We start from the raw sequence: 72,089 nt of genomic DNA on the forward strand, positions 1-72,089 counted from the left end.
CCTACCCTCACCACCTGGGGGCGGCCCGTCAGGAAGTCCAGTACCCAGTTGCATTTCGAGCTTGATGACGAGTTTGGAGAGTACTATGGTGTTAAATGCTGAGCTGTAGTCGAAGAACAGCATTCTCACATAGGTATTCCTCTTTTCCAGATGGGTTAGGGCAGTGTGCAGTGTGGTTGCGATTGCGTCGTCTGTGGACCTATTTGGGCGATAAGCAAATTGGAGTGGGTCTAGGGTGTCAGGTGGGGTGGAGGTGATATGGTCCTTGACTAGTCTCTCAAAGCACGTCATGATGACGGAAGTGAATGCTACGGGGCGGTAGTCGTTTAGCTCAGTTACCTTAGCTTTCTTGGGAACAGGGACAATGGTGGCCCTCTTGAAGCATGTGGGAACAGCAGACTGGGATAAGGATTGATTGAATGTGTCTGTAAACACACCAGCCAGCTGGTCTGCGCATGCTCTGAGGATGCGGCTGGAAATGCCATCTGGGCCTGCAGCCTTGCGAGGGTTAACACGTTTAAATGTTTTATTCATGTCGGCTGCAGTGAAGGAGAATCCACAGGTTTTTGTTGCGGGCCGTGTCAGTGGCACTGTATTGTCCTCAAAGCGGGCAAAAAAGTTATTTAGTCTGTCTGGGAGCAGGACATCCTGGTCCGTGACGGGGCTGGTTTTCTTTTTGAAATCCATGATTGACTGTAGACCCTGCCACATACCTCTTGTGTCTGAGCTGTTGAATTGCGACTCTACTTTGTCTCTATACTGATGCTTAGCTTGTTTGATTGCCTTGTGGAGGGAATAGCTACACTGTTTGTATTCGGTCATGTTTCCGGTCACCTTGCCCTGGTTAAAAGCAGTGGTTTGTGCTTTCAGTTTCACGCGAATGCTGCCATCAATCCACGGTTTCTGGTTTGGGAATGTTTTAATCGTTGCTATGGGTACGACATCGTCAACGCACTTTCTAATGAACTCGCTCACCGAATCAGCGTATTCATCAATGTTGTTGTTTGACACAATGCGGAACATATCCCAATCCACGTGATCAAAGCAGTCTTGAAGCGTGGAATCAGATTGGTCGGACCAGCGTTGAACAGACCTGAGCTTGGTAGCTTTTAGTTTCTCTCTGTAGGCTGGGAGCAACAAAATGGAGTCATGTTCAGCTTTTCCAAAAGGAGGGCGGGGGAGGGCCTTATATGCGTTGCGGAAGTTAGAATAGCAATGATCCAGGATTTTACCAGCCCTGGTTGCGCAATCGATATGCTGATACAGTTTAGGGAGTCTTGTTTTCAGATTAGCCTTGTTAAAATCCCCAGCTACAATGAATGTAGCCTCAGGATATGTGGTTTCCAACAGTAACGCCTGCTCCGCTCCTCCTTCTCCCAACAGTAGGGTCTGCCCCGCTCCTTCTTCTCCCCACAATAGGGCCTAATCCACTCCTTCCTCTCCCCACAATAGGGCCTAATCCGCTCCTTCTTCTCCCCTCAATAGGGCCTAATCCACTCCTTCTTCTCCTCACAATAGGGCCTGCTCCGCTCCTTCTTCTCCCCACAATAGGGCCTAATCCACTTCTTCTTCTCCTCACAATAGGGCCTGCTCCGCTCCTTCTTCTCCCCACAATAGGGCCTGCTCCGCTCCTTCTTCTCCCCACAATAGGGCCAGCTCCGCTCCTTCTTCTCCCCACAATAGGGCCTGCTCCACTCCTTCTTCTCCCTACAGTAGGGCCTGCTCCGCTCCTTCTTCTCCCCACAATAGGGCCTGCTCCACTCCTTCTCCCTTAAGTAGGGCCTGCTCCGCTCCTTCCCCCAAAAGTAGGGCCTGTTACGTTCCTTTTCACAGTATCGTGGCCTGCTGCGCTCCACTTCTCCGCTCCGCTTCTTCTCCCAACAGTAGGGCCTGCTCCGCTCCTTCTTCTCCCAACAGTAGGGCCTGCTCCGCTCCTTCTCCCAACAGTAGGGCCTGCTCCGCACCTTCTTCTCCCAACAGTAGGGCCTGCTCCGCTCCTTCTTCTCCCAACAGTAGGGCCTGCTCCGCACCTTCTCCCAACAGTAGGGCCTGCTCCGCACCTACTTCTCCCAACAGTAGGGCCTGCTCCGCTCCTTCTCCCAACAGTAGGGCCTGCTCCACTCCTTCTTCTCCCAGCAGTAGGGCCTGCTCCACTCCTTCTTCTCCCAACAATAGGGCCTGCTCCGCTCCTTCTTCTCCCAACAGTAGGGCCAGCTCCGCTCCTTCTTCTCCCAACAGTAGGGCCTGCTCCGCACCTTCTTCTCCCAACAGTAGGGCCTGCTCCGCTCCTTCTTCTCCCAACAGTAGGGCCTGTTTCGCTCCCTCTTCTCCCAACAGTAGGGCCTGCTCCGCTCCTTCTTCTCCCAACAGTAGGGCCTGCTCCGCTCCTTCTTCTCCCAACAGTAGGGCCTGTTTTGCTCCCTCTTCTCCCAACAGTAGGGCCTGCTCCGCTCCTTCTTCTCCCAACAGTAGGGCCGGTTTCGCTCCCTCTTCTCCCAACAGTAGGGCCTGCTCCGCTCCTTCTTCTCCCAACAGTAGGGCCAGCTCCGCTCCTTCTTCTCCCAACAGTAGGGCCTGTTTCGCTCCCTCTTCTCCCAACAGTAGGGCCTGCTCCGCTCCTCCTTCTCCCAACAGTAGGGCCTGCTCCGCTCCTTCTTCTCCCAACAGTAGGGCCTGCTCCACTCCTTCTTCTCCCAACAGTAGGGCCTGCTCCGCTCCCTCTTCTCCCAACAGTAGGGCCTGCTCCACTCCTTCTTCTCCCAACAGTAGGGCATGCTCCACTCCTTCTTCTCCCAACAATAGGGCCTGCTCCGCTCCTTCTTCTCCCAACAGTAGGGCCAGCTCCGCTCCTTCTTCTCCCAACAGTAGGGCCTGCTCCGCACCTTCTTCTCCCAACAGTAGGGCCTGCTCCGCTCCTTCTTCTCCCAACAGTAGGGCCGGTTTCGCTCCCTCTTCTCCCAACAGTAGGGCCTGCTCCGCTCCTTCTTCTCCCAACAGTAGGGCCTGCTCCGCTCCTTCTTCTCCCAACAGTAGGGCCAGCTCCGCTCCTTCTTCTCCCAACAGTAGGGCCTGCTCTGCTCCTTCTTCCAACAGTTGAAAGTGCAGTGCCTAGCTGATAATCACCCCGATAATGAAACTTAATCTAAACTAATTTCACAAATATAACAACAGATTAAATAAATTAAGTAAAGTATGTTGGGGAGAAAGGGGGAGAATGGGTGAGTTGATGAGCGGTTGATGAGCGGTCTTATCAGTCTACTCTGGCCTACAGGGAATAGGCTAGACAGCGAGAGCGTGCACAAATGTACTTGTTGAACTGCTTTCAATATCTGGAAAGATATCCACATGAGGCAGCAGGTGAGAGAGTGTGGGAGAATGTGGTGATGAGGCTTATGGAACCTTATGCTGGCAAGGGGACGAATGTCACAATGGACAATTTCTTCACTTCACTGCCATTGGCAAATAAATTGGCTTGTAAAGAAACAATTCTGGTCGCACCGTGAACAAAGTGAAACAGGAGCTCTCTCCCTCTGCGCAAAATTCAGCGCCTACACAGCCATGGTGGAGTACAACAGTGCTGAAGAAGGTCAAGAAGATGGGAACATAAAGATAACTGTAGACTGTTACGCACTACAACCAAACAAAGGTATGACAAAGTGTCAAGCAAGTGAAAGTTACCAAATATGTATCAACTGTTTGGACAAGGAATAACAGCTGCTAAAACTCTCAACCATTGTTATTCTACCTTCCGGAATGCATATAATGCCCTCCCCCGCCCTCCATTCAGCAAATCTCACCACGATTCCATCTTGCTCCTCCCCTCATATTGGCAGAAACTCAAACAGGAAGCACCTGGGGTGAGGACTATTCAACGCTTGTCTGACCAATCGGAAATCACGCTTTAAGATTGTTTTGATCACTGGGATATGTTCAGTGTAGCTTTAGAATATGATAGACACATACGGTGAATTAATTTTTCAGGGTTGTACCCACAGTGACTATTAAAACCTACCCAAACCAAAAACTGTGGATAGATTGGAGAATTCGCACAAAACTGAAAGCGTGAACCACCACATTTAACCAGGGCAAGAAGACTGGGAATATGGAAGAATACAAACAGTGTAGTTCTTCACTCCGCAAAGAAATCATGTAGGCTAAACGTTGGTATAGGGACAAAGTTGAGTCCCAGTTCAACAGCTCAGACATGAGACGTATGTGGCAGGGTCTACAGACAATCACGGATTCTAAAAAGAAAACCAGCCACGTCGCGGACACCAACGTCTGGCTTCCTGACAGGCTGAACACCTTCTTCGCTCGGTTATTCGTTAGCTCAAATATTTTGGTGGATTGTACACAATTGTTACATACAGTGCCTTGCGAAAGTATTCGGCCCCCTTGAACTTTGCGACCTTTTGCCACATTTCAGGCTTCAAACATAAAGATATAAAACTGTATTTTTTTGTGAATAATCAACAACAAGTGGGACACAATCATGAAGTGGAACGACATTTATTGGATATTTCAAACTTTTTTAACAAATCAAAAACTGAAAAATTGGGCGTGCAAAATTATTCAGCCCCCTTAAGTTAATACTTTGTAGCGCCACCTTTTGCTGCGATTACAGCTGTAAGTCGCTTGGGGTATGTCTCTATCAGTTTTGCACATCGAGAGACTGACATTTTTTCCCATTGTCCTTGCGGACAACAGGCCCTCCGATTTGACATACTGAACTCTATCAGAGAAGTAGTTAGTGAACCATGCGAGGCAGTCATTAGAGAAACCAAGGCTGTTGAGTCTGCCGATAAGAATACGGTGATTGACAGAGTCGAAAGCCTTGGCCAGGTCAATGAAGACGGCTGCACAGTACTGTCTTTTATCGATGGCGGTTATGATATCATTAAGGACCTTGAGCATGGCTGAGGTTCACCCGTGACCAGCTCGGAAACCAGATTGCATAGAGGAGAAGGTACGGTGGGATTCAAAATGGTCGGTGATCTGTTTGTTCACTTGGCTTTGGAAGACTTTAGAAAGGCAGGGCAGGATGGATATAGGTCTGTAACAATTTGGGTCAGAGTGTCTCCCCCTTTGAAGAGGGGGAGAACCGCGGCCGCTTTCCAATCTTTAGGAATCTCAGACGACATACAGCCAGATGCTTTGTATTTTAGTGGGACATACAGCCAGATGCTTTGTATTTTAGTGGGACATACAGCCAGATGCTTTGTATTTTAGTGGGACATACAGCCAGATGCTTTGTATTTTAGTGGGACATACAGCCAGATGCTTTGTATTTTAGTGGGACATACAGCCAGATGCTTTGGATTTTAGTGGGACATAATACAGCCAGATGTTTTGTATTTTAGTGGGACATACAGCCAGATGCTTTGGATTTTAGTGGGAAATACAGCCAGATGCTTTGTATTTTAGTGGGACATAATACAGCCAGATGTTTTGTATTTTAGTGGGACATAAGCCAGATGCTAACAGTGGCAGAAGCCTGTTTGGAAATCTTTCTTTCAGTGACAGACTTGAATTCTGAAAGAACAATAAGTTAATCAGGATATTTATGCAAGTTATGCATTTGATTTGATTTAACAATTTAAAATGCATTAAGAAGCCACACCAGTCAACAATAGACGTACCACAATTACATAGACTGTTAGATTTGTTTTCAACAATAATTTATACAGTAAGATGTACAGTAGGCCTGAAAATATTTCATCTTCATGTGTGACCAACCGGCTCGGTCCAATGTTGCAAAATTTGAAATGGTGTTTTTACATTGGATAAAAGTAGAGACTCAGAACTAGAAAGTGGTATATAATACACTACAATTGAGGAACAACGGGAAAGTAATTCTGCTTTAAAAGTTGATCAACTTGTAATCTCACTTTTGAGAAAATGGCCCTTGAATGTTTTGGTAAACCTACTAGGAGAGCTCTTCTTTGTCTGCACCCATTCAGCATCGTTCACACCCTCTTAAGCCTTAGTCCCGCCTATCTCTTTAAGGATTCACATGCGAGGCCATGTACTAAACAATAAGAACAATAAGTTAATCAGGATATTTATGCAAGTTATGCATTTTATTTTATTTGACCATTTAAAATGCATTAAGAAGCCACACCAGTCAACAATACATGCACCACAATTACAGAGGATTACATAGACAAAGTCAAGACTTGTTAGACTTGTTTTCAACAATAATTTATACAGTAAGTTGTACAGTAGGTCTGAACATGTTTCATCTTCATGTGTGACCAACCAGCTTGATTCAGTCTTTTGAAAAAAAATGTTTTGGGACATAGATAAAACTAGAGACTCATAATTAGAAAATGGTATATCATACACTACAGTTGAAGAACAATGGGAAAGGAATTCTGCTTTGAAAGTTGATAAACTTGTAATCTCACTTTTGAGAAAATGAGCCTCCTCAGTACTACTATTGAGGAGCTCTTCTTTGTCTGCACCCATTCAGTATCGTTCACACCCTCTCAAGCCTTTGTCCCACCTATCTCTTTAAGGATTCACATGTGAGGCCATGTACTAAACAACCAAAGATTTCAAGACTAAAGGCTGGTTTATACTACGTGTATCGACAGTTGTTGCGGTGAAATCATGAACATTCAATTGTCGTCCGATATCAAATTTGTTATTGGCTTTATGAAAATCTATAAACACAAAAACTACAGGCTGCATGACGTCAACAGTCTCGGGGTAAAAAATAGCAGAACTAGAAAATAGCTAATGGTTGAGTGTGACAAAATAGAAGCAGGACATTCTACCAGAGAATTATAGAACTCCGACACTGTCTCGTTACCCTAACGTTATATCCTAATTTGAAAATAAGGTATAAATTGGAAAAACTATTTGAGTTAGATTTATTCTCACAAGGGCTTTACTAACAACGGCAGTGGGGGGACAACACCGGTGAAGGGTTTGATGTACACATTGCAGCTTGCCTTAATGTCCCTGAATTGATCACAGTTGAAGCCGGCCACTAGCTTCTTAGGACCGGGTCTGTATGGGGTGAAGGGCATCTTCACACGTAGTCGTTGCCCTTGTTTTAGGAAAGGCATTCTGAGGAGACACGTGAAACAAATTATACCTCAAGGAAGCTTTAGATCTCTAAACTTCAACACACAAGGTAGTATAAAATATTTCAGATGGAAAAACCCTAAGCTTTAACCACATGAACAGCCCATGAATGCATGTACTTTCTAGTTCAGCCAAGAGCTAAATCATTTATTTTGGACAGACTACGTAACATAAATTGTATTGAATCATCTGTCAAAAGACTGTGATGCCATAACTAACAAGGAACTGTAGTTCCGGTGCTTTGGTGTCCTCACTAGATATCTGGACATATCGGGATTGGGTGGAGGTGGTGCTGAAAGTGTGGGCGTGGATTTCAAGCAATTATTTCAAGCTGAAATGTTTCAGAAGGGGGGATTGGCTGAGAGTTTCTGTTTAGGGGGCTGGTGACTTCACTAGTCTCATTAGTATCTTTTGTCAAAAATTTTCCTCCAGAACCTAATCAAGCATTCTACACAATTACCTGAGATGTTAGGTCTGGGTTTCCGAGATTAAGAGCTAAATTGTCAAATTGACGAACAAAGTTCTGGTTTGTAATAAAAACCTGAATCCATCCCACTTGGCAAAAACTGGGTCCACATCCAGGATTCAAATCTGGACACATTTCACAGGGCACAGACGTCAGTTCAACGTCTAGTTCAGATTTACATTTGGTTGAGTTATCAACTAATGTGAATTAAAAACCAACAAAAAAAGGTTAAAAGTTGACTTTTTGTAAATCCAATCAGTTTTCCATGATGATTCAACATCATCACACTGATTTTCTGGGTTGGAATTACATGGTAATAATGTTGATTCAACCAGTTTTTTCACAGTGGGATAGTTTCAGGTTTTATGACAAACTGAAACCTTGCTAGTAAGGACATCAGAGAAATGTCAGGGCCTACCTGGCTTCCATTGTTTCAGTCAGCAAGCCACTGCCGGTCACTGTTATGAAGCAGTCTCTTAGACCTTCGGATAGAGGGTTCTCAAACACAACCTCTGCCATCATGTCACTATACTGCAATTCAGATCCAATGGCCTAAAAGAGAACACACATTCGAATAAAAGCATTTGCTAAATAGTATATTATATCGGAACTATCACACTGAATAAACCCCATCTCCAGTTTAATGGCTGTTACTGATATTGCCGTTGTATTTAATAGATCAACTGTTCAGATGACAATTTAACACTTTAGATTTTCATCTTCACAACACGTTTATTCACAGGTCAACCGTTAATATCCTTGCAAATTGTTATTCTCGCTGCTAGTGTGTTTTCCACCTATAAATTAAAATGGTAACCCAAGAGTATGTAAAGACCCTTGGGGCTTGTTCACTAATGGCCCCAATGAATGTCACTCAGAGAAAGTTGAGCTGTTCTAAGTTGGTTATTGGAGTGGCTTAAGGATCTGACAGACTGCGAAATGACAATGTTGGGAATATGCTGTACTCACTTTGATGGTGAGCAAAGGGCTCTCTGGCACAAGGTCTTTCTCTGTGATGTACACTGCCTCACTCTTGTCCTTGTCTGTGACCACAGCCGAAACCTTGATGCTGTTGCTCTCCCGCATTTTCTCACCATACACAGAGAAGGGGATGTGGATGGGTATAGTTAGATCTGCCAACAGAGACAATGCATTTGATTGTCAAGGTATCACAAATGCTAACAGTCTGTGGTGTCCTCAGTACAACAGTAGCAACCCTAACATTCTGTGTCATCCTCAGTACAACGTTAGCAACCCTAACATTCTGTATCATCCTCAGTACAACATTAGCAACCCTAACATTCTGTATCATCCTCAGTACAACGTTAGCAACCCTAACATTCTGTATCATCCTCCGTACAACGTTAGCAACCCTAACATTCTGTATCATCCTCAGTACCACGTTAGCAACCCTAACATTCTGTATCATCCTCAGTACCACGTTAGCTACCCTTACATTCTGTAGCGTCCTCAGTTCAACATTAGCAACCTGACAGCCATAAGAGTAATTGTCAGTCGATTTGCTACAACGCTACGGCAGCTATACATGAGACTTTACAGCTTTGTTAAATTGACCAGTTAAACTCTAACTATATGCACTCCTGAAACACAACACCATCATTGAGATTGATATATGCGTCATACCAAGGATGTTGACAAAGAATCATGAAGGTGAAGAGCTGCAATGTGATCTTGGTTTTGTTAAGTGTTTCAGTTCTCTTTGTTCTGTGATGTAAATCCCTCCTTGTGTGCACTACTGTGTTACTTAAACATTGTAGGCCTACTCATGGAAAGACTTTGAAACATTTTCACTCTACCTTGGTTGGGAAGGAGCTTCTGTTCTTTCAATTCGGTCTGTATCTGGGAGGATGGGATCCCGTTGTATCTCATGGCCTGAACGTTGACATTGATCACTAGTGTCCGAGTTTCATTGTCGTTGCTGTTCAGTACAAGCTTGAGGTCGATGTCTTTGCCGCTGACCGGCTTGGTCAGCTCCACGATCTTCATGGAAACGCCAGGTTTGCCGTCATGGATCCCGTTTGAAATCTCTTTGGGTATGTTGACTTTTTTCACAGCTTGATTGTACACATTCCTCTCCTTTTCCGTGCCTGTTTGAAATGTGACATTTTGGATGAGTACCTGGTGACTCAAGCAGTTGCTCTCACTCACCTGGGAGAATTATCGTGACAGGTGGACACAGCACCTTTCTGACTCATCTCTTTAAAAAGTACAGAACTTTTTCCCAGACCAACCGTAGTTCTCAAATATATAAAATACACTTATACCGTTATGATAGGCATAACCCTTGTAACGCTGCATTATTTCCGTAATCAACTGATAACAGTTCAATCTTGATATAGTCAGACTCTCGGTTCATTCAATACCAACCCTCTGCATGTTTATAGTTGGCCGTGATGTCCACTCTCTTGTCGCTGCCCACTGCCTTGGTGCTGATGTTCTGGCCTACGGACACAGTGTCCGTGGAGATCTTTTTCTTGGAGCCGTCAGCGAACACCATCCAGGTTACACGGTCGGCGTTGACTTCGGCGAAGACAAAGGGCACATCGTATTTGAGGTCAACGTGACCCTGCAGTATGGCCTTGACTGGAGCAGGGCCGCAGCAGTAAACACCTGGCGGAGGGGAAGAGAAAACAACATGAGCGTATAACAGGGAGTTCCCTTCATGTCTCCCAGACCCAGGACACGAACTCAGAACCATCTGCACAATAACACAACATACAGTACATACAACCTCCAGAAGTGTGTTATGTAAGATGGTGTGAGATGAGATGGAAGTTGGACCGTACCAGTGCTTTTCTCCTGGGGGGTGGGGTCCACAGCCTGCCAGCCATCGTATAAGGAGCCTGCTGAGAGATCGGGCCGTCTCATCCAGGCCTCCACCCACACATGGTAGTTCCTGAGCAGAAACACCAGTCTTCAAAACTTCATGCTATTGGCATCACTCTTCATACTGTAGCCACAATGACCTCATGTTACACTTACCATACACTGTCGGGGCTCTGTTTGGGTCTGACTCCATAGTCGGAGAAGAAGTCGTCAATTGTCAGGTTTTTGTCGGTGTCGTGGGCTGACTGGAAGTTGGTAACCACTCGACATGGGATTCCCAAACACCTCAGTACTGACATGGAAATACATTTCAGGAATACTGGTTGACTAAAACAGCATGTTCAAAACATATTTGTTAACTAAAATAAACACATCAAAGGCATTGACACCAGCCTCTCTCCTCTGGTCAGAGGTGAATCGGACACAAATTGTGGGTAATCTTGCCATCCCTCTCAAAAACCAATCACAGCCCTGGGTCTGAGTGCATGCAATAGTCAGTGCTATTTAAATAACATGGTATTGATTGATTGACTAAAATAATAATTGAAGGGAGATTGGACAGTGATAGCCTACCTGTGCACATTACAGCGGCGAACACCCAACACTGGCCATACTTGACTGGATTACCACCATATTTGAGCCACCTCCTTAGTACCACCACACTGCCGTTCCAGTGAGTGGGGGACATGCCACCATCGTATTGACCATCCCACCGCCCCATCAGGACACCTCCGTCATCGTTAGCGTTGATCTGGGCAAGGAAAATAATGTTACAATTAGATTCCAGAACTCTCATTTGGCTGAGTGAATGTGTTTTTGTACAATCTAAAATGTAGTTGCTTTCCTGGATCTAGATTGAGCATAGCCTTGGACTAAAAAGCATGTTCAGTGTGGAAAGTTATTTTTAGTCTAGGACTAGATTTAATCTGGGTCTGGGAAACCAGTCCTATATGTGTAACAACACCTTAATTAGTGGCATTGGACCCATTTATAGAATGCCACTGTTACTAGTGGGGTTCAATAATGTTGTCTCTGTTACTAGTGGGGTTCAATAATGTTGTCACTGTTACTAGTGGAGTTCAATAATGTTGTCACGGTTACTAGTGGGGTTCAATAATGTTGTCACGGTTACTAGTGGGGTTCAAAAATGTTGTCTCTGTTACTAGTGGGGTTCAATAATGTTGTCACTGTTACTAGTGGGGTTCAATAATGTTGTCACGGTTACTAGTGGGGTTCAATAATGTTGTCACGGTTACTAGTGGGGTTCAATAATGTTGTCACGGCTACTAGTGGGGTTCAATAATGTTGTCACGGTTACCAGTGGGGTTCAATAATGTTTTCACTGTTACTAGTGGGGTTCAATAATGTTGTCACTGTTACTACTGGGGTTCAATAATGTTGTCACGGTTACTAGTGGGGTTCAATAATGTTGTCACTGTTGCTAGTGGGGTTCAATAATGTTGTCACGGTTACTAGTGGGGTTCAATAATGTTGTCACTGTTACTAGTGGGGTTCAATAATGTTGCCACGGCTACTAGTGGGGTTCAATAATGTTGTCACGGTTACCAGTGGGGTTCAATAATGTTGTCACGGTTACTAGTGGGGTTCATTAATGTTGTCACTGTTACTAGTGGTGTCCAGTAATGTTTTCACGGTTACTAGTGGGGTTCAATAATGTTGTCACTGTTACTAGTGGGGTTCAATGTTGTCACGGCTACTAGTGGGGTTCAATAATGTTGTCGCGGTTACTAGTGGTGTTCAATAATGTTGTCACGGTTACTAATGGGGTTCATTAATGTTGTCACTGACTACTTTGGTTCAATAATGTTGTCACTGTTACTAGTGGGGTTCATTAATGTCACTGTTACTAGTGCTGTTCAATAATGTTGTCATTTTTACTAGTGGGGGTCAATAATGTTGTCACTGTTACTAGTGGGGGTCAATAATATTGTCACTGTTACTAGTGGGGGTCAATAATATTGTCAATGTTAATAAAACAATAATGTTGTCATTAGCTAGGCTTTCCATCCAAGTGGCGACAGATATTAATGCAAATTTTTTTAAAGCATAAAAACAATAAGCGCGCATTTTCCCACCAGTGATGATGTTTCCATTAAATGTACTTTTCTTTCAGATAAGAGGTTGTGTGATGAGATAAAAAAACAAAAACATTTGCTGTTAAATTCATTGTGACTCGTTTCAAGAAACTTGGTGCATGTCGCACGTCACTACTTCACAGGAGCAGCATTTCAACATAAACATAATTTGTTTTTGGGCAGAAATTACTTCTAGAACATGTGAACTTTCATGTGCCTTAATTAGAAACTTGTATTCCATCCATAAATATGAATAAAATTGTTAATTTATGAGCCCAGTTGGTTTAGCCATGGAAAAAGTCAGGAACCTTCACGCTAGCCATGATTGGCTGAGATAATATATGGGCTGGACCTGAGTTTAGATTGATCTGCCATGTAGCATGCTTCTGTCTATGACATGAGCTGTTCAGAATGTGTTGACAGTCATTTCTACTGCGCCGTTTTTGATAGATATAATGTTAGCCTTTGAGAACTACAAAGGTTTTGCTACTAATCTCAACAACATTGATGTCCTGAATTTATCAGGCGCTATCGTCAGTAGGAAAAGTGATGGGCTACTTACTGCATACGTCACAGTCAGTGTGAACTGGAGTGACTTGACACAAATCTGGCCAAACAAGATGTAGCTAAAAACATAACCGAGTTAAATGTCTCCAGTCTGCCGTGAAGCATTTATCCATATATACGGGTAAGAGTCTAGCTACATTTCCCAGAAAAAGTTTTCTAATTTTGTAATAAAGTTGTTTTTGTTGCAAGTTAAAGCATACTGTTAGTTAGCTACTAAACGTTAGCTTGCTGGCTCGCTAGCAACGCTATGTATATGATCTGCATAGTAAATTTATTTGAATCAGAAAGCCATTTGCATTGCTAGTTGTACTCTATTTTTAGCTAGCTAACATTGAACCTAGTTTGTTAGCTTTAGCTACCAGCAGATTCATTCTACAGCTATGACAATGTTTGTATTGGTAGTAGTTTGAGTTGGGGTTATACTAGTTCATTGTTTAGCTAGCTACCTAGCTAGCTACATGTCTAAACAAAAGTCTCCACTTCGGCCATATCATTACATGACCCATCCATTTAGCAAGTGTGTCTGGGGGTGATTATGGCCATTAACTGTATTGACAATAGTGACCCATCCACTTAGCTAGATGTGGGTGAGGGGTGGTTATAGCATTTCTTTCACATGATCCATCAATTTAGACAAGTGTGTCTGGTAAGCGTCATCTAATAACAATTAAATATTTATAAAATATTTTTATCTGGACACTTTCTGTTTTTGATATTGCTACTATGCAAGTACACAAGTACTATAACTATACTGTTTACACCTTCTGTATCCTGTGCATGTGACAAATAAACAGATTTGATTTGATATAGCGTGTGTTTACCACATGGCCTCACATATGATCCATAAAGAGTTGTATGAGGCTAAGGCTTATGAGGGTGTGATATGAATCCATAAAGAGATGAATGAGGCTAAGGCTTATGAGGGTGTGAACGATGCTGAATGGATGGAGACAAAGAAGAGCTCTCCAATAGGTGTACCAAAATATTCAAAAGGCTATTTTCTCAAAAGTGGGGTTTCAAAGCAGATTATTTCCCCATTGTTCCTCAACTGCAGTGTATGTTAATATACCATTTTCTATCTCTGAGTCTCTACTTTTATCCAGTGTTTTTAAAAAATTATCTAATTTTGCTACATAAGATCGAGGCGGTCGTTACATTTTAGAATAAAGTTGCAATGTAACAAAATGTAGAAAGTGTCAAGGAGTCTGAATACTTTCCTTGCACATTCACCACCCTGTGAACTTCATCATTTATCTGTAGCCTAATAAACGGCATGCTTTCCCAATGAGTCGTAGTGGGACGACCACACAAGATGTCATTGCGTGATTCCAAGTTGATTCCAAGTTGATTCCAAGTTGATTCCAAGTTTACTTCAATATGATGGTTATTAAATCGATATTTGCGCATAAAAGCATTTCCACCAACATTTCTCTCATAGCTAATTTCTTTTAATTTTTAAATGTTACCCCTTTTTCTCCCCAATTTCATGGTATCCAATTGTTGTAGTAGCTACTATCTTGTCTCATCGCTACAACTCCCGTACGGGCTCGGGAGAGACGAAGGTTGAAAGTCATGCGTCCTTCATCCCACCTTGTCTAGCGCATTTTGTTTTGTCAACCTTCGTAAAGTTGACTGCCACATTTTCCATCAGCACTTTCATTAAATGTTTTATCTGACATGTACTTTACTCGCATAAAAAGGTTGGATGGAAACCTGTTTACTGTTACTAGTGGGGTTCAATAATGTTGTCACTGTTACTAGTGTGGGTCAGATCTCCAATCTTACCATGGCACTGACCACCCTACTGACATAGATGGGGTTGCAACGAGCAGAGAAGTCCTTGGCGGGGTCACTCAGACACTTGGGATTCACGTCAAGCAGCTTCAGGCAAATGTCCACTATATCGTCTTCAAACTGGAGAAACAATACATTAGGGCAGGTTACCTAGCAACCTACAACAATTTCTAAAATGTCTTGTCTATACTAACTTACAATTTAGTCACTTAACAGACGCTCTTATCCAGAGTGACTTACAGTATTGAGTGGATAAATGTTCGCATTGGTCTCCTGCGGTAATCGAAACCCACAACCCTTGAGTTGCAAGAGCCATGCTTTACCAATGGAGCCACACAGGACTCTAGCCAATCATGTAGACTAAGATAACGTGTGACACTTGGTCGGTTTCCTGGACAACAGATTAGTCCTGGACTTCTCCAGAGTAAAAATACTTTTGGATGGAGATTCTCCCATTGAGTTTGCTTTTTAGTTGAGGAATATATTTAATCTGTATCCAGGAAACAAACCCTATATGTTATGAGCAGCTAGCTAGTACTTTTCAACGGTACAATACTGTTTTGTTTGTTCTGTGTACCTGTCCGAAGTTCCACGCCATAGAGCTGATGTATTTGTCAGAACCTTTGTACACCAGGCCTTGTTCTCTCATCACATACTCCTGCCTCTCCTCCTCCTCAGGTAGATGCACCCAGTCCTCTACAGTCCGCAACAAAATACAGACGTTTTGAAACATCAATTATAAGAATTTGTTCCACTGACTTGAATGGTTAAATAAAGGATAAATAAAAAATACCCTTTCATTTAATAATAACAAATAACAATGTATCTGGACAATATTTTAATTGCGAGTAACTTTAACATGTTATCATGCTGTTACTGTGTTATGACCACTGTCTCCCATGCTAGAATGTAGTGTTACCAAGCTGTGTTACCAGGATATTACCAGGATGTTACCAGGATGTTACCAGACTGTGTTATCAGGCTGTGTTACCAAGCTGTGTTACCAGTATGTTACTAGGATGTTAGCAGGCTGTTACCAGGATGTTACCAGGATGTTACCAGGATGTTACCAGGATGTTACCAGACTGTGTTACCAGAATGTTACCAAGCCGTGTTACCAGGATGTTAGCAGGCTGTTTCCAGGATGTGTTACCACGCTGTGCTACCAAGCTGTACTACCAAGCTGTGCTGCCAAGCCTTTCTAATAGGATGTGCTACCAAGCCGTGCTAATAGGCTGTGCTACCAAGCTGTTACCAGGATGTGTTACCAAGTTGTGCTACCAAGCCGTGCTAATAGGCTGTGCTACCAAGCTGTGCTACCAGGCTGTGATACCAAGCTGTGCTGCTAGGCTGTGCTACCAAGCTGTTCTACCTGCGTGTGCTACCAGGCAGTGCTACCAAGCTGAGCTGCCAGGGTGTGCTGCAAGGCAGTGCTACCGAGCTGTGCTACCAGGCTGTGCTACCAAGCTGTGCTAATAGGCTGTGCTACCAATGAACTCATCACATGGTTTCAACAGCAATGCAACCATTTTGATATTAGAGAACAGCATTCATAACCACAGACTGTCATTCATATAATGTGGCTCTGGATGTTGTGGCCCATTGTTTGTATCTGTGTGTCTATTATGTCCCAAAACAGTTATGAGGCATCTTTCCAACCCATACAGAGACATGGGTTACAACAATCTCTGTAAAGTTAGCCATTTCCAGCTTTTAAACTGATAAGAACATTCAGGGATGCAGCATTTGACATCCCCTGGATACTGTATCAAATAATGACTGTGTGTTACCATGGCTGTATTGAATCATTCACCACATTTGTTGTCCTTTATGTGATTAAAAATATTAATTTATCACAGTTCTAGTTAAAATTTGTTGGAATGCTTTATACTTCATTATTTGTCCCAGAATGCCCCATGTGGGATAATTAAGTTGTTTTGAATTGAATTGTCTTTACCTTGGCACCAGGGATTAAACAGCAGAAGGAGCTTGCCCAGGCTGCTGCCCACTGAGGCGGTGGCGCTGGTCTTTACAGACAGGTTGTACTCTCCCACTGGGGCGTCTGCTGGGCTGGTGATGTCCAGGGTGATTGAACCCGCCGGGAGCACTGAGCCCTGGTGAACCTTGACCTTCCAGGAGGAACCCTTCCCACAGCCCTCAGGTACCCCAAACACTGACCTGGTCCCCAATGCCTCTGAAGGCTGGGGCCCTGGATGGAGAAGGGAGAATGTTGTGGGTTATGTTCAGTAGGAATGAAGTTGATGAAAACTTTCAGAAACAGTGATGGGAGTACAAAAAATGAGGAACACCTTCCTAATATTGAGTTGTCCCCATTTTCCCTCAGAACAGCCTCAATTCGTCGGGGCATGAACACTACATGGTGACAAAAGCGTTCCTCAGGGATTCTGGTCCATGTTAACGCCAATGCTTCTCACTGTTGTGTCAAGTTAGCTGGATGTCCTTTGGGTGGAGAATCATTCTTGATACACATGGAAAACTGTTTAGTGTGAAAAACCCAGCAGCATTGCAGTTCTTGACGCACTCAAACCGGTGCGCTTGGCACCTACTACCATACCATGTTCAAAGGCACATAAATCTATTGTTTTGCCCATTCCCTCTGAATGGCACACATACACAATCCATGTCTCAGTTGTCTCACGGCTTAAAAATCCTTGTTTAACCTGTCTCCTCCCTTTCATCTACACAGATTGAAGTGGATTAAATTAGGGATCATAGCTTTCACCTGGATTCACCTGGTCAGTCTATGTCATGGAACGAGCAGGTGTTCCTAATGTTTTATACACTGTGTATTTGTCCAATAAGATTCAATATTTTCTGTCAGCGTACCTTTGATGTCAGGAGCACATATACAGTACAAGTGGAGGTATCTCTAATCCTGTCAGTGGTGCAATTCAGTCTTTAGATTAGATTGAATTGACCCCAACTCAGGTATGTACAACATATACAAGGATTTGTTCTAATGTCATTATTACTGCATGTGTCTGTCTTGTCAAAGCCTAGATTCATCCTAGTGTGTTTTAGTCCAGGACTAACATAATCTGAGTCTGGGAAACAAATACAAACAGCACTAATAAATAGCAGCGATAAATAAAATGTTATATTCTAGATAGCTCACCTGTCTCCACCGTCAGCTCTAGTAAGTCTGTTGTGGGCCTGGAGGGGTCATGGAGTTCAAAGGTGACCAGGAAGGACTGGCCTCTCCTGACTATCAGTCTGTTCACTGAGATGTCATTGGTTTTGTGGGCTGTGTTGTTCTTCTCACAGTGGAGATCTATTTTACCAACGTCTGCAAGAAAGAAAGAAATTAATAAATATATAGATTTGAAACTGAATTATCCCTTAGTCAAAATCCTGATTTTAAATTTTTCCTGATTAATATAACTTTTTTTTTGTTGTTCTAGTGTGGGTGTCTGTTTCTGCATTTGTTGCTGTTGTCTTGCCCAATGTTTGTCACATTTTTGCCTGACAGCAACATAGCAGAAACAGACTGTCAGTTGAGCTAGTTTAAACCACTGAATAGTAAAAACACTTGTAGCCTATCACCATACAGAATGCATAATAAATATGCAGAAAGAAATAGGTGAAAGACCATAGACTTAGGAATTAGAATGTAATATGTTCTCTATGTAAAAGACAGCCTTGGGCCAGTATGAAATGGTATGAGGAACCTATGACAATAATTCAAGTGAAACATCTATTTTTCTAGTTTGCTTATGTGTTATCTTTGCCAGTGGTTCCCAAACTTTTTATATTCCCGTATCCTTTCAAACATTCAACCTCCATCTGTTACCCCCTCTAGCACCAAGGGCAGCGCACTCTCAAATGTTGTTTTTTGCCATCATTGTAAGCCTGCCACATACACACTATATGATACATTTATTAAACATAAGAATGAGTGTGAGTTTTTGTCACAAACCGGCTCGTGGGAAGTAACAAAGAGCTCTTATAGGACCAGGGCACAAATAATAATATAATAATTATCAATAATTCTGCTCTTTATTTAGCCATCTTACATATAAAACCTTATTTGTTCTTCAAAATTTGTGAATAACTCACCACGGGTTAATGAGAAGGGTGTGCTTGAAAGGCTGCACATAACTCTGCAATGTTGGGTTGTATTGGAGAGAGTCTCAGTCTTAAATCATTTTCCACACACGGTCTGTGCCTGTATTTAGTTTTCATGCTAGTGAGGGCTCACATAGGTACGTGGTTGCAAAGGGCATCAGTGTCTTAACAGCACGATTTGCCAAGGCAAGAAACTCTGAGCTCAGCCCTATCCAGAAATCTTGCAGTGCTCGTCTCTCAATTTTAAAAAAACATGTCAATACTTTGCCCCTTGATAACCAGCGCACTTCTGTATGTTGTAAAAGCGTTACATGGTCGCTGCCCATATCATTGCATAATGCAAAAAATACACAAGAGTTCAGGGGCCTTGCTTTAACACAGTTAACCATTTCCTCTCATGTTGTCCTGGTTTCCAGTGGTTTGCAGAAGAGGATGTCTTCCTTAATTGACCCTCCATAAACGTAACGAACATATACCAGGAGCTGTGTGAGTCTGTTGACTCATCCAGCTGTAACGCATAGAATTCACTGGCTTGTATGTGAAACAGTAAATGTTTCAAAACATCTCCAGCCATGTCACTGATGCGTTGTGAAACAGTATTGTTTGATAAAGTGATTGTCTGTATGGTTTTTGGGCTTTTCCCCCAGCATTGTCCCAGCCATATCCGCGGCAGCAGGAAGAATTAAGTCCTACACAATAGTATGGGGCTTGCCTGTCCTAGCCACTCGGTAGCTCACCATATAAGACGCTTCTAGCCTCTTCTTATTAATCGTATCTGTTGCGTTTATACATGTCTAACTACTCAAAAAAACTCCTGTGGCTTATTTTTCAAATTGTCATGTTTCGTTTCTAAATGTCTGCACAAGAGTGAAGGTTTCCCGCGAGAGAGAAACAGTTAATATAATTGGATGTTAATTATTTGACTAGGCTACCTGTATTTGACATTGTGTTGTTATTTCGCTGAACACTAGATGGTTGAATTTTATTTTTGGCAGTTAAACGAGGCTACTCAGGCAAGAAAAAAACCTCACCCAAATGAATAGCACCTTTGGAAAACATAAATGTACTGTTTGAAAATGTTATTTTTTAGTATTTTTTTTCTTTTTTTATGTGAATCACATTTCTTTTTTTGGCGTACCCCAATTTGGGAATACCTGATCTATGCATTACATTACAGGCCAACTTTGCATATTTTCTATAATGACTCATAAATAATAAAAGCTGTCAGAAATCATATTAATTTAACAGAAGAACAAACAACAACAAGGATGATCTTCCTTTGTAAGAAAATGTTCCATTCTACAAGTCAAGTCACCCAATTACCCATTCACTCTACTAAATTACCCTCTGTCACTAAACATGACATAGGCTACCTTGACAATGCAATATCCACATTTTTCAGCATCTGAAAAATCTTGCAACGAGCAGTGTTAATTGACTTACCAAAATCCATTGAAGCTGTCTCTCACGTGGTTGTGTTGTTAAGTGGATTCAGTTGCTTGTTGTAGTACTGCAGTAGTGTTAGTAATGAAAGGATGCCAGGGCTTTTAAAGGGAGCCCTACCCGTGTCATAAGAATGTCTCAAATTTCACACAGTTACAAATGTACACACCTTTTCTTACTTTCAGGAAAATGTGTCATTAGATAGTCATCATCACCACATCAGCGTCTACATGAAACCAGAAATGTGAGTTTATGTGCTGCGTTGAGATTGAACTGCCGTAGTTAGCACCCTCTTGACTGTTTGAGTTGTATTACATTGTTCAGTGTGTTTTTCTATCATATGGTGACTTTAACCACACACAATCAGCATGGCAGTGAACCAGCACCAGTGACTACTACTATCATGAGTGTCATCTTGAGGTTCAAAGGTGGTTATCCCACAGTACACTGATAGAAGACAGGAGACAGTCATCGTACATTTGGGATTGATATTATCACACAATTATCACACAATTTGAGCCTGCTCTGAGGTCGCCCCATTGGGGAGGGGATTTGTATTTACTGATAACCGAAACACAAATAATTGCAGTAGTCTGGTCTTTCTGGTTCCTCCCCTGTGTATAGGTGAAAATAGCTATTTAAAATTTTTGAGCAAGTGATCATAATCTTCATGCCTTTCAGACCTTAATGTCATTCCCCTTCAATGATTCTGGTTCAAATGGACATTTAGACCTCCTATTTGCCAAATTGGCATCTATTTCAGATCCAATCAGTGTATCTGTCAGTTGCCCAGAATACAACAGGTGTAAACAGTACAGTGAAATGCTTGCTTGGATTCTCTTCCTCAATGTTGCAGTGCTACTATGTCATATAAAATAAAAACACACAAAACATTTTTTAAAGTACAATGTATTGACATGCAGAATATATTAACATGTATGCAAGAGTATTGTGACTATCAGAAATGGACACTATTGAAACCTATATACATCTTGATTTCTACACAGGGCAAATGACACATCAAAGATGAATACTAGTCTCAGTCCCCTGTATACAGTGCATTCGGAAAGCATTTAGACCCCTTGACTTTTTCCACATTTTGTTACGTTACAGCCTTATTCTAAAACGGATTAAATTGTTTTCCCCTCATCAATCTACAAGCAATGCCACATAGTGACAAAGCAAAAACAGTTTAAACATTTTTGTGGGGGCAAATGTATAAATAAATAAAAACTAAAATATCACATTTACATAAGTATTTAGCAATTTACTCAGTACTTTGTTGAAGCACCTTTCACAGTGATTACAGCCTTGAGTCTTCTTGGGTATGACGCAACAAGCTTGGCACACCTGTATTTGGGGAGTTTCTCCCATTCTTCTCTGCAGATCCTCTCAAGCTCTGTCACGTTGGATGGGGAGCGTCGCTGCACAGCTATTTTCAGGTCTCTCCAGAGATGTTTGATCAGGTTCAAGTCTGGGCTGTGGCTGGGCCACTCAAGGACATTGATACTTGTCTTGAAGCCACTCCTGCGTTGTCTTGGCTGTGTGCTTAGGGTTGTTGTCCTGTTGGAATTTGAACATTCGCCCCCAGTCTGAGGTCCTGAGCGCTCTGGAGCAGGTTTTCATCAAGGATCTCTCTGTTCTTTAATCCGTTCATCTTTGCCTCGATCTTGACTAGTCTCCCAGTCCCTACCGCTGAAAAACATCCCCACAGCATGATGCTGCCACCACCATGCTTCACCGTAGGGATGGTGCCAGGTTTCTTCCAGATGTGATGCTTGGCATTCAGGCCAAAGAGTTCAATCTTGGTTTCATTAGACCAGAGAATCTTGTTTGTCATGGTCAGAGTCCTTTCGGTGCCTTTTGGAAAACTCCAAGCGGGCTGTCATGTGCCTTTTACTGAGGAGTGGCTTTTGTCTGGCCACTCTAACATAAAGGCCTGATTGGTGGAATGCTGCAGAGATGGTTGTCCTTCTGGAAGGTTCACCCATTTCCACAGAGGAACTCTGGAGCTGTGTCAGAGTGACCATCGGCTTCTTGGTCACCTGCCTGACCAAGGCCCTTCTCCCCCGATTGCACAATTTGGCCAGGTGGCCAGCTCTAGGAAGAGTCTTGGTGGTTCCAAACTTCTTCCATTTAAGAATAATGCAGGCCACTGTGTTCTTGGGGACATTCTATGCTGCAGAAATGTTTTGGTAGCCTTTCCCAGATCTGTGCCTCGACACAATCCTGTCTCAGAGTTCTACGGACAATTAATTTTACCTCATAGCTTGGTTTTTGCTCTGACATGCACTGTCAACTGTGGGACTTTATAGAAACAGGTGTCTGCCTTTCCAAATCATGTCCAATTGAATTTACCACAAGGGGACTCCAATCAAGTTGTAAAAACATCTGAAGGATGATCAATTTAAACAGGATGCACCTGAGCTCAATTTTGAGTCTCATAGCAAAGAGTCTGAATAACTATGTACTGTAGATAAGGAATCTGTTTTTTTTAATACATTTGCAAAAACTTGCTTTGTCATTATTAAGTATTGTGTGTAGATTGATGAGGAAAAAAATAATTGTATACATTTTAGAAAAAGGCTGTGAAAAAAAGTAAAGGGGTCTGAATACTTTCTGAAGGCACTGAATGCTGCCATGGTGCAACGGCAATGCATTTGTTTGATAGAACAGTTCACGACTACAATCATTTAAACGTTAAAGGTACTTTAAACGTGAAACTTTTTTACAACTTTTTTTAAAGGTACTTTAAACATTAAAGGTACTTTGTTCTCATCTCTCTGGTTTCTACTGTTATTCACCAATAAGCAGTGTCACATTCTGTCGTCCAGGTTGCTCAAGACATCTTATTTCCCCATCTCTGACTAATGTGATTACACCTTTTAGCTGCACCTTTTTTTCACTGGTTTATCTTGATTATAAATGTCAGTTCATCTACTTTTCTGCTTCTTGAGAATTTCATGAAGGAAGTCTTGCTCCTCGGAACCATTGCGATGTAGGAGAGGTCCGATGTAGGAGAGGTAGGCAAACGTCTGACTAAATGAACAAGGGGGAAACATTGTCTGTTATCAGGTTTTTGTTCCAACCCAACACTAACACATCTGATTCAAATGATCCGACTGCTCATGCGATTCAATCCAGAGTAGTTAGGAACTGGTGTGTTAGTGCTGGGCTGGAATAAAATGCTGTGTACACGGCTCTCCAGGACCAGGCTCTTGGCCATCTGCCCTGTTCTTGACATGCAGCTCTGGTCACGCATCCCCCATCCACGCCCTCCTTGCCTGGGCCCTCATGGCCGTGTTCTGCCTCACTTCCACCCTGCCCTCCACCCCACGGCTACAGCGACCCAGGTGGGCCATGTATCTCTGAGCGTGGGCACCGCAGTGCCAGGTGCGTAGCTGGGAGTCATGTTTCTGGTGGGCGAACAGCTCTGTCTCATCCAGGTGAGGCTTGAGGCGCACGCCTTGCGCACGCTCCTGCCAGTGGAAAAGGAAGAGCTGCCGGGTGCTCTTCCTCTGGCCCCAGCGCATGGCGGTTCTCAGAGCTGTCATGCCCTCAGCATCCTCCAGTTGGTGTGGGGCACCGCGCACCAGTAGCTCCTGGATGGACTGCAACTGCCCCTCGGTGGCGTGGAGGGCCCCACGCCCCGGGGGAGTCTGGCCCTTAACATGGGTCCCAACAGAGATGACAGGGTCACATTTGTTAGGCAGGAAGAAAGAAACCAGTCTGAAACAAGGAGGGACTGGCTTGACTTTTGCGAAACGTTTTCCGTTCATTTTCCGCCTAATTAACATGACCCAGGTGTTGTTAGCGTACCGGGAAAACCCTGTATCTCCAAAAAGTTAAATTGCCAGGAATTAAAAATAATAACAGATCTATTGCTATACATTAATTGAAGTTCACTAGGCAATTTAGAATTATTGATATTAATCCTAGAGAAATAGATTTTTTTATTACTGCTTGCTTTTCTGAAGTCTACCAACCTTGCCAGCAGGCATGCCAGCTAAGATAGTTACACAAGCTAGCTACTCTTACTTGGTTGATAGGCTGAATTGGCTTCTTGGAAGCTGGGAGATCGGGAACCAATCTGTGCTAGTTAAAGCCAACTTCATAAAATTGCTAAGTGGCTAGTAGTATAACAGTGAGTATTACATGTTTTTTTGTTAAATATCTGAGAGGGCACCTGCCCCTGGATGTCTACATTCAATTTATGTCAAAATAATATTCATCAAAATCACCCCAAGTGAGATACAAGGTTTTTCCAGTGTGCTGGTGATATCCAGATGTTTTGCCTCTGCGGTGGTGGGTACCTTGTTGGAGCAGGAAGCGGACAGCGGGCATGTGTCCACGGTGGGCACTGATGAACAGAGCAGAGAAGAGACGGTGAGAGAGCCAGGAGGGAGCTCCACTCATAGAACTCATAGCACTGAGATGGGAGGAACGTGGTGGTGCTGGTTTGGACATAACACTCTTGAGCTACATGAAATAAAGATAATTTATATTGGTGAAAAGTCTATAGAAATGTTCATCCTAAAAAAAGGGAAGAGTGAAGTAAATAAGGTCTACAGTTTGTAATAACAGCTGTGAGATGCTGTTTAGATGTGCAGTAATTACAGGCTAGCCACATTAGATCAAATAAGGAGGTGGATCTTTCAGCAAGTCTGGTAAAGAAATGAGGTATTGCTATTAGGTGATGATGGTTATTTTTTTTACTATGATCAATAATGACCTGAAACATAGAGAGTATCTGTGTAGGACTGCTGTAGACTATTCTAGGTTCTTCTTTCATGCCACATCACTTTGAATACATCCCCAGTAGCTGCAGCTATCACAAGCTCAGCCCATCCATCATAATGCCAGATCATCAGGGTAGCAGTAGTTCCAGGGATGATGTCATTACAGTGAATAGTGGTGTCGTCACATAGGTCACCTGTTGGGTGGAGAGAGTATACATTAGGTCTGGTCAGAGAAGCACATCATTAGATAATTAGTCTAACAGGAAAACCCTCAATAAAATGTTCACCATGACGGGCCTGTCACTGCTAGCCTACGTTTGAGATTTATAAGGTCCGTGATTCTAACTTTATTAAACCCAATAAAAATCAATTAATACATATCTAATCAATTAACCAACAACCAGCAAATGACATCAAAGGTATTTATTTTACCATTATCCAGGTAGCATACTCTCTGGAAGTCTGTGGGAACCACAACCACAAATTCCATGGCTTTTTTTAGCTCTCTGACTCTCATATTGAGGTGACAGTCGGGCACAACGAGCATCTCTCCCATTTTACACAGCCTGGCACCAAGACTGAACTTGACTTTGTTCAATGGGTCACGGTAAATTGCACTTTTGAGTCTCGGTACACTCTTTGAGTCGCTGTTGCAGTAAATCATCGCACGTTTGGGTCTCGGTACGTGAAGTGAAAACCTCTTCTTTGAGGTGTTAAAATGACACTTGCATTCATTATAATGATGTTTTCGGAGTGGACTTCTAGTGAACATTAGCGAGTAATATACTCGGAAGCGGTGGAGGGTGTCTCCACTGCTTCCGAGTATATTACTCGCTAATGTTCAGTCTCTGGATAATAATGTAGACGAGCTCAGGGCGAGAATCTCCATCCAGAGAGACATCAGCGATTGTAACATACTCTGTTTCACGGAAATATGGCTCTCTCGGGATATACTGTTTTTGTCCATAAAGCCAACTGGGTACTCAGTATCTGGTGCGGACAGGAAAAAAGCAGTCTCCGGGAAGAAGAAATGCGTGGTGTATGTTTCATGATTAACCACTCATGGTGTGATTGTGATAACGTACAGAAACTCAAGTCCCTTTGTTCACTCAACCTAGAATACCTTACAATCAAATGCCAACCATATTACCTCTCAGGAGGTATTCTCTTCGGTTATAGTCACAGTTGTGTATATTTCCCCTCAAGCCGATACCACGACAGCCCTCAAAGAACTTCACTAGACTTTATGCAAACCACATATCCTGAGGCCACATTTATTATAGCTGGGGATTTTATCAAAGCAAATTTGAGGAAAACGCTACCAAAATTCCACCAACACATTGACTGTAGCACTCACTCTGAGAAAACATTAGACCACTGCTACTCAGCTTTTCGAAATGCCTACAAGGCCCTCTCCCGCACTCCCTTCGGCAAATCTAATCACGACTCGATTTTGTTCCTCCCAGGAAGTACCCGAGCTAAAACAGGAAGTACCTGTGCTACGGACTATTCAACGCTGGTCTGACAAATTGGAATCCACGCTTCAAGATTGTTTTGATTACGCGGACTGGGATATGTTCCGGGTAGCCTCTAAGAATAACATTGAAGAATACACGGACACAGTGACTGATTTTATCAGGAAGTGTATAGGAGATGTTGTACCAACTGGGACTATTAAAAACTACCTTAATCAGAAACCGTGGGTAGATGGCAGCATTATCGCAAAACTGAAAGTGCAAACCACAGCATTTAATCATAGCAAGGTGTCTGGGAACATGGCCGAATACAAACAGTGTAGTTATTCCCTCCGCAAGGCAATCAAACAGGCAAAACGTCAGTTTAGAGAAAAAGTGTCACAATTCAACAGCTCAGACACGAGACGTATGTGGCAGGGTCTACAGACAATCACGGACTACAAAGGGAAAACCAGCCATGTCGTGGACACCGACGTCTTGCTTCCGGATAAGCTAAACACCTTTTTCGCCCCCTTTGAGGATAACACAGTGCCACAGCGCAACCAAGGCCTGTGGGTTTTTCATTGACTATAGCTCAGCATTCAACACTATAGTACCCTCCAAGCTCATCATTAAGCTCGGGGCCCTGGGTCTGAACCCCGCCCTCTGCAATTGGGTCCTGGACTTTCTGACGGGCCACCCACAGGTGGTGAAGGTGGGAAACAACACCTCCACTTCGCTGATCTTCAACACAGGGGCCCCACAAGGGTGCGTGCTCAACCCCCTCCTGTACTCCCTGTTCACCCAAGACTGCGTGGCCACGCACTCCTGCAACTCAATCATCAAGTTTGCTGACAACACAACAGTAGTAGGCCTGATTACCAACAATGACAAGACATTCTACAAGGAGGTGGTGAGGGCCCTGGCGGAGTGGTGCCAGGAAAATAACCTCTCACTCAATATCAACAAAACAAAGAAGCTGATCGTTGACATCAGAAAACAGCATAGGGAGCATGCCCCTATCCACATAGATGGGACCGCAGTGAAGCAGGTGGAAAGCTTCAAGTTCCTCAGCGTGCACATCACTGACGATCTGAAATGGTCCACCCACACAGACAGTGTGGTGAAGAACCTCAGGCTGAAGAAATTTGGCCTGGTACCTAAAACCCTCACAAAATTTTACAGATGCACAATTCAGAGCTTAATGTCTAGCTGTATCACCGCCTGGTATGGCAACTGCACCGTTCGCAACCGCAGGGTTCACAAGAGGGTGGTGCGGTCTGCCCAACGCATCATCGGGGGAATACTACCTGCCATCCAGGACACCTACAGCATCCGATGTCATAGGAAGGCCAGAAAGATCATCAAGGACAACAACCACCCAAGCCCACTGCCTCTTCACCCTGCTATCAACCAGAGTCAAGGTCAGTACAGGTACACCAAAGCTGGGGCCGAGACTGAAAAACAGCTTCTATCTCAAGGCCATCAGACTGTTACATAGCCATCACTTGGCAGCTTCCACTCGGTTACGTAACCCTGCACCTTAGAGGCTGCTGCCCCATATACATAGACTTGAAATCCCTGGCCATTTTAATAATGGAACACTAGTCACTTTAATAATGTTTACACATTTTTGCTTTAGTCATCTTATATGTATAGACCAGTGGTTCTTAACCTGGGTTCGATCGAACCCCAGGGGTTCGGTGAGTCAGTCTCAGGGGTTCGGCGGAGGTCAAGACACACATTCGATTAATATGATTCGTGATGACACGCTCCGCTTGGCCATCATTGGCTGCAGGTGATCATGCTACATCGCTTGGCCTATCTGTGCTGCAGGGAATTTGGTGCGCTCAGTAGTCGACTTGTGATTTCTTTCTTAATATTTTAATCCCTTCATACTTACTATGTCGAGCAAAAAAGTGAAAGTGGTCGGACGAATATGTACAATATGGATTTACATGTATAACCGAACGTGATGGGAGTCAGTGTCCTATCTGCATGATTTGCAATGCCAAGTTGAGCAATTCTAGTCTAGCAACGGCAAAACTAAGAGAACACTTCCTTAAGCTGCATGGAGATGGAAAATACAAGAACACAACGCTCGCTGAATTCAAGGTGAAGAGAGCCAGATTCGATGAAAAGGCTACTCTGCCTGTTCTCGGCTTTGTACCCATCAACAAACCGATCCTCACAGCATCGTACGAAGTTCCTTACCTGATCGCAAAGCAGGGCAAACCACACACCATTGGTGAAACACTCATAAAACCAGCTGCGTTGAAGATGGCGAATATCATGCTGGGAAAAGAGGCCGAAGTTAAGTTATCCCAAATTCCTCTTTCAAATGATACCATCAGCGACAGAATAGAGGACATGAGCAAAGACATCTTGGCTCAAGTAGTTGCAGATCTGATTTCAAGCCCGGCAAAATTCAGCCTTCAACTCGACGAGACCACAGACGTTTCCAATCTAAGCCAGCTTGCTGTATTCATGCGCTATGTGAAAGACGACGTGATAAAGGAATAATTTTTATTTTGTAAGCCTCTTACAACAACAACTAAGGCAGCCGATGTGAAGAAACTTGTGGATGACTTCTTCAAAGACAACAATCTTTCGTGGGATATGGTTTCTGCAGTTTGTTCAGACGGAGCTCCAGTCATGCTGGGAAGAAAGTCTGGTTTTGGTGAACTAGTGAAAACCGATGCACCACACATCATTGTTACACATTGTATTCTGCACAGGCATGCGTTGGCAACAAAAACCTTGCCTCCAAAACTGGCAGAAGTATTACAAATTGTAGTGGAATGCGTGAACTATGTGCGAACTAGTGCTCTGCGGCATCGCATCTTCAGTGAGCTGTGTAAAGAAATGGGCTCTGAATTTGAGGTACTTCTGTACCATTCTAACGTTAGGTGGTTATCCCGGGGACAGGTGCTGAATCGTGTTTTTGCCATGCGTGTGGAATTAGCCCTGTTTTTGCAAGAGCACCAACATTGTCATGCAGATTGCTTCAAAAATTCTGAGTTCATTCTCATTTTAGCGTACATGGCTGATATCTTCACAGCTCTCAATCATCTCAATCAAAAGATGCAGGGCGGTGGAGTCAACATCATCGAAGCGGAGGAAAACCTGAAGGCTTTTCAAAAAAAGCTACCGTTATGGAAACGACGAACAGAGAACAATAACTTCGCAAACTTTCCCCTGCTGGACGACTGTGTAAGTAAGATCGAAGATGTATCTGGAATCGGAGACATTTCTGGACCCGCTGAACTGAAGCAAGCAATTGCCACGCACTAGATGAGCTTGCAAATTCTCTTGACGGATACTTCACTACAAGAGAGTCATATCCAGCATGGGTGAGACAGCCGTTCACGTTTAGTGTTGAGACAACAGATGTCAATGATGAATACCTCAATGAAATCATTGAAATTCAGCAGAGCCAGGTTCAACAGCAACTCTTCAGAACAACAACGCTTTCAACGTTTTGGTGTCAACAAATGGTAACGTACCCTGTTATTGCTAAGAAAGCTCTGGAGATTTTCATACCGTTTGTTACAACATATCTTTGCGAGCAATCCTTTTCGAGGATGCTGGACATAAAAACGAAGAAAAGGAACAGACTTTGCTGCGAAAATGACATGAGAGTGGCACTTGCCAAGGTGAAGCCGCGCATTTCTGAACTGGTCTCTGAAAGGCAACAGCAGAAGTCACACTGATTTGCAGTAAATATTCATTATTATGTTTTTGTTTTGTGTGAAAATGATCATCTGTGTAAAAATGTTTTGATGATTTTGTTCTTTGAACACAGTGATGTTGATGCACGGTTCATTTTGTGCACCAGTCAAATATATACCTATGTTTTGAATTTGATTTTTTTTTCAATTAAGAAGGGTTCGGTGAATGCGCATATGAAACTGGTGGGGTTCAGTACCTCCAACAAGGTTAAGAACCACTGGGCTAGAATATGCATATAATTGACAGCTTATGATAGAAAACACTCTAAAGTTTCCAAAACTGTAAACATATTGTCTGTGAGTATAACAGAACTGATATTGCAGAGAAAAATCCAATCAGGAAGTGACTCTTATTTTGAAACCTTTGTCTTTCTATGCATCCCTATTGCCCATTGAAAGGGATATCAACCAGATTCCCTTTTCTATGTCTTCCCTAAGGTGTCTACAGCCTTTAGACGTAGTTTCACGCCTTTATGTTGAAAAATGAGTGTAAACGTCCACATTTCGTAAGTGGTCAGTTGTTGGCTCTCTGTGTGATTTTTTGCGCTAAACAGAGAGGTAGCTATTTTTCCTCCCAGTCCTAGTGAAAAGCAAACTGTCCCGGTTGATATATTATCAAATAGATATTTGAAAAACACCTTGAGGATTGATTATAAAAAACGTTTGCCATGTTTCTGTCGATATTATGGATATAATTTTGAATTTTTGTCTGCGTTGTTGTGACTGCTATTTCCTGTGGATTCCTAGGCATAACCCATCAAACTAACAGAGGTATTTGGATATAAAAAATATCTTTATGGAACAAAAGGAACATTTTCTGTCTAACTGGGAGTCTCGTGAGTGAAAACATCCAAAGCTCATCAAGGGTAAACGATTAATTTTGATTGCTTTTCTGATTTTCGTGACCAAGTTACCTGCCGCTAGGTGTACATAATGTTTTGTTAGTATATCGATAAACTTACACAAACGCTTGTATTGTTTTCGCTGTAAAGCATCATTTCAAAATCTGAGACGACAGGGTGATTAACAAAAGGCTAAGCTGTGTTTTGCTATATTTCACTTGTGATTTCATGAATATGAATATTTTCTAGTTAGATTATTTGACCGTTGCGCTATGCTATTTAGCGTAGTTGATGACAATTATCCCGGATCCGGGATGGGTGGTTTCAAGATTAATTAATGAGGGAAATAAGTATTTGACCCCCTCTCAATCAGAAAGATTTCTGGCCCCCAGGTGTCTTTTATACAGGTAACGAGCTGAGATTAGGAGCACACTCTTAAAGGGAGTGCTCCTAATCTCAGCTTGTTACCTGTATAAAAGACACCTGTCCACAGAAGCAATCAATCAATCAGATTCCAAACTCTCCACCATGGTCAAGACCAAAGAATTCTCAAAGGATGTCAGGGACAAGATTGTAGACCTACACAAGGCTGGAATGGGCTACAAGACCATCGCCAAGCAGCTTGGTGAGAAGGTGGCAACAGTTGGTGCGATTATTCGCAAATGGAAGAAACACAAAAGAACTGTCAATCTCCCTCGGCCTGGGGCTCCATGCAGGATCTCACCTCGTGGAGTTGCATCAATGATCATGAGAAGGGTGAGGAATCAGCCCAGAACTACACGGGAGGATCTTGTCAATGATCTCAAGGCAGCTGGGACCATAGTCACCAAGAAAACAATTGGTAAAACACTGCGCCGTGAAGGACTGAAACATTATGCTTTGGGGGGATTTCTGCTAAGGGGACAGGACAACTTCAACGCATCAAAGGGACGATGGACGGGAAAATGTACCTCCTTCCCTCAGCCAGGGCATTGAAAATGGGTTCGTGGATGGGTATTCCAGCATGACAATGACCCAAAACACACGGCCAAGGCAACAAAGGAGTAGCTCAAGAAGAAGCACATTAAGGTCCTGGAGTGGTCTAGCCAGTCTCCAGACCTTAATCCCATAGAAAATCTGTGGAGGGAGCTGAAGGTTTGAGCGGCAGCTCTACCCTTTAGCTCAGTTCGGATGTTGCCTGTAATCCATGGCTTCTGGTTGTGGTATGTATGTACAGTCACTGTGGGGTCATCGATGCACTTATTGATGAAGCCAGTGACTGATGTGGTGTACTCCTCAATGAATCCCAGAACATATTCCAGTCTGTGCTAGCAAAACAGTCCTGTAGCTTAGCATCTGCGTCCTCTGACCACTTTCTTATTGAGCGAGTCACTGGTACTTCCTGCTTTAGTTTTTGCTTGTAAGCCGGAATCAGGAGGATAGAATTATATTCAGATTTGCTAAATGGAGGGCGGGGGGAGCTTTGAACGCGTCTCTGTGTGTGGAGTAAAGGTGGTCTAGAGTTTCTTTCCTCTCGTTGCACATTAAACATACTGGTAGAAATGATGTAAAACAGATTTAAGCTTCCCTGCATTAAAGTCCCCGGCCACTAGGAGCGCCGCCTCTGGATGAACATTTTCCTGTTCGCTTACGGCCCTATACAGCTCGTTGAGTGTGGCCTTAGTGCCAGCATCGGTAAATAGACGGCTCCGAAAAATATAGATAAAAACTCTCTTGGTAAATAATGTGGTCTACAGCTTATCATGAGATACTCTACCTCAGATGAGCAAAACCTAGAGACTTCCGTAAAATTCGATTTTGTGAACCAGCTGTTATTGACGAATAGACACAGACCACCACCCCTTGTCTTACAGCTGTTCTATCTTGCTGATGGACCGAAAACCCAGCCAGATGTATATTTTCCATGTATTCGTTCAGTTACAACTCAGTGAAACATAAGATATTAGTTTTTAATGTTAATGTTGGTAGGATATCATTGATTCAATCTCATCCATTTTGATGTCCAAAGATTGCACGTTGCCTAATAGGACTGATGGTAGAGGTGGTTAACTCACTCGCCTACTAATTCTCAGGAGGCAGCCTGGCCTCCTCCCCCTTTTCTCAGTCTTTTCTTCACGCAAATGACGGGGATTTGGAGGTGAGTAATTGCTGTTCTGATGTCCAGAAATTATTTTCCGTCATAAGAGACAGTAGCAGCAACACTATGTACAAAATAAGTAAACAAATAAGTTAAACACAAAAAAAACGAACAAAATTGCACAGTTGGTGAGAAGCCTGTACAACGGCAGCCATCCCCTCCAGCACCATTCTTAACTCTGTGTATGACTGTATTGCTATTAGGTGATGATGGTTTTTAACCTTTATTTAACTAGGCAAGACAGTTAAGAACCAATTCTTATTTACAATGACGGCCTACCCCGGCCAAACCCCTAACCCGGACGACGCTGGGTCAATTGTGCGCCGCCCTATAGCCTGGAATCGAACCAGGGTCTGTAGTGACACCTCTTGCACTGAGATGCAGTGCCTTAGACCACTGAACCACTCGGAAGCCTACTTTTTTTTTTACTATGATCAATAATGACCTGAGACATAGAGAGTCTCTGTGTAGGACTGCTGTAGACTATTCTAGGTTCTTCTTTCATTCCACATCACCTTGAATACATCCCCAGTAGTTCCAGGGACGATGTCATTACAGCGAATAGTGGTGTCGTCGTAAACAGTGCATTCAGAAAGTATTCAGACCCCTTGACTTTTTACACGTTTTGTTACGTTACAGCCTTATTCTAAAATTGATTAAATACTTTTTTCCCTCATCAATCCACACACAGTACCCCATAACAACAAAGCAAAAACTGTATTTTTTACGTTTTTGCTTGCAATAAAAAATGGAAATATCACATTTACATCAGTATTCAGACCCTTTAGTCAGTACCTTGTTGAAGCACCTTTGGTAGCGATTACAGCCTCGAGTCTCCTTGGGTATGAAGCTACAAGGTTGGCACACCTGTATTTGGGGAGTTCCTCGCATTCTTCTCGTTAAAGGACCAGACCCTTTCCTCAGTACATTGTTGAAGCACCTTTGGCAGGAATTACAGCCTCGATTATCATTGGGTATCATGCTACAAGCTTGGCACACCTGTATTTGGGGAGTTTCTCCCATTCTTTTTGGTCAGAGAAGCATATCATTAAATAATTAGTCTAACTGGAAAACACCCTCAATAAAATGTTCACCATGACGGGCCTGTCACTGCTAGCCTATGTTTGAGATTCATAAGGTCCGTGATTCTAACTTCATTGAACCCAATAAAAATCTATGAATAAATATCTAATCATTTAATCAACAACATCTCCCCAGTTCTCATTAAAATATGTCAACAGTTAAACCAGCAAATGAGATCAAAGGTATATATTTTACCATTATCCAGGTAGCATACTCTCTGGAAGTCTGTGGGAATCCCAACCACTAATTCCATGGTGTTTTTTAGCTCACTGATTCTCATATTGTGGTGGCAGTCGGGCACAACGAACATCTCTGCCGTTTCACGCAACCTGGCACCAAGACTGAACTTGACTTTCTTCAACGGGTCACGGTAAACTGCACTTTTGGGTCTCGGTACCTGAAGTGAAATCCTCTTCTTTGAGGTGTTAAAATGACACTTACATTCAGTATAAAGACATTATTGCTTACAATGGCGAGTTTCACTATGGAGATTAAAAATGATTAGGCCTACTGTACATCCTACTGTACATCCTACTGTATAAATTATTGTTGAAAACAAGTTTAGGTTGGAACTGTTGCTGTTAAAATACAACTAACAATTGTTCTTCTTAACTGGAATAAACTGATTGAAGCAAGATGCTTTTTGAGGCAAACACAGTTCTGGGTTGCTCAGCGATAGCAGGACGAGGTTTCCTGCCTGACAGAGAAAGCAGGAGATGTTCTGATCCAGTTTGGCACCACATACCTCAACTCAGAAACAGACTCAATGCTGAGCATGACCTCAGGGTTGCACAGTCAAAAACTTATCCCAGAATAGACATGATTGTTGAAAACCTCTCATTAGGACTGTGTATTTTTTCTGGTCTACATCTGTTCAGAATAAAAATGACTTATTGTATTTTAACAGCAACAGTTCCAACCTAGACCTTTTTTTCACCTGTACTTTTTACAGTAAGATGTACAGAAGGCCTGATCATTTTTCATCTGTACTGTTACTTAGGGTTGCACTATCAAAACGCCTGTGTGTGTTCTGTTATACATCTGTGTGATGTGATCAATGAGTTTTATTGTATTTTAACAGCAACATTTCCAACCAGGACAGATATGTAAGAGAGTTTTTAATGTGGAAAAATAAACATGAATTGCTATTTATATGGGTATTTAATTTCATTGTTATTTGTTTTTGTCTGTATTGCATTTGTTTTAGGCATAAGGGAAATTAAATGTACTGATATTTACGTATCGCATGTTTTCATAAGCTTGGGTCCTAGGAAAACACAGAATTTCTCATTAGGATCCCAGGCTGAAAAAGTTCATGAATCCATGTCCTTTAATTAAATGCTGTTTAATTCCGTTATATCCTCCACCCACTATGTTTGAGTGTAAGGCTAAGGCCAGTACATATTTGTTGTTGTTGATACATTGTGCATTTCATTGAGATTTAATAAAATCACTTTATATAGCATGGTTTTTATTACTGTTGATAGTCAAATTGTTGAACAATAATCTGCAAAAAAGTCAAATGATTCAAGTGTGGGCAGCAGAAGTACACAGAAATCTCTTTCCTTCATAATGGACCACAATGGGAACAAGGCTTGACTTTGTCTATGTAATCCTCTGTAATTGTGGTACATGTATTGTTGACTGGTGTGGCTTCTTCATGCATTTTAAATTGTCAAATAAAATAAAATGCATAATTTGCTTAAATATCCTGATTAACTTATTGTTCTTTTAGAATTCAAGTCTGTCACTCAAAGAAAGATTTCCAAACAGGCTTATGCCACTGTTAGCATCTGGCTGTATGTCCCACTAAAATACAAAGCATCTGGCTGTATGTCCCACTAAAATACAAAGCATCTGGCTGTATTATGTCCCATTAAAATACAAAGCATCTGGCTGTATGTCCCACTAAAATACAAAGCATCTGGCTGTATGTCCCACTAAAATACAAAGCATCTGGCTGTATGTCCCACTAAAATACAAAGCATCTGGCTGTATGTCCCACTAAAATACAAAGCATCTGGCTGTATGTCCCATTAAAATACAAAGCATCTGGCTGTATGTCCCACTAAAATACAAAGCATCTGGCTGTATGTCCCACTAAAATACAAAGCATCTGGCTGTATGTCCCACTAAAATACAAAGCATCTGGCTGTATGTCCCATTAAAATACAAAGCATCTGGCTGTATGTCCCACTAAAATACAAAGCATCTGGCTGTATGTCCCACTAAAATACAAAGCATCTGGCTGTATTATGTCCCATTAAAATACAAAGCATCTGGCTGTATGTCCCACTAAAATACAAAGCATCTGGCTGTATTATGTCCCATTAAAATACAAAGCATCTGGCTGTATGTCCCACTAAAATACAAAGCATCTGGCTGTATTATGTCCCATTAAAATACAAAGCATCTGGCTGTATGTCCCATTAAAATACAAAGCATCTGGCTGTATGTCCCACTAAAATACAAAGCATCTGGCTGTATGTCCCACTAAAATACAAAGCATCTGGCTGTATGTCCCACTAAAATACAAAGCATCTGGCTGTATGTCCCACTAAAATACAAAGCATCTGGCTGTATGTCCCACTAAAATACAAAGCATCTGGCTGTATGTCCCACTAAAATACAAAGCATCTGGCTGTATGTCCCACTAAAATACAAAGCATCTGGCTGTATGTCCCACTAAAATACAAAGCATCTGGCTGTATGTCCCACTAAAATACAAAGCATCTGGCTGTATGTCCCACTAAAATACAAAGCATCTGGCTGTATATAGCACTAAAATACAAAGCATCTGGCTGTACGTCCCACTAAAATACAAAGCATCTGGCTGTATGTCCCACTAAAATACAAAATAAAAGGCCAAAATGAATCTGTAAATATACATACACTCATGAATCAAAATGTGTGTTTGGCATTAAAAAAAGTTTTCCTTTTTAGATGAAACTGTAATGAATATATTCATATGTCACCAAATAACTGATTAAAATACTGTTTTGCAATGAAGGTCGGCAGTAACTTCAACAGCACTATCTGGGGAAGCACCATGGTGTAGCCGGGTGACAGCTATCTTCAGTCCTCCTCTGGCCACATTGACTTCAATACAAAACCTTTTGAAGGCCCCACCCCTTTCCATAGACAAACATGGTAATTATGACCACTTCCGGAGGACGTCCTCCAACCAATCAAAACTTTTGCAGTATAAACTGACATGTTGTCCATCCAATCATAGAATTTTGGATCAGAGAATGAACCTAGTGAGTTGTTTTGGGATTGTGCCACAGAGCATTATGGGGGTTCTACTAAACAAAAAACCCAGTTCATTCTCTGGGATACACGGTGCAAATTAAAAAGCGAGGGTCGATCTCTTGCCTGCGATCAGTTTCCTGAAGAAGGATGAAAAGGTGAAGGCGTTCAATACCAACTGGAATCAAAAGTATAACGTTAGCTGCTAAACAAGAAGTCTTCCATCAACCCACCTTTATTGCTTTGCTGAGCCTTGGGCGAAGGAGGGGTACAGCGACCTGAAGAACATCGATCGTTCCGCAGGCAGCATATAAATGCCCACATCAGATTCAAGTTTTTGGGTAAAAACTGCATCGATCATGACGAAGGTCTGCATATTCAAACTGTGCGACACAACGAGAAAGTTAGAAGAAACAGGGATGTTCTCAAGCGGTTTATCAACACCACTGCGTTTTTTGGGGCCTGAAAGCTTTTAGAGGACACTACGAGAGGAACGTTCCGCCGACAAGGGAAACTACAATGAGCTTGCAGAGGTAATTGCACGTAACTTTACTTGCTGAACATATCTATTTTTCGACTATCTTTTCTGGGATGTCGAAATCAATTACGAATGATTTTATAGCTTCCATCGCATTATCCATTAAAAGTTAGAGTAAAAAGAGGTTGATGCGTGGCATTTTGTCCGTGTGCGCTCAAGTAGGCTTTCCACTTCCCTCAGGTATTTATTTAACAAAGATGAAAACGCATGCAAAAACTCATGATCTGACATTCTGTATGGGATGAAAACACGACAATTTTTTCAGTCTGATCAACTGTAGGTTACTAATAAGAGCAGATGTATACAGCCTATGTGCGCTGTCCATCTGGTCAGAGTAAACTAATTGGTAACATTATGCATTTATAGTCCATTTGTGTGTCAGGAGAAAATGTGAATGTGATCAAATGTGGTTTATATTCAAAATTGGGCTGGCTAGGCTGCCTATACGTTTTCAATCCAAAATTATTTACTGGAATTAATCAATCAACATAATAGTGATGACATACATGAGCTCATAAAAAAAAAAAAGGCCTAGAATTGCATAGAACTGCATGATTGCAACATGCATAAAGCAAGCTCAGCCCTGTGAGTTGTATCGTCTATCAGTTGTTGTCTCTGTGTCTGTCAAGAGGAAATCCCCTTCCTAATCTAGTCTAAATATTATTAATATGAACAAAGTATAAGGTTGGTGCTGTTTGACAGGGTTTTCAGCCCTCCAGGATGAAAGGCCAGGAGTTTTTTTTCTTCAGTTTTTTAAAACCATGTGACGGGATTAGGAAAAACTGGTCCAATCATCGACCATATAAAACCTTTTTACAACTGATTAATCACTGTCATAGGGTCCAGAGTTTTCCTGGTTAGGTTACCAGATATGGAAAAACTCCAGGTCCCAGGGGAGAAAACTCCCCCCCCCCACACACACAATCTGGGACCTATGGTGCCACCAGCCTGCTTGCAGTTGTCAGTTATCATCAGGTATGTGGATGATCAGGGTGTTGGTCAGGGCGTTATTCAGGAATGTTTATTGGGCGACTTTGATGTGTCAAGTGGGCAAGATGCCAACTCTGTGTTTAACTTCACGGAGAAACTTGTCCAAACATATGATGGCGCAGTTGTAATGGAACGTATCAGCTATTTGTATTTCCAGCTAAGTCCCCTCCTGTTCCCTGATTTAAGAGGTGATGACCACTCCACTACCATTGTCAACTACCTCCTGACAAGAACTGAAGCCACGTCTCATGTGCCCCGCTCATCCACTGGCACATTGAATTTTTCCCCTCCAAGCACTATGAGTACCCCTGTCAATTTTATCTCATTACTGTATGTAGAGTCCATCACAAACACAATCACAGTATTATACGTCAATGATTTTACTCCTTGCTTGGACTAACTCATTCTTAGCTCTTGTCTAACTGTGTTGTGTTATTGTTTTTTGTATTCCCAGACAAATCATGTCCTGCACTGAAGTCAAGCCTCTGAACACCTCAACTCATGCCTCATACCCTCATTCAATCACTGCTGTGATCCCTTCCAAACACTGTAAGTAGCCCTCTCATCCCAATCCCAATAATATTGCACTATAAAATGTCTTTATTAAATGTTTTAGATTAAAAATAATTACTATTTGATGATTTTTGAAACACACTTTGACATCTCTGTGCATTCAGCACCTATACCGTAGATGTCCCATCCTCCTAAATTGATCACGTCACCAGCCTCCACTGGTGTACCAGTAGAGGAAGGAGGAGAGAGCGAGGGAGAGGGCTGTGTACCGGTAGAGGAAGGAGGAGAAGAGCGAGGGAGAGGGCTGTGTACCAGTAGAGGGAGGAGAAGAAAGAGGGAGAGGGCTGTGTACTGGTAGAGGGAGGAGAAGAGAGAGGGAGAGGGCTGTGTACTGGTAGAGGGAGGAGAAGAGAGAGAGAGAGGGATGTGTACCAATAGAGGGAGGAGAAGAGAAAGGGAGAGGGCTGTGTACCAGTAGAGGAAGGAGGACAAGAGCGTCACCTTGAAGGAGAACAAAAGGGGACAATTACATTGAGACACGGCCAGAGTTTAAGTGAGAGGTGATGTGATGTCATTATTTCGCTGATGAGGGTGCAATGGCTGGCGTCCTGCCTACAACCATGATGCAACAGGAACTAATGGCTTTCTGTAGCCTGTTGTTCATCCAAGGCCTGCCATTGTACTGTCTGACAGTAGTAGCTGTTTTGGCATTGTACTGTCTGACAGTAGTAGCTGTTTTGGCATTGTACTGTGACAGTAGTAGCTGTTTTGGCATTGTACTGTCTGACAGTAGTAGCTGTTTTGGCATTGTACTGTGACAGTAGTAGCTGTTTTGGCATTGTACTGTGACAGTAGTAGCTGTTTTGGCATTGTACTGTCTGACAGTAGTAGCTGTTTTGGCATTGTACTGTCTGACAGTAGTAGCTGTTTTGGCATTGTACTGTGACAGTAGTAGCTGTTTTGGCATTGTACTGTGACAGTAGTAGCTGTTTTGGCATTGTACTGTCTGACAGTAGTAGCTGTTTTGGCATTGTACTGTCTGACAGTAGTAGCTGTTTTGGCATTGTACTGTGACAGTAGTAGCTGTTTTGGCATTGTACTGTCTGACAGTAGTAGCTGTTTTGGCATTGTACTGTGACAGTAGTAGCTGTTTTGGCATTGTACTGTCTGACAGTAGTAGCTGTTTTGGCATTGTACTGTCTGACAGTAGTAGCTGTTTTGGCATTGTACTGTCTGACAGTAGTAGCTGTTTTGGCATTGTACTGTCTGACAGTAGTAGCTGTTTTGGCATTGTACTGTGACAGTAGTAGCTGTTTTGGCATTGTACTGTCTGACAGTAGTAGCTGTTTTGGCATTGTACTGTCTGACAGTAGTAGCTGTTTTGGCATTGTACTGTCTGACAGTAGTAGCTGTTTTGGCATTGTACTGTCTGACAGTAGTAGCTGTTTTGGCATTGTACTGTCTGACAGTAGTAGCTGTTTTGGCATTGTACTGTCTGACAGTAGTAGCTGTTTTGGCATTGTACTGTCTGACAGTAGTAGCTGTTTTGGCATTGTACTGTCTGACAGTAGTAGCTGTTTTGGCATTGTACTGTCTGACAGTAGTAGCTGTTTTGGCATTGTACTGTCTGACAGTAGTAGCTGTTTTGGCATTGTACTGTCTGACAGTAGTAGCTGTTTTGGCATTGTAGTCTGACAGTAGTAGCTGTTTTGGCATTGTACTGTCTGACAGTAGTAGCTGTTTTGGCATTGTACTGTCTGACAGTAGTAGCTGTTTTGGCATTGTACTGTCTGACAGTAGTAGCTGTTTTGGCATTGTACTGTCTGACAGTAGTAGCTGTTTTGGCATTGTACTGTCTGACAGTAGTAGCTGTTTTGGCATTGTACTGTCTGACAGTAGTAGCTGTTTTGGCATTGTACTGTCTGACAGTAGTAGCTGTTTTGGCATTGTACTGTCTGACAGTAGTAGCTGTTTTGACATTGTACTGTCTGACAGTAGTAGCTGTTTTGGCATTGTACTGTCTGACAGTAGTAGCTGTTTTGGCATTGTACTGTCTGACAGTAGTAGCTGTTTTGGCATTGTACTGTCTGACAGTAGTAGCTGTTTTGGCATTGTACTGTCTGACAGTAGTAGCTGTTTTGGCATTGTACTGTCTGACAGTAGTAGCTGTTTTGGCATTGTACTGTCTGACAGTAGTAGCTGTTTTGGCATTGTACTGTCTGACAGTAGTAGCTGTTTTGGCATTGTACTGTCTGACAGTAGTAGCTGTTTTGGCATTGTACTGTCTGACAGTAGTAGCTGTTTTGGCATTGTACTGTCTGACAGTAGTAGCTGTTTTGGCATTGTACTGTCTGACAGTAGTAGCTGTTTTGGCATTGTACTGTCTGACAGTAGTAGCTGTTTTGGCATTGTACTGTCTGACAGTAGTAGCTGTTTTGGCATTGTACTGTCTGACAGTAGTAGCTGTTTTGGCATTGTACTGTCTGACAGTAGTAGCTGTTTTGGCATTGTACTGTCTGACAGTAGTAGCTGTTTTGGCATTGTACTGTCTGACAGTAGTAGCTGTTTTGGCATTGTACTGTCTGACAGTAGTAGCTGTTTTGCCATTGTACTGTCTGACAGTAGTAGCTGTTTTGGCATTGTACTGTCTGACAGTAGTAGCTGTTTTGCCATTGTACTGTCTGACAGTAGTAGCTGTTTTGGCATTGTACTGTGACAGTAGTAGCTGTTTTGGCATTGTACTGTCTGACAGTAGTAGCTGTTTTGCCATTGTACTGTCTGACAGTAGTAGCTGTTTTGGCATTGTACTGTCTGACAGTAGTAGCTGTTTTGCCATTGTACTGTCTGACAGTAGTAGCTGTTTTGGCATTGTACTGTGACAGTAGTAGCTGTTTTGGCATTGTACTGTCTGACAGTAGTAGCTGTTTTGGCATTGTACTGTCTGACAGTAGTAGCTGTTTTGGCATTGTACTGTCTGACAGTAGTAGCTGTTTTGGCATTGTACTGTCTGACAGTAGTAGCTGTTTTGGCATTGTACTGTCTGACAGTAGTAGCTGTTTTGGCATTGTACTGTCTGACAGTAGTAGCTGTTTTGGCATTGTACTGTCTGACAGTAGTAGCTGTTTTGGCATTGTACTGTCTGACAGTAGTAGCTGTTTTGGCATTGTACTGTCTGACAGTAGTAGCTGTTTTGGCATTGTACTGTCTGACAGTAGTAGCTGTTTTGCCATTGTACTGTCTGACAGTAGTAGCTGTTTTGGCATTGTACTGTCTGACAGTAGTAGCTGTTTTGCCATTGTACTGTCTGACAGTAGTAGCTGTTTTGGCATTGTACTGTGACAGTAGTAGCTGTTTTGGCATTGTACTGTCTGACAGTAGTAGCTGTTTTGCCATTGTACTGTCTGACAGTAGTAGCTGTTTTGGCATTGTACTGTCTGACAGTAGTAGCTGTTTTGCCATTGTACTGTCTGACAGTAGTAGCTGTTTTGGCATTGTACTGTGACAGTAGTAGCTGTTTTGGCATTGTACTGTCTGACAGTAGTAGCTGTTTTGGCATTGTACTGTCTGACAGTAGTAGCTGTTTTGGCATTGTACTGTCTGACAGTAGTAGCTGTTTTGGCATTGTACTGTCTGACAGTAGTAGCTGTTTTGGCATTGTACTGTCTGACAGTAGTAGCTGTTTTGGCATTGTACTGTCTGACAGTAGTAGCTGTTTTGGCATTGTACTGTCTGACAGTAGTAGCTGTTTTGGCATTGTACTGTCTGACAGTAGTAGCTGTTTTGGCATTGTACTGTCTGACAGTAGTAGCTGTTTTGGCATTGTACTGTCTGACAGTAGTAGCTGTTTTGGCATTGTACTGTCTGACAGTAGTAGCCAGCAGTGGTGGAAAAGTTCCCAATTGTCATACTTGAGTAAAAGTAAAGATACCTTAATAGAAAAGGATTGAAGTAAAAGCCACCCAGTAAAATACTACTTGAGTAAAAGTCTAAAAGTATTTGGTTTTAAATATACTTAAGTATCAAAAGTAAAATGTGAAATAATTTCAAACCAGACTGCATAATATTTATGATTAAAAAAAAAGGAAACTCATAGCCAGGGGGACACTCCAACACTCAGACACAATTTACAAATTAAGCATTTGTGTTTAGTGAGTCAACCAGATCAGATGCAGTATGGATGACCAGGGTTGTTCTCTTGATGTGCATGAATTGGACCATTTTACATTCAAAATGTAACGAGTACTTGGGTGTCATGGGAAAATGTATGGAGTAAAAAGTGCATTATTTTCTGTAGGAATGTAGTGAAGTAAAAGTTATCAAAAATATAAATTGTAAAGTATTTTTACTTAAGTACTTTACACCACTGGTAGCCAGTTCTGTCATCGTAGTCTCTGACACTACTAGCCAGTTCTGTCATCGTAGTCTCTGACACTACTAGCCAGTTCTGTCATCGTAGTCTCTGACACTACTAGCCAGTTCTGTCATCGTAGTCTCTGACACTACTAGCCAGTTCTGTCATCGTAGTCTCTGACACTACTAGCCAGTTCTGTCATCGTAGTCTCTGACACTACTAGCCAGTTCTGTCATCGTAGTCTCTGACACTACTAGCCAGTTCTGTCATCGTAGTCTCTGACACTACTAGCCAGTTCTGTCATCGTAGTCTCTGACACTACTAGCCAGTTCTGTCATGTCCTTCCTGAAGATGATTAATAGATACGCCCTACCAAGTGGATGATTCAGTAGGCGACAGTTAAAAACATTAGTCCCTGTGTGGCTGACACACAGACAAACAGGTGGGTTAAGCAGCACTACTGTACTCACCTGATGATATCCAACACTCCCTTCAGCACCATAGCCAGTTCACACACCTGGAATGATGACAAACAGACAGAGTGTATCGTTCCTAAGTTACTAGTAGGACATGTCATAGAAATAGAATCTATACTGAACAAAAATATAAACACAACGTGTAAAGTGTTGGTTTCATGAGCTGAAATAAAAGATCCCACAATTTACATGGATGTCAAATTGGTTTATACATCCCTGTTTGTGAGCAATTCTCCTTCGCCAAGATAATCCATCTACCTGACAGGTGTGGCATATCAATAAGCTGATTAAATAGCATGATCATTTCACAGGTACACCTTGTGCTGGGGACAATAAAAAGCCACTGTAAAATGTGCTGTTTTGTCACACAACACAATGTCACAGATGTCTCAAGTTTTGAGGGATCGTGCAATTGGCATGCTGACTGCAGGACTGTCCACCAGAGTTGTTGCCAGAAAATGTAATGTTCATTTCTCTGCCATAAGCCACTGCCAAGGAGAATTTGGAAGTATGTCCAACCGGCCCTACAACTGCAGACCACGTGTAACCACGCCAATCCAGGACCTCCACATCTTCAAAGTGGAAGGCATGTTGTGTAAATCAAATGTTACAAACCCCCCAAAGATCCATTTTATTTCCAGGTTGTAAGGCAACAAAATAGGAAAAATGACAAGGGGGTGAATACTTCCGCAAGCCACTGAAGTTAGGGACCATCAGTAAATTACACAATGTACATGGTACAATATTTTTTTTATGTCAATAACTCCAAATTGAAAAACTTAGACTTAAAAACCTTAACCCAACTATAAATTGTAGAAATGTATATACAAATATTGAAAGCATTTAATGAGACAACTAAAAGGTGTGCAACATGAAAATACTGTCCAATTTCCATTGTGTAATTTATTGATGGTCCCTAACTTGCCCCGGAGCTAGGCAAACCAACTCTACCACGGTTGCACACCAACTGGCTGAAGCTAATTATTTTGCTAACTCTTCCCTCCTGCGAACACACACACACACACACACACACACACACACACACACACACACACACACACACACACACACACACACATCAAACCACACCCTGAAACCAACTCACTTTTAAATTCAGTCATGGCCGCTACTACTTCTTAATGAACCAAATCTAAAACGAGACCAAATCAGGAAGTATAGTCGTCCTTTTAAGCAAAAACTGAAACTTAAAGTGATACTTGGGGGATTTTCACAATGAAGCCCTTTATCTACTTCCCCAGAGTCAGATGAACACATGGATACCAGTTTTATGTCTCTGCATGCAGTTTGAAGGAAGTTGCTAACTAGGTTTAACGGAATTAATGATGATTGGCTGTGTCGAATACCCATTCTAACCGCACTAACTGTACTATTTGTGATGTGAATTGAGTATATAGTATGCTTATTGGTCATAGTATGGGACAATAAGGCTATTTGTATTTTTTAAGAACTGGTTCAATAATAATTTTTTATTTATTTTAATTTTATTTCACCAGGTAGGCAAGTTGAGAACAAGTTCTCATTTACAATTGGGACCTGGCCAAGATAAAGCAAAGCAGTTCGACACATACAACAACACAGAGTTACAAAAACATACAGTCAATAATACAGTAGAAAAATAAGTCTATATACGATGTGAGCAAATGAAGTGAGATAAGGGAGGTAAAGGCAAAAAAAAGGCCATGGTGGCGAAGTAAATACAATATAGCAAGTAAAACACTGGAATGGTTGATTTGCAGTGGAAGAATGTGCAAAGTAGAAATACAAATAATGGGGTGCAAAGGAGCAAAATAAATAAATACAGTAGGGGAAGAGGTAGTAGTTTGGGCTAATTATAGATGGGCTATGTACAGGTGCAGTAATATGTGAGCTACTCTTGACAGCTGGTGCTTAAAGCTAGTGAGGGAGATGTGTTTCCAGTTTCAGAGATTTTTGTAGTTCGTTCCAGTCATTGGCAGCAGAGAACTGGAAGGAGAGGCGGCCAAAGGAAGAATTGTTTTTGGGGGTGACCAGAGAGATATACCTGCTGGAGCGCGTGCTACAGGTGGGTACTACTATGGTAACCAGCAAGTTGAGATAAGGGGGGGCTTTACCTAGCAGGGTCTTGTAGATGACCTGGAGCCAATGGGTTTGGCAACGAGTATGAAGCGAGGGCCAGGCAACGAGAGCGTACAGGTCGCAGTGGTGGGTAGTATGTGGGGCTTTGGTGACAAAACGGATGGCACTGTGATAGACTGCATCCAATTTATTGAGTAGGGTGTTGGAGGCTATTTTGTAAATGACATCGCCGAAGCAGAGGATCGGTAGGATGGTCAGTTTTACGAGAGTATGTTTGGCAGCATGAGTGAAGGATGCTTTGTTGCAAAATAGGAAGCCAATTCTAGATTTGACTTTGGATTGGAGATGTTTGATGTGTCTGGAAGGAGAGTTTACAGTCTAACCACACACCTAGGTATTTGTAGTTGTCCACATATTCTAAGTCAGAACCGTCCAGAGTAGTGATGCTGGACGGGTGGGCAGGTGCAGGCAGCGATCGGTTGAAGAGCATGTATTTAGTTTTACTTGTATTTAAGAGCAGTTGGAGGCCACGGAAGGAGAGTTGTATGGCATTAAAGCTCGTCTGGAGGGTTGTTAACACAGTGTCCAAAGAAGGGCCAGAAGTATACAGAATGGTCGTCTGCGTAGAAGTGTATCAGAGACTCACCAGCATCAAATTACTGGTATAAGAACACTCCATCTAGCCCTTGTCTCCACCAATACAATGCTTAAATATATGTGGGTAGTAGTGAATGAGTGTACACTTCAGACTATAGAATAAATTATTGGGATGCACATGAGAACAGTAGGATACAAATGGATACAAATGGACATGAGATGACAGGAGGAACTCAGTGAAAATACAAATGAAGAAATGTCAAAAGTGTACAGCCATTCTTAGCTAGCAAGAACTACAACTAGAAAAGGGTAATTTTCCTGAAGGAAAATTGGTGAGAAGTAAAATCAAGATGTCATTAGTGAGGGAGTGAGGGCTCCAGTTCTATGGCACCTTCACCACCCCAATATGGGAGGCCAAGAGCCCCAGCACTGCTGTCTGGTTATCTGGATGGACAACCGTGACAGGCTCAAACATGCAGAGGTTATCTGGATGGACGAACACAGACATGTAGAGGTTCTTTGGATGGAAGAACACGACAGGCACAGACATGGAGGTTATCTGGCTGGATGACAACGACAGGCACAGACATGCGGGGTGTGTGCATCATGATTAACGACTCATGGTTTAATCATAAGAACATACAGGAACTCAAGTCCTTCTGTTCACCTGACCTAGAATTGCTTACAATCAAATGCCGACCACATTATCTCCTAAGAGAATTCTCTTCGATTACAGGCACAGCTGTGTATATCCCCCCCAAGCAGATACCTCGACGGCCCTCAAGGAAAATCACTGGACTCTATGTAAACTGGAAACCATATATCCTGAGGCTGCTTTTATTGTAGAAATGGTGATGGCTAAATAAAGGTGAAATAAAATAAAATAAATAAAGTAGCTGGGGATTTTAACAAAGCGGTTTGACTGTAGCACTTGCGCGGGCAATACACTGGACCACTGCTATTCTAACTTCCGCATTGCATACAAGGCCCTCCCTTCGGCAAATCTGACCACGACCTCCATTTTGCTCCTACCGTCCTATAGGCAGAAACTCAAACAGGATGTACCAGTGACTAGAACCATTCAACACTGGTCTGACCAATCGGGTTCCATGCTTTAAGATGATTTTGATCATGCGGATGGGGAAATGTTCCGGGAAGCCTCTAAGAAAAACCTAAATTTATACGCTGATGCGGTGAGTGACTTTATAAGGAAGTGCATTGGAGAGGTTGTACCCACTGTGACTATTAAAACCTACCCTAACCAGAAACCATGGGGGTAGATGGCAGTATTCGCACAACACTGAAAGCGTGAACCACCGCATTCAACCATGGAAAGATATCTGGGAATATGGCAGAATATAAACAGTGTATTTATTCTCTCCGCAAAGCAATCAAACAAGCAAATTGTCGGTATAGGGACAAAGTGGAGTTGCAATTCAACGGCTCAGATACGAGACGTATGTGGCAGGGTCTACAGGCAATTACGGACTACAAAAAGAAAACCAGCTACGTCGTGGACGCCGACATCTTGCTTCCAGACAAACTAAACACCTTCTTTGCCACCGACACGGCCCGCTACCAAGGACTGCAGGCCCCCTCTCCTTCTTCGTGGCCGACGAGAATAAGACATTTAAATGTGTTAACCCTCGCAAGGCTGCTGGCCCAGACGGCATCCCTAGCCGTGTCCTCAGAGCATGCGCAGACCTGGCTGGTGTGTTTATGGACATATTCAATTGCACCCTATCCCAGTCTACTGTCCCCACATGCTTCAAGATGGCCACCATTGTTCCTGTACCAAGAATAGCACTCATTTCTGTCATCCTGAAGTGCTTTGAGAGGCTAGTTAAGGACCATATCACCTCCACCTTACCAGCCACCCTAGACCGACTCCAGTTTGCATACCGCCCCAACAGTTCCATAGATGATGCAATCGCCATCAGACTGCACACTGCCCTATCCCATGACAAGAAGAATACCTATGTAAGAATGCTGTTCATTCACTACAGCTCAGCATTCAACACCTGTTGCATTTATGCACTGAAGGTAGGTGAGGAGTCAAACGTAGGAGAGCAGGGATGTCAGTGGATGCAGGGATGTCAGTGTAGTGTATATTTTAAGTCCACAAACACGGTACAGTACAATAACCCCAAAACAAGGCAATGGAAACTAATAGTACTCCCGTAAGGTGCAAAAACACAACGGATCTAACTATAATAACCACACGCAAAATACACTGAGGAAAGCCTCCATAAGCAACAAGAAAAATAATCCTGCACAAACCTAAGCGGGGAAACAGGGGTAAATATACACACAGAAATGAAAGCAAATGAAAACCAGGTGTGAATGAACCAAAGACAAAACAAGCGCAAAAGGAAACATGGATCGGTGATGGCTAGTAGGCCGGTGATGGCTAGTAGGCCGGTGATGGCTAGTAGGCCGGTGATGGCTAGTAGGCCGGTGATGGCTAGTAGGCCGGTGATGGCTAGTAGGCCGGTGATGGCTAGTAGGCCGGGGATGGCTAGTAGGCCGGTGATGGCTAGTAGGCCGGTGATGGCTAGTAGGCCGGTGATGGCTAGTAGGCCGGTGATGGCTAGTAGGCCAGCGACGCCGACCGCCGAACACCGCCCGTACAAGGAGAGGAACCATCTTCGGTGGAAGTCGTGACAACACCATAGTACTCTCCAAGCTCATCATTAAGCTTGAGGCCCTGGGTCTCAACCCCGCCCTGTGCAATTGGGTCCTGGACTTCCTGATGGGCCACCCCCAGGTGATGAAGGTAGGAAACAATATCTCCACTTCACTGATCCTAAACGCTGGGGCCCCACAAGCGTGCGTGCTCAGCCCCCTCCTGTACTCCCTGTTCACCCATGACTTTAAGACCATGCACGCCTCCCACTCAATCATCAGACGACACAACAGTAGTTGGCTTGATTACCAACAACGACGAGACAGCCTACAGGGAGGAGGTGATGGCACTCGGAGTGTGGTTTCAGGAAAATAACCTCTAACTCAACATCAACAAAACAAAGGAGATGATCATGGACTTCAGGAAACAGCAGAGGGAGCATCCCCCCATCCACATCGTTGGGACAGTCGTTGAGAAGGTGGAAAGTTTTAAGTTCACTAAATTTAAAACTGAAATGGTCCACCCACACAGACAGAAGGCTATCCAGAAGGCGAGGTCAGTATCCAGTATCACACTATCCAGAAGGCGAGGTCAGTACAGGTGCATCAAAGCTGGGACCGGGAGACTGAAAAACAGCCTCTATCTCAAGGCCATCAGACTGTTAAACAGCCATCACTAACACAGATAGGCTGCTGCCTCCATACAGACTCAAATCATTAGACACTTTAATAAATGGATCACTAGTCACTTTAAATTGTGCCACTTTAATAGTGTTTACATATATTACATTACTCATCTCATATATACAGTGGGGAGAACAAGTATTTGATACACTGCAGATTTGACAGGTTTTCCCACTTACAAAGCATGTAGAGGTCTGTAATTTTTATCATAGGTACACTTCAACTGTGAGAGACGGAATCTAAAACAAAAATCACATTGAATGATTTTTACATTGTATGATAATTTGCGTTTTATTGCATGACATAAGTATTTGATCACCTACCAACCAGTAAGAATTCCGGCTCTCACAGACCTGTTAGTTTTTATTTAAGAATCCCTCCTGTTCTCCACTCATTACCTGTATTAACTGCACCTGTTTGAACTCGTTACCTGTATAAAAGACACCTGTCCAAACACTCAATCAAACAGACTCTAAGCTCTCCACAACGGCCAAAACCAGAGAGCTGAGTATGGACATCAGGGATAGAATTGTAGACCTGCACAAGGCTGGGATGGCCTATAGGACAATAGGCAAGAACTAGAAGCACAAGCATTTCACTACACTAGCATTAACATCTGCTAACCATGTGTAAGTGACCAATAAAATGTGAACGAACACGACAGGCACAGACATGAGTTTATCCTTATGGCAACAGGGCAGTCATGTCATTTTGTCCACCAGTCTCACGGTAATTGACCATTAATTAACATAAACATATTTACAAGCCACAGATGCAGACCTTTGGAACATCTACATTTTATCAAGTCAAATTAATCCAATATCCAAATTCAATATAGCATATACACCATCAAAAATAAATCTAGAACACAACACAATCCTGAGTCTTCCTCATGTTAGGCCCTGACCTGGCTATGCCATATGTCTGTGGGCTACACTAGTTAATTTAGCAGAAACGATTTGCTTAGATTTGGCATTATTTTATAGTAAGAATAATACAATTGAACATACCGTAGGTGAATAAAATAGAAAGGATATTTTCAGAGGGAGTGCTGTGTTGAGCGGTGAACAAAGGGATCATTTTAAACAGGTCCTCCTATATGCTTAATATAGAGTTATTTATGCAACATTAGTTGTTATACAAACCTTAGAATGTTTTAGAAATCAGAACATATAGCCCCAGGCTGCATGAGGCGACTTTAACGATGATTCGGAAAAAAGTTGCATGAAAGAAATGCATTCTGCCGTTTCTCCCACAGGCTGCACACCCAGTCTCTCTTTGACAAGCACTTGATCATATTACTATCAGTCTATTCTCAGTTTAATCTAATCTTTACAGATAGGCTACAGCACTAATATGACTGCAGACACTAGCCGTCATTCACAAGTGATAATATTGTCACTCATCAGACTATTCTCAGTTTAATCTCGTCTTTACGTATAGGCTACAGTATTAATATTTGTGGAATTATTTATTTATTTAGGCCCACAAAAAAAGTCATCTTTAGCCTGCACTGGAACAGAGAATGGAGTAAGCACTTCCTGTGGTCAAATGTTCATCTGCCAGATAGGCTGCTCCGGTTGTAAAGAGAATTAATGCGCTTCATTTCAACATTTGATCAATAAATATAACAGCAAGAGAAAGCTGGGATCCTCTTCAACATAGTGGCCAGTTTTCACACGCGATTGTGCAAATGACTGGGCTTCTCTAAGCACTCTAGCCTATTGTAGGCTATAGCCTATAGGCTACCCTTAAGAATAATTTGGCCACTTTGTGAAAGAAACATTAGAACATGAAGGCCAATGTATGACATGATGCCTGCCACTATGATTTGAAAAAGTTGTAAAAAAAAATGCATGTGCTGTTTCTTGCCTTAGACTGCAGACACTAGGCATCATTTACAAGTGCTAATATTGTCCCCCATCAGACTATATTCTCAGTTTAATCTTGTTATGTATATTACGTAATAGATGTGTTAAATTTGTTTTGGTTTAGAATGAGCCATCAAGCACCTGTCAGAACAGGTGCAGCGGAGGGGGAAAAAATACCCATAATCCATATGTACTTAAATAGCAAATGGAGGGCGTGGTTCATTTAAATGCCAGCCAGGTTGGCTACTCCGGTTGTAAAGTGAGGCCATCAAAACTCTGTTTTCTCATGCAATTAGCCTATACAAGTGTTGGCTTATAGGAACTCTTATTTCAATCCACGTATCAACCAGCTATGAGGAGCTGGCTATCGCTGCACAACAGGTTTTATTTTATTTTATTAGGATCCTCATTAGCTGATGCCAGTGGCAACAGCTAGTCTTACAAGGGTTAGACATGTAAGGAAAAGCAGCCAACAAGTGCTCACCATATGTGGGAACTCCTTCAAGACTGTTGCAAAAGCATTCCTCATGAAGCTGGTTGAGAGAATGCCGAAAGTGTGAAAACCTGTCATCAAGGCAAAGGGTGGTGTGACGACGTGCGCTGAGAGTCGGGAAGCAAGTTCAGGGAGTGAGAGTTTTAATAAATATACGGAACGTAATACAAAACAAGAACCTCAAACAGCACACAGACAAGAAACAGAAACAATGACGCCTGGGAAAGGGACCTGGGAAAGGGACCAAAGGGAGGGAAGTGATGGAGTCCAGGTGAGTTTGACGACACGCAGGTGTGTGTAACGATGGTGACAGGTGTGCGCCATATCGAGCACCCTGGTGACCTAGAGGCCGGAGGGAGCACATGTGACAGGTGGCTACTTTGAAGAATCTCAAATGTAAAAAATAAATTTTAAAAATGTACTACATGATTCCATATGTGTTATTTCAGAGTTTTGACATCTTCACTATTATCGTACAATGTAGAAAATAGTACAAATAAAGAAAAACCCTGGAATGAGTGAGTAGGTGTGTCCAAACTTTTTGACTGGTACTGTATATCCCTGTAATATCATTCCTACATGACCCCAACCCTCAATATCCCTGTAATATTACTTATTGTAGATTACCATTGCTTTTGGGCAACCAGTAATACACATTGGATAGCGCCAATACACTCTTCTGGATGGATTCAGCAAGCTTCTCACCATTCAGCAAGCTTCTCACCATCCTGAGGAAGAGGAAGACGGGGAAACATTTAATAATGACGACATGTGTTGTATTTGTATTTATTATGATCCCCATTAGTTCCTGCCAAGGCTTCAGCTACTCTTCCTGGGGTTTATTATGGATCCCCATTAGTTCCTGCCAAGGCTTCAGCTAATCTTCCTGGGGTTTATTATGGATCCCCATTAGTTCCTGCCAAGGCTTCAGCTACTCTTCCTGGGGTTTATTATGGATCCCCATTAGTTCCTGCCAAGGCTTCAGCTACTCTTCCTGGGGTTTATTATGGATCCCCATTAGTTCCTGCCAAGGCTTCAGCTACTCTTCCTGGGGTCCAGGAACAATTAAATATACACTGCTCAAAAAAATAAAGGGAACACTAAAATAACACATCCTAGATCTGAATGAATGAAATATTCTTATTAAATACTTTTTTCTTTACATAGTTAAATGTGCTGACAACAAAATCACACAAAAATTATCAATGGAAATGAAATTTATCAACCCATGGAGGTCTGGATTTGGAGTCACACTCAAAATTAAAGTGGAAAACCACACTACAGGCTGATCCAACTTTGATGTAATGTCCTTAAAACAAGTCAAAATGAGGCTCAGTAGTGTGTGTGGCCTCCACATGCCTGTATGACCTCCCTACAACGCCTGGGCATGCTCCTGATCAGATGTCGGATGGTCTCCTGAGGGATCTCCTCCCAGACCTGTACGAAAGCATCCGCCAACTCCTGGACAGTCTGTGGTGCAACGTGGCGTTACGTGGCAATAATAAAAACATACCTGAAGTAAACACTATTTCCTTTCTTCACAGGAAACCGTCGATAGAATGTCACTTTTTTTAAAGTTAATATTCTGTTAACTCGTACACAAATAATGTTGTTGACTCGTGGATGGAGCGAGACATGATGTCCCAGATGTGCTCAATTGGATTCAGGTCTGGGGAACGGGCGGGCCAGTCCATAGCATCAATGCCTTCCTCTTGCAGGAACTGCTGACACACTCCAGCCTCATGAGGTCTAGCATTGTCTTGCATTAGGAGGAACCCAGGGCCAACTGCACCAGCATATGGTCTCACAAGGGGTCTGAGGATCTCATCTCGGTACCTAATGGCAGTCAGGCTACCTCTGGCGAGCACATGGAGGGCTGTGCGGCCCCCCAAAGAAATGCCACCCCACACCATGACTGACCCACCACCAAACCGGTCATGCTGGAGGATGTTGCAGGCAGCAGAACGTTCTCAACGGCGTCTCCAGACTCTGTCACGTCTGTCACATGTGCTCAGTGTGAACCTGCTTTCATCTGTGAAGAGCACAGGGCGCCAGTGGCGAATTTGCCAATCTTGGTGTTCTCTGGCAAATGCCTAACATCCTGCACGGTGTTGGGCTGTAAGCACAACCCCCACCTGTGGACGTCGGGCCCTCATACCACCCTCATGGAATCTGTTTCTGACCGTTTGAGCAGACACATGCACATTTGTGGCCTGCTGGAGGTCATTTTGCAGGGCTCTGACAGTGCTCCTCCTGCTCCTCCTTGCACAAAGGCGGAGGTAGCGGTCCTGCTGCTGGGTTGTTGCCCTCCTACGGCCTCCTCCACGTCTCCTGATGTACTGGCCTGTCTCCTGGTAGCGCCTCCATGCTCTGGACACTACGCTGACAGACACAGCAAACCTTCTTGCCACATCTCGCATTGATGTGCCATCCTGGATGAGCTGCACTACCTGAGCCACTTGTGTGGGTTGTAGACTCCGTCTCATGCTACCACTAGAGTGAAAGCACCGCCAGCATTCAAAAGTGACCAAAGCATCCGCCAGGAAGCATAGGAACTGAGAAGTGGTCTGTGATCCCCACCTGCAGAACCACTTCATTATTGGGGATGTCTTGCTAAATGCCTATAATTTCCACCTGTTGTCTATTCCATTTGCACAACAGCATGTGAAATGTATTGTCAATCAGTGTTGGATTTCATAGAAGTGTGATTCACTTGGAGTTACATTGTGTTGTTAAAGTGTTCCCTTAATTTTTTTGAGCAGTGTATTATGAATGACCAGCTAGATCTACTGTCTCTATTATATTAGGACAGACCAGCTATATTTACTGTCTCTATTATATTATGACAGACCAGCTAGATCTACTGTCCCAATTATATTATGACAGACCAGCTAGGTCTACCCTCTCTATTGTAATATGATAGACCAGCTAGATCTAATGGCTCTATTATATTATGAATGACCAGCTAGATCTACTGTCTCTATTATATTATGACAGACCAGCTAGGTCTACCATTTCTATTGAAATATGATATACCAGCAATATCTACTGTCTCTATTTTATTACGACAGACCAGCTAGATCTTCTGTCTCTATTATATTAGGACAGACCTGCTAGATCTTCTGTCTCTATTATATTAGGACAGACCAGCTATATTTACTGTCTCTATTATATTATGACAGACCAGCTATATCTACTGTCCCTATTATATTATGACAGACCAGCTAGGTCTACCCTCTCCATTGTAATATGACAGACCAGCTAGATCTACTGTCTCTATTATATTATGACAGACCAGCTAGATCTTCTGTCTCTATTATATTAGGACAGACCAGCTATATTTACTGTCTCTATTATATTATGACAGACCAGCTAGATCTACTGTCCCTATTATATTAGGACAGACCAGCTAGATCTACTGTCTCTATTATATTATGACAGACCAGCTAGATCTACCCCTCTATTGTAATATGATAGACCAGCTAGATCTAATGGCTCTATTATATTATGAATGACCAGCTAGATCTACTGTCTCTCTTATATTATGACAGACCAGCTAGATCTACTGTCTCTATTATATTATGACAGACCAGCTAGGTCTACCATTTCTATTGTAATATGATAGACCAGCAATATCTACTGTCTCTATTTTATTTCGACAGACCAGCTAGATCTTCTGTCTCTATTATATTATGACAGACCAGCTAGATCTACTGTCTCTATTATATTAGGACAAACCAGCTAGATCTTCTGTCTCTATTATATTAGGACAGACCAGCTATATTTACTGTCTCTATTACATTATGACAGACCAGCTATATCTACTGTCCCTATTATATTATGACAGACCAGCTAGATCTACTGTCCCTATTATATTAGGACAGACCAGCTATATTTACTGTCTCTATTATATTATGACAGACCAGCTAGATCTACTGTCCCTATTATATTATGACAGACCAGCTAGGTCTACCCTCTCTATTGTAATATGATAGACCAGCTAGATCTAATGGCTCTATTATATTATGAATGACCAGCTAGATCTACTGTCTCTATTATATTATGACAGACCAGCTAGGTCTACCATTTCTATTGAAATATGATATACCAGCAATATCTACTGTCTCTATTTTATTACGACAGACCAGCTAGATCTTCTGTCTCTATTATATTAGGACAGACCAGCTAGATCTTCTGTCTCTATTATATTAGGACAGACCAGCTATATTTACTGTCTCTATTATATTATGACAGACCAGCTATATCTACTGTACCTATTATATTATGACAGACCAGCTAGGTCTACCCTCTCCATTGTAATATGACAGACCAGCTAGATCTACTGTCTCTATTATATTATGACAGACCAGCTAGATCTTCTGTCTCTATTATATTAGGACAGACCAGCTATATTTACTGTCTCTATTATATTATGACAGACCAGCTAGATCTACTGTCCGTATTATATTAGGACAGACCAGCTAGATATACTGTCTCTATTATATTATGACAGACCAGCTAGATCTACCCTCTCTATTGTAATATGATAGACCAGCTAGATCTAATGGCTCTATTATATTATGAATGACCAGCTAGATCTACTGTCTCGCTTATATTATGACAGACCAGCTAGATCTACTGTCTCTATTATATTATGACAGACCAGCTAGGTCTACTGTCTCTATTATATTAGGACAAACCAGCTAGATCTTCTGTCTCTATTATATTAGGACAGACCAGCTATATTTACTGTCTCTATTACATTATGACAGACCAGCTAGATCTTCTGTCTCTATTATATTATGACAGACCAGCTAGATCCACTGTCTCTATTATATTAGGACAAACCAGCTAGATCTTCTGTCTCTATTATATTAGGACAGACCAGCTATATTTACTGTCTCTATTACATTATGGCAGACCAGCTATATCTACTGTCTCTATTATATTATGACAGACCAGCTAGATCTACTGTCCATATTATATTATGACAGACCAGCTAGATCTACTGTCTCTATTATATTATGACAGACCAGCTAGATCTACTGTCCCTATTATATTATGACAGACCAGCTAGATCTACTGTCTCTATTGTAATATGATAGACCAGCAAGATCTACTGTCTCTATTATATTATGACAGACCAGCTAGATCTACCCTCTCTATTGTAAAATGATAGACCAGCTTGATCTACTGTCTCTATTATATTATGATAAACCAGCTAGATCTACTGTCTCTATTAAATTATGACAGACAAGCTAGATCTACTATCTCTAATATATTATGACAGACCAGCTAGATCTACCCTCTCTATTGTAATATGATAGACCAGCTTGATCTACTGTTTCTATTATATTATGACAGACCAGCTAGGTCTACCCTTTCTATTGTAATATTATAGACCAGCTAGATCTAATGTCTCTATTATATTATGACAGACCAACTAGATCTATTGTCTTTATTAAATTATGACAGACCAGCTTGATCAACTGTCTCAATTATATTACGACAGACCAGCTAGATCTCCTGTCTCTATTATATTATGACAGACCAGCTAGATATACTGTCTCTATTATATGATGACAGACCAGTTAGATCTACTGTCTCTATTAAATTTTGACAGACCAGCTAGATCTACTGTCTCTATTATATGATGACAAACCAGCTAGATCTACTGTCTCTATTGTATTATGACAGACCGGCAGATCTACTGTCTCTATTATATTATGACAGACCAGCTAGATCTACTGTCTCTATTATATTATGACAGACCAGCTAGATCTTCTGTCTCTATTATATTAGGACAGACCAGCTATATTTACTGTCTCTATTACATTATGACAGACCAGCTAGATCTTCTGTCTCTATTATATTATGACAGACCAGCTAGATCCACTGTCTCTATTATATTAGGACAAACCAGCTAGATCTTCTGTCTCTATTATATTAGGACAGACCAGCTATATTTACTGTCTCTATTACATTATGGCAGACCAGCTATATCTACTGTCTCTATTATATTATGACAGACCAGCTAGATCTACTGTCCATATTATATTATGACAGACCAGCTAGATCTACTGTCTCTATTATATTATGACAGACCAGCTAGATCTACTGTCCCTATTATATTATGACAGACCAGCTAGATCTACTGTCTCTATTGTAATATGATAGACCAGCAAGATCTACTGTCTCTATTATATTATGACAGACCAGCTAGATCTACCCTCTCTATTGTAAAATGATAGACCAGCTTGATCTACTGTCTCTATTATATTATGATAAACCAGCTAGATCTACTGTCTCTATTAAATTATGACAGACAAGCTAGATCTACTATCTCTAATATATTATGACAGACCAGCTAGATCTACCCTCTCTATTGTAATATGATAGACCAGCTTGATCTACTGTTTCTATTATATTATGACAGACCAGCTAGGTCTACCCTTTCTATTGTAATATTATAGACCAGCTAGATCTAATGTCTCTATTATATTATGACAGACCAACTAGATCTATTGTCTTTATTAAATTATGACAGACCAGCTTGATCAACTGTCTCAATTATATTACGACAGACCAGCTAGATCTCCTGTCTCTATTATATTATGACAGACCAGCTAGATATACTGTCTCTATTATATGATGACAGACCAGTTAGATCTACTGTCTCTATTAAATTTTGACAGACCAGCTAGATCTACTGTCTCTATTATATGATGACAAACCAGCTAGATCTACTGTCTCTATTGTATTATGACAGACCGGCAGATCTACTGTCTCTATTATATTATGACAGACCAGCTAGATCTACTGTCTCTATTATATTATGACAGACCAGCTAGGTCTACCCTCTCTATTGTAATATGACAGACCAGCTAGATCTACTGTCTCTATTATATTATGACAGACCAGCTAGATCAACTGTCTCTATTATATTATGACAGGCCAGCTAGATCTACTGTCTCTATTATATTATGACAGACCAGCTAGGTCAACTGTCTCTATTATATTATGACAGACCAGCTGGATCTTCTGTTTCTATTATATTATGACAGACCAGCTAGATCTTCTGTCCCTATTATATTAGGACAGACCAGCTATATTTACTGTCTCTATTATATTATGACAGACCAGCTAGTGCTACTTTCTAAAGTATATTACGACAGACCAGCTAGATCTTCTGTCTCTATTATATTATGACAGACCAGCTAGATCTTCTGTTTCTATTATATTATGACAGACCAGCTAGATCTTCTGTCCCTATTATATTAGGACAGACCAGCTATATTTACTGTCTCTATTATATTATGACAGACCAGCTAGATCTTTTGTTTTTATTATATTATGACAGACCAGCTAGATCTACTCTCTATTATATTATGACAGACCAGCTAGATCTACTGTCTCTATTATATTATGACAGACCAGCTAGATCTACTGTCTATATTATATGATGCCATACCAGCTACATCTATTGTCTCTAATTTATTATGACTGCCCAGATAGATCTACCCTCTCAATTGTTATATGATAGACCAGCTAGATCTACTGTCTCTATTATATTATGACAAACCAGCTAGATCTACTGTCTCTATTATATTATGTCAGACCAGCTAGATCTACTGTCTCTATTATATTATGACAGACCTGCTAGATCTACCCTCTCTATTGTAATATGATAGACCAGCTTGTTCTACTGTTTCTATTATATTATGACAGACCAGCTAGATCTACTGTCTCTATTATATTATGCCAAACCATCTACAACTACTGTCTCTATTATATTATGACAGACCAGCTAGGTCTACCCTTTCTATTGTAATATTATAGACCAGCTAGATCTAATGTCTCTATTACATTATGACAGACCAGCTAGATCTATTATCTTTATTAAATTATGACAGACCAACTTGATCAACTGTCTCAATTATATTACGACAGACCAGCTGGATCTCCTGTCTCTATTATATTATGACGGACCAGCTAGATCTACTGTCACTTTTAAATTATGACAGACCAGCTAGATCTACTGTCTCTATTATATTATGACAAACCGGCTAGATCTACTGTCTCTATTATATTTTGAGAGACCAGCAGAACTACTGTCTCTATTATATTATGATAGACCAGCTAGATCTACTGTCTCTATTATATTATGATAGACCAGCTAGATCTACTGTCTCTATTATTTTATGCCATACCAGCTACATCTACTGTCTCTATTATATTATGACTGACCAGCTAGATCTACCCTCTCTATTGTAATATGATAGACCAGCTAGATCTACTGTCTCTCTTATATTATGACAGACCAGCTAGATCTATTGTCTTTCTTAAATTATTACAGACCAGCTTGATCAACTGTCTCAATTATATTACGACAGACCAGCTAGGTCTTCTGTCTCTATTATATTAGGACAGACCAGCTAGATCTACTGTCTCTATTATATTATGACAGACCAGCTGGGTCTACCATTTCTATTGCAATATGATAGACCAGCAAGATCTAATGTCTCTATTATATTATGACAGACCAGCTAGATCTTCTGTCTCTATTATATTATGACAGACCAGCTAGATCAACTGTCTCAATCATATTATGAAAGACAAGCAAGATCTACTTTCTCAATTATATTATGACAGACCAGCTAGATCTACTGTCTCTATTATGTTAGGACAGACCAGCTAGATTTCCTGTCTCTATTATATTATGACAGACCAGCTAGATCTACTGTCTCTATTATATGATGACAGACCAGTTAGAGCTACTGTCTCTATTATATGATGACAGACCAGTTAGAGCTACTGTCTCTATTAAATTATGACAGACCAGCTAGATCTACCCTCTCTATTATATGATGACAGACCAGTTAGATCCTAGCCACCGTGCTTCTACACCTGCATTGCTTGCTGTTTGGGGTTTTAGGCTGGGTTTCTGTACAGCACTTTGAGATATCAGCTGATGTACGAAGGGCTATGTAAATACATTTGATTTGATTTGATTATTATATTATGACAAACCAGCTAGATCTACTGTCTCTATTTTATTATGACAGACCAGCTAGATCTACTGTCTCTATTATATTATGACAGACCAGCTAGATCTACTGTCTCTATTATATTATGACAGACCAGCTAGATCTACTGTCTCTATTATTTTATGACAGACCAGCAAGATCTAATGTCTCTATTATATTATGACAGACCAGCTAGATCTTCTGTCTCTATTATATTATGACAGACCAGCTAGATCAACTGTCTCAATTATATTACGACAGACCAGCTAGATCTTCTGTCTCTATTATATTAGGACAGACCAGCTAGATCTACTGTCTCTATTATATTATGACAGACCAGCTGGGTCTACCATTTCTATTGCAATATGATAGACCAGCAAGATCTAATGTCTCTATTATATTATGACAGACCAGTTAGAGCTACTGTCTCTATTATATTATGACAGACCAGCTAGATCTACTGTCTCTATTATATTATGACAGACCAGCTAGATCTACTGTTTCTATTATATTATGACAGACCAGCTAGATCTTTTGTTTTTATTATATTATGACAGACCAGCTAGATCTACTCTCTATTATATTATGACAGACCAGCTAGATCAACTGTCTCAATCATATTATGAAAGACAAGCAAGATCTACTTTCTCAATTATATTATGACAGACCAGCTAGATCTACGGTCTCTATTATGTTAGGACAGACCAGCTAGATCTACTGTCTCTATTATATGATGACAGACCAGTTAGAGCTACTGTCTCTATTAAATTATGACAGACCAGCTAGATCTACCCTCTCTATTATATGATGACAGACCAGTTAGATCCTAGCCACCGTGCTTCTACACCTGCATTGCTTGCTGTTTGGGGTTTTAGGCTGGGTTTCTGTACAGCACTTTGAGATATCAGCTGATGTACGAAGGGCTATGTAAATACATTTGATTTGATTTGATTATTATATTATGACAAACCAGCTAAATCTACTGTCTCTATTTTATTATGACAGACCAGCTAGATCTACTGTCTCTATTATATTATGACAGACCAGCTAGATCTACTGTCTCTATTATATTATGACAGACCAGCTAGATCTACTGTCTCTATTATATTATGACAGACCAGCTAGTGCTACTGTCTAAAGTATATTACGACAGACCAGCTAGATCTTCTGTCTCTATTATATTATGACAGACCAGCTAGATCAACTGTCTCAATTATATTACGACAGACCAGCTAGATCTTCTGTCTCTATTATATTAGGACAGACCAGCTAGATCTACTGTCTCTATTATATTATGACAGACCAGCTGGGTCTACCATTTCTATTGCAATATGATAGACCAGCAAGATCTAATGTCTCTATTATATTATGACAGACCAGTTAGAGCTACTGTCTCTATTATATTATGACAGACCAGCTAGATCTACTGTCTCTATTATATTATGACAGACCAGCTAGATCTACTGTTTCTATTATATTATGACAGACCAGCTAGATCTTTTGTTTTTATTATATTATGACAGACCAGCTAGATCTACTCTCTATTATATTATGACAGACCAGCTAGATCTACTGTCTCTATTATATTATGACAGACGAGCTAGATCTTCTGTCTCTATTATATTATGACAGACCAGCTAGATCAACTGTCTCAATCATATTATGAAAGACAAGCAAGATCTACTTTCTCAATTATATTATGACAGACCAGCTAGATCTACTGTCTCTATTATGTTAGGACAGACCAGCTAGATCTCCTGTCTCTATTATATTATGACAGACCAGCTAGATCTACTGTCTCTATTATATGATGACAGACCAGTTAGAGCTACTGTCTCTATTAAATTATGACAGACCAGCTAGATCTACCCTCTCTATTATATGATGACAGACCAGTTAGATCCTAGCCACCGTGCTTCTACACCTGCATTGCTTGCTGTTTGGGGTTTTAGGCTGGGTTTCTGTACAGCACTTTGAGATATCAGCTGATGTACGAAGGGCTATGTAAATACATTTGATTTGATTTGATTATTATATTATGACAAACCAGCTAAATCTACTGTCTCTATTTTATTATGACAGACCAGCTAGATCTACTGTCTCTATTATATTATGACAGACCAGCTAGATCTACTGTCTCTATTATATTATGACAGACCAGCTAGATCTACTGTCTCTATTATATTATGACAGACCAGCTAGATCTACTGTCTATATTATATGATGCCATACCAGCTACATCTATTGTCTCTAATTTATTATGACTGCCCAGATAGATCTACCCTCTCAATTGTTATATGATAGACCAGCTAGATCTACTGTCTCTATTATATTATGATAGACCAGCTAGATCTACTGTCTCTATTATTTTATGCCATACCAGCTACATCTACTGTCTCTATTATATTATGACTGACCAGCTAGATCTACCCTCTCTATTGTAATATGATAGACCAGCTTGTTCTACTGTTTCTATTATATTATGACAGACCAGCTAGATCTACTGTCTCTATTATATTATGCCAAACCATCTACATCTACTGTCTCTATTATATTATGACAGACCAGCTAGGTCTACCCTTTCTATTGTAATATTATAGACCAGCTAGATATAATGTCTCTATTACATTATGACAGACCAGCTAGATCTATTGTCTTTATTAAATTATGACAGACCAACTTGATCAACTGTCTCAATTATATTACGACAGACCAGCTGGATCTCCTGTCTCTATTATATTATGACAGACCAGCTAGATCTACTGTCACTTTTAAATTATGACAGACCAGCTAGATCTACTGTCTCTATTATATTATGACAAACCGGCTAGATCTACTGTCTCTATTATATTTTGAGAGACCAGCAGATCTACTGTCTCTATTATATTATGACAGACCAGCTAGATCTACTGTCTCTATTATATTATGATAGACCAGCTAGATCTACTGTCTCTATTATTTTATGCCATACCAGCTACATCTACTGTCTCTATTATATTATGACTGACCAGCTAGATCTACCCTCTCTATTGTAATATGATAGACCAGCTAGATCTACTGTCTCTCTTATATTATGACAGACCAGCTAGATCTATTGTCTTTCTTAAATTATTACAGACCAGCTTGATCAACTGTCTCAATTATATTACGACAGACCAGCTAGATCTTCTGTCTCTATTATATTAGGACAGACCAGCTAGATCTACTGTCTCTATTATATTATGACAGACCAGCTGGGTCTACCATTTCTATTGCAATATGATAGACCAGCAAGATCTAATGTCTCTATTATATTATGACAGACCAGCTAGATCTTCTGTCTCTATTATATTATGACAGACCAGCTAGATCAACTGTCTCAATCATATTATGAAATACAAGCAAGATCTACTTTCTCAATTATATTATGACAGACCAGCTAGATCTACTGTCTCTATTATGTTAGGACAGACCAGCTAGATCTCCTGTCTCTATTATATTATGACAGACCAGCTAGATCTACTGTCTCTATTATATTATGACAGACCAGCTGGGTCTACCATTTCTATTGCAATATGATAGACCAGCAAGATCTAATGTCTCTATTATATTATGACAGACCAGCTAGATCTTCTGTCTCTATTATATTATGACAGACCAGCTAGATCAACTGTCTCAATCATATTATGAAAGACAAGCAAGATCTACTTTCTCAATTATATTATGACAGACCAGCTAGATCTACTGTCTCTATTATGTTAGGACAGACCAGCTAGATCTCCTGTCTCTATTATATTATGCCATACCAGCTACATCTACTGTCTCTATTATATTATGACTGACCAACTAGGTCTACCCGTTCTATTGTAATATTAAAGACTAGCTAGATCTACTGTCTCTATTATATTATGACAGACCAGCTAGATCTACTGTCTCTATTATATTATGCCATACCAGCTACATCTACTGTCTCTATTATATTATGACTGACCAGCTAGATCTATCCTCCCTATTGTAATATGATAGACCAGCTAGATCTACTGTCTCTCTTATATTATGACAGACCAGCTAGATCTTCTGTCTCTATTATATTAGGACAGACCAGCTAGATCTTCTGTCTCTATTATATTATGACAGACCAACTAGGTCTACCCTTTCTATTGTAACATTAAAGACTAGCTAGATCTAATGTCTCTATTACATTATGACAGACCAGCTAGATCTATTGTCTTTATTAAATTATGACAGACCAGCTAGATCTACTGTCTTTATTATATTATGACAGACCAGCTAGATCTATTTTCTTTATTATATTATGACAGACCAGCTAGATCTACTGTCTCTATTATATTATGACAGACCAGCTAGATCTTCTGTCTCTATTATATTAGGACAGACCAGCTAGATCTACTGTTTCTATTATATTATGACAGACCAGCTAGTGCTACTGTCTAAAGTATATTATGACAGACCAGCTAGATCTACTGTCTCTATTATATTATGACAGACCAGCTAGATCTACTGTCTCTATTACATTATGACAGACCAGCTAGATCTATTGTCTTTATTATAGTTTGACAGACCAGCTTGATCTACTATCTCTACTATATTACAATATACCAGCTAGATCTACTGTTTCTATTATATTATGACAGACCAGCTAGTGGTACTGTCTAAAGTATATTATGACAGACCAGCTAGATCTACCCTCTCTATTGTAATATGATAGACCAGCTAGATCTACTGTCTATTATATTATGACAGACCAGCTAGTGCTACTGTCTAAAGTATATTATGACAGACCAGCTAGATCTACTGTCTCTATTATATTATGACAGACCAGCTAGATCTACTGTCTCTATTATATTATGACAGACCAGCTAGATCTATTGTCTTTATTATATTATGACAGACCAGCTAGATCTATTGTCTTTATTATAGTTTGACAGACCAGCTTGATCTACTATCTCTACTATATTACAATATACCAGCTAGATCTACTGTTTCTATTATATTATGACAGACCAGCTAGTGCTACTGTCTAAAGTATATTATGACAGACCAGCTAGATCTACCCTCTCTATTGTAATATGATAGACCAGCTAGATCTACTGTCTATTATATTAGGACAGACCAGCTAGATCTACTGTTTCTATTATATTATGACAGACCAGCTAGTGCTACTGTCTAAAGTATATTAGGACAGACCAGCTAGATCTACTGTTTCTATTATATTATGACAGACCAGCTAGTGCTACTGTCTAAAGTATATTATGAAATACCATCTAGATCTGCTGTCTCTATTATATTATGACAGACCAGCTAGATCTTCTGTCTCTATTATATTAGGACAGACCAGCTAGATCTTCTGTCTCTATTATATTAGGACAGACCAGCTAGATCTTCTGTCTCTATTATATTATGAGAGACCAACTAGGTCTACCCTTTCTATTGTAATATTAAAGACTAGCTAGATCTAATGTCTCTATTACATTATGACAGACCAGCTAGATCTATTGTCTTTATTATATTATGACAGACCAGCTAGATCTACTGTCTCTATTATATTATGACAGACCAGCTAGGTCTACCCTTTCTATTGTAATATGATCGACCAGCAAGATCTACTGTCTCTATTATATTATGACAGACCAGCTAGATCTACTGTTTATATTATATTATGACAGACCAGCTAGTGCTACTGTCTAAAGTATATTATGACAGACCAGCTAGATCTACTGTCTAAAGTATATTATGACAGACCAGCTAGATCTACTGTCTCTATTATATTATGACAGACCAGCTAGATCTACTGTCTCTATTACATTATGACAGACCAGCTAGATCTATTGTCTTTATTATAGTTTGACAGACCAGCTTGATCTACTATCTCTACTATTTTACAATATACCAGCTAGATCTACTGTTTCTATTATATTATGACAGACCAGCTAGTGCTACTGTCTAAAGTATATTATGACAGACCAGCTAGATCTACCCTCTCTATTGTAATATGATAGACCAGCTAGATCTACTGTCTATTATATTATGACAGACCAGCTAGATCTACTGTTTCTATTATATTATGACAGACCAGCTAGATCTACCCTCTCTATTGTAATATGATAGACCAGCTATATCTACTGTCTCTATTATATTATGAATGACTAGCTAGATCTACTGTCTCTTTTTCTCATGACAGACCAGCTAGATCTACTGTATCTATTATTATATGACAGACCAGCTAGATTTGTCTCTATTATATTATGACAGACCAGCTAGATCTACTGTCTCTATTATCATCCTTGATGGCGTAGCAGTGAAGACGTGTTTGTTTTGTCCTCTCATGTACTTTTTTTTTTTTTTTTAACCTTTTTGTTTATATAGTTGTAATTATTTTATTCGATTATACCTTCCGGTAACCTGCCTCACCCAATGTGATATGGAAACACTATTATTTTCAATTTTAGAACACATTCAAGAATCTCCAGAAGTTACCCATCTAATTAGCTACAAGCTATTTAGTCATTGTTAACCACTGCTAGCGGCTTTTACCTTCTGCACAGATAGCAGTCCTGTTTTTAGCCTTGAGAATTCTCACCTGTCTACCAATATCTCTTGTCTACCAGTATCGGACTGTCTCTCCACAACAACGCGGGATTCCTGCCGTAATCCCTGGACCACTACTTCTAATCTTCACAGCTAGCTTGCAGCTAACTAGCTCACAGCTAGCTTTCACTCACAGTGGCACCCAGTACTGAAGCTATTCCCTGAGGCCCACCTCCCGGCCTACTCAGCTGTTCACCCGAACCCCACTCATACACGGCTAGAGCCCAAAACTCCACCTGATCCTTGCTGTAAACTCTGGACCTTGGCACCGGATCACCGTTGCTACCGATTGGATTTAGTGGCTAACGCCACTGCCACGAAGCTAGCACCAGTTAGCCGTGAGACAGGCACATCTCCCGGCTAGCAAACTAAATTCCACAATACCTCTTTCGCCATCTGGCTTGGATTCTCTGTCGACACGGCGCCCCGTCGCACCACAACGATTGGTCTGCCGACGAATGCTCCATCCGCTGTGCCTTCATCCGGCCTCCGTCGGAGCAGACGCTCCTACTAGCCCAGGGCTACTAACTTTTAACTCCGTTTCGCTAGCGTAGTGGGGCTCCCCTGTTCCATCTACTGCTGCCCCCTGGACACTATGATCACATGGCTACATAGCTGATGCCTACTGGACTGTCCATTAATCACGGTACTCCATTCTGTTTATTTATTTTTTATCTGTCGGCCCCAGCCGCAATCTCAGGCTCTGTGTGTAGTTAATCCGACCCTCTCTGCATAGTCATCGTCATTTTACCTGCTGTTGTTGTGTTAGCTGATTAGCTGTTGTTGTCTCACCTGTTGTTTTAGCTTGCTCTCCCAATCAACATCTGTAATTACTTTATGCCTCGCTGTATGCCTCTCTCAAATGTCAATATGCCTTGTATACTGTTGTTCAGGTTAGTTATCATTGTTTTAGTTTACAATGGAGCACCTAGTTCCACTTGTCATACCTCTGATACCTCCTTTGTCCCACCTCCCACACATGTGGTGACCTCACCCGTTACAAACAGCATGTCCAGAGATACAACCTCTCTTATCATCACCCAGTGCCTGGGCTTACCTCCGCTGTACCCGCACCCCACCATACCCCTGTCTGCGCATTATGCCCTGAATATATTCTACCACGCCCAGAAATCTGCTCCTTTTATTCTTTGTCCGCAATGCTCTAGGCGACCAGTTTTGTTAACCTTTAGCCGCACCCTCATTCTACTCCTCCTCTGTTCCGCGGGTGGTGTGGAGGTAAACCCAGACACCCTCATTTGTTGACTGTGATCAAAAGCCTTGGTTTCATGCATGTCAACATCAGAAGCCTCCTCCCTAAGTTTGTTTTACTCACTGCTTTAGCACATTCTGCCAACCCTGATGTCCTTGCTGTGTCTGAATTCTGGCGTAGGAAGGCCACCAAAAATTCTGAGATTTCCTTGCCCAACTATAACATTTTCTGTCAAGATAGAACTGCCAAAAGGGGAGGAGTTGCAGTCTACTGCAGAGATAGCCTGCAAAGTACTGTCATACTTTCCAGGTCCATACCCAAACAGTTTGAACTTCTAATTTTAAAAAATGAATCTCTCCAGAAATAAGTCTCTCACTGTTGCCGCCTGCTACCGACCCCCCTCAGCTCCCAGCTGTGCCCTGGACACCATTTGTGAATTGATCGCCCCCCATCTAGCTTCAGAGTTTGTTCTGTTAGGTGACCTAAACTGGGATATGCTTAACACCCCGGCAGTCCCACAATCTAAGCTAGATGCCCTCAATCTCACACAAATTATCAAGGAACCCACCAGGTACAACCCTAAATCTGTAAACAAGGGCACCCTCATAGACGTTATCCGGACCAACTGGCCCTCCGAATACACCACAGCTGTCTTCAATCAGGATCTCAGCGATCATTGCCTGTATCCGATATGGGTCTGCAGTCAAACAACCACCCCTAATCACTGTCAAACGCTCCCTAAAACACTTCTGTGAGCAGGCCTTTCTAATCGACCTGGCCCGGGTATCCTGGAAGGATATTGACCTCATCCCATCAGTTGAGGATGCCTGGTCATTCTTTAAAAGTAACTTCCTCTCCATCTTAGATAAGCATGAGAACATAAGAACAGATATAGCCCCTGGTTCACTCCAGACCTGACTGCCCTCAACCAGCACAAAAACATTCTGTGGCGGACTGCAATAGCATCGAATAGTCCACGCGATATGCAACTGTTCAGGGAAGTCAGGAACCAATACACGCAGTCAGTCAGGAAAGCAAAGGCCAGCTTTTTCAAGTAGAAATTTGCATACTGTAACCCTAACTCCAAAACGTTCTGGGACACTGTAAAGTCCATGGAGAACAAGAGCACCTCCTCCCAGCTGCCCACTGCACTGAGACTAGGTAACACGGTCACCACCGATAAATCCATGATAATCAAAAACTTCAACAAGCATTTCTCAACGGCTGGCCATGCCTTCCTCCTGGCAACTCCAACCTCGGCCAACAGCTCCACCCCCCCCCCCCCCCTCCCCCCGCAGCTACTCTCCCAAGCCTCCCCAGCTTCTCCTTTACCCAAATCCAGATAGCAGATGTTCTGAAAGAGCTGCTAAACCTGGACCCGTACAAATCAGCTGGACTTGACAATCTGGACCCTCTATTTCTGAAACTATCCGCCGCCATTGTCGCAACCCCTATTACCAGCCTGTTCAACCTCTCTTTCATATCGTCTGAGATCCCCAAGGACTGGAAAGCTGACGCGGTAATCCCCCTCTTCAAAGGGGAAGACACCCTGGACCCAAACTGTTACAGACCTATATCCATCCTGCCCTGCCTATCTAAGGTCTTTGAAAGCCAAATCAACAAACAGATCACTGACCATCTCGAATCCCACCGTACCTTCTCCGCTGTGCAATCTGGTTTCCGAGCCGGTCACGGGTGCACCTCAGCCACGCTAAAGGTACTAAACGATATCATAACCGCCATCGATAAAAGACAGCACTGTGCAGCCGTCTTCATCGACCTGGCCAAGGCTTTCGACTCTGTCAATCACCATATTCTTATCTGCAGACTAGCCTCGGTTTTTCTAATGACTGCCTTGCCTGGTTCTCCAACTACTTTGCAGACAGAGTTCAGTGTGTCAAATCGGAGGGCATGTTGTCCGGTCCTCTGGCAGTCTCCATGGGGGTGCCACAGGGTTAAATTCTCGGACCGACTCTTTTCTCTGTATATATCAATGATGTTGCTCTTGCTGCGGGCGATTCCCTGATCCACCTCTACGCAGATGACACCATTCTGTATACTTCTGGCCCTTCCTTGGATTCTGTGCTATCTAACCTCCAAACGAGCCATACAACACTCCCTCCGTGGCCTCCAACTGCTCTTAAACGCTAGTAAAACCAAATGCATGCTTTTCAACCGTTCGCTCCCTGCACCCGCACGCCCGACTAGCATCACCACCCTGGATGGTTCCCGACCTAGAATATGTGGACATCGAAAGCACCTAGGTGTCTGGCTATACTGTAAACTCTCCTTCCAGACTCATATCAAACATCTCCAATCCAAAATCAAATCTAGAATCGGCTTTCTATTTTGCAACAAAGCCTCCTTCACTCACGCCGCCAAACCTAGTAAAACTGACTATCCTACCGATCCTCGACTTCGGCGA

At 41.8% G+C, this 72,089-nt stretch overlaps 1 protein-coding gene across 1 annotated transcript; it reads right to left on the minus strand.

The window, feature by feature from the left end:
• Positions 1-6,062: 6,062 nt before the first annotated feature.
• LOC110528575 (protein-glutamine gamma-glutamyltransferase 2-like) lies at positions 6,063-20,463 on the minus strand. The gene is made up of 13 exons (XM_036984179.1): positions 20,392-20,463; positions 17,999-18,169; positions 16,820-17,071; positions 15,440-15,558; positions 14,854-14,982; positions 10,979-11,156; positions 10,562-10,697; positions 10,366-10,475; positions 9,947-10,189; positions 9,376-9,666; positions 8,528-8,691; positions 7,977-8,110; positions 6,063-7,074 (listed from the first exon to the last, which is right to left on the minus strand). The coding sequence occupies exons 1-13, from the start codon at positions 20,399-20,401 to the stop codon at positions 6,882-6,884; spliced, it is 2,130 nt and encodes a 709-aa protein (XP_036840074.1). The 5' UTR covers positions 20,402-20,463; the 3' UTR covers positions 6,063-6,881.
• Between the last annotated feature and the right edge of the window lie 51,626 nt (positions 20,464-72,089).

Source organism: Oncorhynchus mykiss, chromosome 7 (genome assembly GCF_013265735.2).
Source record: "Oncorhynchus mykiss isolate Arlee chromosome 7, USDA_OmykA_1.1, whole genome shotgun sequence".
NCBI classification, from domain to species: domain Eukaryota; kingdom Metazoa; phylum Chordata; class Actinopteri; order Salmoniformes; family Salmonidae; genus Oncorhynchus; species Oncorhynchus mykiss.

Excerpts from the sequence above, each read along its gene's own strand:
- LOC110528575 (XM_036984179.1), bottom strand. Across the intron at positions 10,190-10,365 it reads CCCCCAGGAGAAAAGCACTG|GTGTTTACTGCTGCGGCCCT; the intron begins GTACGGTCCAAC and ends CCCCTCCGCCAG. Across the intron at positions 8,111-8,527 it reads GCCCTTTGCTCACCATCAAA|GCCATTGGATCTGAATTGCA; the intron begins GTGAGTACAGCA and ends GTTCTCTTTTAG.